The sequence below is a fragment of the Microtus oregoni genome, unplaced genomic scaffold, assembly GCF_018167655.1.
Source record: "Microtus oregoni isolate MIOR12 unplaced genomic scaffold, Mior012 000037F_ref0000500, whole genome shotgun sequence".
Classification (NCBI taxonomy): Eukaryota; Metazoa; Chordata; class Mammalia; order Rodentia; family Cricetidae; genus Microtus; species Microtus oregoni.
The window spans coordinates 15854097-15926185 of NW_024543096.1; positions in this window are offsets into that span (position 1 = coordinate 15854097).

Sequence of the window (72089 nt, forward strand, 5' to 3'; positions counted from 1 at the left end):
CAGAGAGATGAAGGCTGCTGCCTCTCCTATGAATAGAAAGGCTCTTATCGAGAAGAAGAAGATTAAAAAATAATTTGCATACGTGATTATTAGGACGGAAAAGGATGGTTCTAGCGCTGCAGCTCTGGCGACGACTTTGTGGCTTTCCACGGCAGAGATAATGTACATAAGGCAGAGACCCCGCCATCTGACTAATTAGCTCGGCAGCAGGGAGGGAATGGATGAAAGGATAATTAATAGGTCAAAGACCCAATGCTGGGTTATGATTATTTGAATAATATTATGATAATTTGAATAACGTAGGAGAGTTTGTGAAAATTGGTTGCTGGCTAGGACTCCAGCTGACAAAACATTTGAATCATGCTCATTTCATACCGCCTGGGTAGTCTCCTTCCTTCCTGAAAGCCATGAGCATATGTTTGAATGTTGGGGGTGGGGTGAGGGAGACGGGTGGGAAATGACAGGGAAAAGCATACAACTTTAAATATCCACAATAGGATTATGCTGTCATCAGTGGCCATTGCATAGTCCTTCCCCTTTTGTCATTGAAGTGACCTTGATGGGCAGTACACAGGCTGTCAGTTCTACAGCTGCTGGTGATGTGAAGGACCTAGTGCTCATCTATCGGGAAAATAAAACTTCCTTTTCTTTTATCGTTTTTAATTTTCTCTCTCTCTCTCTCTCTCTCTCTCTCTCTCTCTCTCTCTGTGTGTGTGTGTGTGTGTGTGTCTATGTGTGTGTGTGTGTGTGTGCAAACTATTGCAGGTACCCTCAGAAGTCAGAGCGTCAGCTCTTCTGAGCTGCCTGATGTGGGTGCTTGAACCTAACCCAGGTCCTCTGCAGGAGCAGTGTGCTATTTTAACCACTCAGCCAGAAAAAGTAGTTTTATCTAATTTAATTAAGTCTGGAACTGATAAATTTCCGTATTTATTCAGAAAGCTAAAACCAAAGAACTGTTCTCATCTTAAACAAGTAGTAGTTTGTTTGAAACTCGGGTTTTTGAATTAGAAAACTTCAAAAACACCGAGTTTGCTCTACACACAAATTTGTTTTGAAACACATTTTAATTTCCCAGATAATGTAGTAGGGAGGGCAGTGTTCCTAACATCGTACACTTGACAATTGTGTGGGACCATATGAGACAGCATTTCTGTGGTTGTCTTCCCCTTGTTGTAGTAATATGGGGCGGCAGGGCTGCGTCCCCCACACCCGGCCGCCCACATGGCTAGCTTATGCTCCGAAATAACAACACACAAACTGTATTCTTTTAATCACTGCTTGGCCCATTCTCCTCTAGGCTAATTCTCACATATTAATTTAGCCCATTCCTAATCATCTGTGTGTAGCACCCCAAGGTGTGCTTACCGGGGAGATTCTAGCCTAGTCCATCCTGGGTCCGAGCTTCATCACGTGTGTCTGCCAGGGAGCAGGGCATGGCGTCTCTGCTGAGGCGTCTGCTCCCGAGAGAGCTGTGGAGTCTCTGACCTCACTTCCTCTTCCTCCCAGCGTTCTGTCCTGTTTTCTCCTCCCACCTATCCTCTAACCAATAAAATGGGCCAGGGCAGTGCCTTTATTAGCCAATGACCTTCCTCCATCATTTCCCCGTTTTCGGTTTAAACAAAAAAAAAGGCTTTAACTTTAACATAGCAAAATTACATATAACAAAACAGTTATCAAGTAAAAGTTACAATAATCTTTATCATAACTAAGGAAAACTATAACTATAACTAACTATTCTTAACTCCATCAAAGACTCCAGAAAGATACAATACTACCTAAGCAAACAAGAAAAAAGCAACCTTCAAAACTCTAGAAATGACAGAGACATCTTGCTGCCTGGACAGTCACCCAAAGTTCCTCTGTACCGTTGGGGCATCCATCTTCAGCCTTTAGGCCCATGCTATCCAGCAGACATTTCCATAAAGCAGGAAAATTCAAAGTCAGTTCAGTCACTATCTGTTGTGTCCTGCAGAATGCCTCGCAGACTCTTTCATGAATCAGGAACCCCGAAAGATCATCTCACCTTAGGCAAGTTCAGTAGTCCTCTCTCTGCGGGTTCTCTGTGTCCAGTTTATGCAATAGTCCAGGCAAGAGCAGTTTCTTGCCCAAATGGCTATCAAACTCCATAACGAGCCTCTTCGATGCCCATCTTCCTCTTGAAGTAGATTGGTGCTGTCAGGAGCAGAGTGTCTCATTGTCATGAAAAGTCCTATTCTGTAATCTTTGAAAGACATGAAGAATGTCTATCTAAAATATATCTCTATATATCTAGAAAATCTAATTAACATGACTACAAGCTTTACTATTATCAATGATTATCCATTAACAACCTATATTTCTTAATTATACAGTACATATTTAAATGAACTACACAATCACAATACCTTAATCAAAATCAGAAACACTTATACATATAACAAAATTGACCTTAAATCTCTATCAATAAAGCAAAATCTATACTAATGTAAATTATTCATACCTATATCATATCCCCCTTTAAATGTAAAAGAACATTTATAAACATTTTTTGGGAATATGGGCGCAGTTATTTCTCTCCAAACTGCTTCCTGCTGAATGGGGGCATCGTTAATTAGGTCTTTCATGTTATAACCTGTGTGTTAGTTTCATCTAAGTTGGCAGTTGAGCAAAGCAATTTTCTGAAGGCGTGCACAGGAACCATTCAGGAGGACGTGGTCCATCATACCAAATCGGAATAGAAGAAATGAACAGCGTCTCATCCTCTGTGAAAACAAAATAAGAAACTCTTTTCCAAAGTATCATATCCTTAGGTCCAAATTCAAAATATCTATGTTGGATTAGTTCAGCAGCATTTATAAATAAATATCTTTTAGCAGCTGTTGCTCCTTCCTCACCATTCAAATAATTCAAAGAGAGCATAATAGCATACAGTATCAAGATTCTCTGTGTATTTTCCATTTTTGTTAGTTTTATTTTAACCTCTATTTTGTTTATTTTTACTTTTAACTCTTTGCTTTTTGAGACAGGTTCTCTGTATCTTTGACCTGAAGTAACTCTGTACACCAGGCTGTCTTTGAACTCTCAGAGATCCGCCTATCTCTGCCTCCCAGGCATTGGGATTAAAGGTGTAAGCTACTACACCTTGAACTCACAGAGATCTGTTTGCCTCTGCCTTCTAGGCACTGGGATTAAAGGTGTGTGCTACCACACACAACAACTCTCTTCCTTTTTTTGTTTTTTACTTTAAGAACTTCAACTTTTAGTCTGCATATATTTTTAACACACAGTAAACCATTTAGAAATTTTGTTTGTCTTTGAATCTCTCTTTACTGTATATCTCTCTTTTTCTGACCACAAGATTCAGGGGCTAGAGCTAACAAAAGAGAGCAGAAACAAAGCAAGCGCAGCATGCTTTCAGGTGACAGTGTTGACGGCAAGGACTGTGCCGTGTGGCATTTAAAAATAGTTATACAATTTTGAGAACTTGATTTGTGCTTTGGTAGTAGTGATTGGGCTTTCACTAGGTAGGAATTACAGTTTTTCCAGCTTGTGTATTTTCTCCTTTTTTTCCGTTTCCTAAAGCGAAATTCACATTGAAACTGCCAAGCAGCTTGAAAAAAAAAGCCCATCCCCACTACTCAGTTTCTGTAAATATATAGTAAATCTGAAAATAGAACATATGTATTGTTTACACACATTGTTCCATGTAGAAATTACGAATGGACCGGAAATCAGAATGTAATTCCTAAACTACAAGCATGGAGTTCAAGAATACATGACTTTCTCTTATTTGAAATATCATTGTACGCTGTTATGTAGGTATCACTTTGAGAAATAACAGAGTCCCTTAGCTATTAAAACTTTTGTCAGCTGCATATGGTGAGAACCAGAGTCGGATACTTTCTCCTAGTTTCTTAATATATTAATCCTTGTATCACAAATGTGCATTCATAACATTGATGCAAGCAAAATTTAGCAGAAACTTTTCTTGAGATAATTTTCTGTGCTCATTCTCCACATTTATTTCCTAAGGTATTCTGGCCTTCGGGCTCTGTAAAGCTGTATACTTGATAGAACCAAAAATCACCATGGAAATGGGCTTCTGGGGATGCCCATGGAGGACTCTCTTAATGGCATTACTTGATAGGGAAAAACTCACTTTAATTGTGGGTGGGACGGTTCTCTGAGCAGGGAACCCCAAGCTGTATAGAATGGAGACAGCAAGCTGAGCGAACACTTATTTGCCTTCTTGACTCTCGCTTCTGATTGTAGGCGTAACATGATGTTTCTTCAAACTCCTCCTGCCTCGGTTTCCCTACCGTGGAAACTGTAGCCTCAAGCACTAGTAGGAGTAAACCTTTCTTAAGTTGCCTTCCCCATGGTATTGCATCACGGCAGCAGGGCAGGTGACCGAGACACCCCTTCCTCAGCATCCTTCATAGGGGTGCCTTTCGTGGCAGTCACAGGCAGAGTTAGTTGCGGTCTGTGGTTTCCCATCATTTTATAGGTAACTACTCGACCCCTCAACACATGGAATTGCACTAACTTACGTGTGTGCCTTTTCAACAAGAATATGAGCTTGAAGATGAGACTAGTCTTCAGTCCCCAGTGCCCCAAGTTCCTCAGGCTAGGGTGGCTAAAAGTCAGCAAGGAGTGATTTAATGAGTGATCAATGAGTAAGAGTCATCTGTTAGCATTCCAGCCCTTTCCTGCAGCTCTGCCTATCTGATTTTCACAGGAAACAGATTTGTTGCCTGTTATTTCTGTGAGACCGAGCTGTTGTCAAGTCCCTTATAATAGCTTATCTTAGCAGGTTGGTATGTGTTGTCCCCAGCTCTGACATGATCTGCCTGCTGGTTGCTTCTGCCCTCACTTTAGCTAGGTGTTTTCAATTACCAGCTCAGCCCAGACTGACAGAAATCAGATTGCTTTCTGCCACCCTAGAAGCCATGAAACAGCTATGGGTCTAATTTGATCTGCTGTCTCCCAGACACAGGTCGGCCTCCAGAGTTCCGTTTAGGTAAACAGTTGGTATCCTGATGGTTTATGCTACTGTTAGTGTGGGTTTTAATTAATTGTAGCGGAGAGTAATCTAGCTGATGAATACATACAACGGTGATTTAAAGCCGTGTGAAGGGGAAGGTGTGTGTTATTTGAGCAAGGAAGTCAGGACCATGAGGGGTGCACCCACCCACTGAGACAGTGGGGCTGATCTATTGGGAGCTCACCAAGGCCAGCTGGACTGTGACTGAAAAAGCATGGTATAAAACCGGACTCTCTGAACATGGCGAACAATGAGGGCTGATGAGAAGCCAAGGACAATGGCATGGGGTTTTGATCCTACTTAATGTGCTGGCTTTGTGGGAGCCTAGCCAGTTTGGATGTTCACCTTCCTAGATATGGACAGAGGGGGGAGGACCTTGGACTTTCCACAGGGCAGGGAACCCTGACTGCTCTTTGGACTGGAGAGGGAGGGGGAGAAGAGTGGGAGGAGGGGGAGAAGGGTGGGGGGAGGGGAAAAAGGGTGGGAGGAGGGGGAGGGAAATGGGAGGCTGGAAACTTTTTTTTTCTTTTCTCAATTAAAAAAAAAGAGATGGAATGAGGAGTAGAAGAAGGAAGTATTCTAATGAGAATTGAGAGACAAGGAAGAACTAACTTTTAACCTATAGACGCTGGGCTGTTGACAAGTCTTAGAGCATTTAAGCACAACAGAAGAAGGAAGACAAGAACATTCTGGAATGGACATGCTTAATAACTTTGAGGTAGGAGAGCACAAAGGGTTGAACTTTCCCACAGAAAGCAACAAGTTATTTGTCAACACTTACTACGCAACTGTAAACGAGGCGACAGAGTCCCTCAGTTCTGAACAAGGGTAGCTTCTGATGCAGAAAGCAGAGTGTTGTTTCTTAGAGATAAAGGGACAATTGTTCTGGACTTTATGATAGTGATGTTTGGGGATGAGAGTTCTAACAAGGACACAGGTGGTTGGTCCACAAACGTGCCAGCATCACCAAGATCATGCATACATACTTGTAACGTAGACTTCCTTGTCCTCATTGCGACATTAAATAACATCATGATTGACAACTAGGGACTTCTACAATCCAATTCTTCGTTTTCAGAGGTGAGAATGTGAACCTGAAAACTTGGGATCCTTGCCACTATACATCTCTGCGTGGTCCAGAGTCAAAAGCCTTTTTTCCTGAAGGCTCTGGTCTATTGTAGTCAGAGATAGGGTCTCACTGTATAACTCAGGCTGGTCTCTCAAAGTCCTGCTTTGGCCTCCCAAGTGTTGGGATTATATAGGATAATAGGTGTCTTAGTTGGGGTTTCTATTGCTGTGATGAAACATCATGACCAAAATAGCAAGTTGGCGAGGAAAGGATTTATTTGACTTATACTTCAGCATTGCTATTTATCACTGAAGGAAGTCATAACAGGAACCCAAGCAGGGCAAGATCCCAGAGGCAGGAGCTGATGCAGAGGACATGGAAGGGAACTGCTTACTGGCTTGCTTAGTCCACCTTCCTATAGAATGCAGGACCAACAGCACAGAGATGGAACAAGCCACCATGGGCTGGGCCCTGTCCGATTGCTCACTAAATGAGAAAATACCTTACAGCTGGATCTCATGGAGGCATTTCCTCACCGGAGGCTCCTTTCTCTGATGACTCTAGCTGTGTCAAGTTGACTCACAAAACCAGTCAGTTCAATAGTTGAGGACCATCATGTCTGGCTTCAAGTTCTTTCATCCTGCTCTTATGCTTTCTGAATCATTTTTCAACATGCCAATCTCTAAATATTGCAGGATAAAAGTTGGGGGGGGCAGTAGAGGTGGGCATTGGGGAAAAATCGTATTTCCTATTCAATAACTTTTCTGAAACGATTGTTTTTGACAGAGGTTTTAGCTTTACCTCTCTCATTCCTTATGTCTTTTGCCCCAGTTTTAAGAGGTTAATGATCTAGGCTGTATTCAAAGCACCACGTTTCATCAAAGCTGGATAAATAGTGACGGCTGCTTTCTGAATCAGGGCTATTGGATTATGGTCATAATAGTCTTTAATTTTCAGGAGAGTGAAAACATTTTTCCTTTTCCAAAAGTAAACAATTTTAAGAATAACATCTTCAGAGTTAAGTATAGCTCTTTTTTAATAGCTTCTTTGTGGCAGCCGCTTATAAAAATGGTGCTCAAGGGTACTGGACAAGGCTCTGGTTCCCGTGGAAACCAGCATCGCAGATTCGGACAGCCCATGGCCACCTGACGATCCTGGAGAAAACAGCTGCTTACAGCATCTCGGTTTACACAATGAAGTGGAAAATCATCAAAACTCACACCTGAAGATTCATGAACCAACTTTCCAAACATCAACAATGGCCTGGCACACACCAGTATAGACATTACCTTGGCATGTTAAATATGTCAAATCCATTTATTTATAAAAGTAAATACCTTTTCTATTTTCTTAAAAAATTGTGTGTTAAAATTTGCTTAGTTAGTTTTTCCTAGTTATGATGTCCTTCTAAAAGCAAGGTATGACATTTCTCTAAATGACACATATATCCCTAAAAACTATGTCTTTTGGTAGCATTTAACTATGTAATATATTTATAAATAACAAATATATTTTAGGTAATACAGTAAGATGAATTAGGTTAGTTACAGTGGGGGTTAAAAGCTTTGGATTTTAATCTTGGAACACACATTGCTGAGCATTCTTTAGCTATTATGGGCTTTTGGATTTTGGTTTTGTTCTTGATATGAATTTCATCTCTCTCTTTTTCTTCATTTTCCCCAACTTTTGACCATGTTGTGAGGATAATTAAATTTGTATTGAATTTTGTGAACCCTGTGGAGAAAAGATTTATATCCACCTAGGAAATCTTGGGAGCATGAAGTTTTTAACACAAATTCTGGGGTTTCTGTTGCTAGCTTGTTAGTAAAGTTGAGAGTTAGCCAAGAAGCATAAATGAAGAAGGTACTAGAGATGGGGTGGTGGGAGCTTGGTAAAGGTAGAATTAGAATTGTGCAGTCTTTTTCAGAATTTAAGCTAAAATATTTTAAATAACTAAATTTGGGTAGGCAAAATTGGGTCAAGAATAGAGGCACCCTAGCAACTGATTTTTATTTTAAAATCAGAGATAAGAAAATTCTAATGGTATCCAATCATAATTGTTTGAAATATAATTTCATAAACAACAATTCTGTTGGTATTGATGATGTATTTTAAAGCAACTATAAGTAAGAAAAAAGACAAACAAAAATTGCAGGAAATGTCTTGCTGGTGTGTGTGTGTGTGATGAAAATGCATTAGCAGTAGCGTATTTGATAATTAAATCATGCACCAAGTACTAAATACATACAGGGAACAGATTTCCAGAATCCTTGAAAAAAGGAAAACTGTAGCAAGTTGTTTTACAGAAACTAACTTGTCAGTACATATTTTCAAAAAATAAAATGATTCACAAGAAACCTTTGTATTAGTTCTTATTAAAGGATGCCTCATAATATACCAAGTTGGCTATAATAAAGTGAATACACAGGGCAAGAGGGCAGAGTCACAGCCAGCACAGCCGTGAGTTTTGGGCAGGAGAAAGCTGTGTATTGTTTTTATGTCTTGTTTGAGGTTTTAGGAAAGCTCTTCTCATCTTTTCTGAAAGCGTTCTTGCTGTACTTCCTCAACCGACACCTGAGCCCTGGTGACCAGTTAGACTTGAGAAATATCGTCTCATTTAAAGTGCAACAAATCAAAACAGAGACTCGGATAAACCATTTTCTCAGAAAAGATCGACAATCTGACTGAAGTCTTTATTGAGCTAAAGTATAGGAAATTCCGTATACTGTGTTCTTGAAGTGGAAGACTTGATCTGACTATCGCCACAATAAAAAATTCAGCAGGTATTCCCCTTGCTACAAAACTCAGTTATCCCATCCTAACTTGCATTTTTGATGTATTTATTTATATATATATACACACACACACACCACATATGTGTAAAATAAAAACAAATATTGTCCCTAGTTGGAAAAGTTATAGCAGAGGGTGTGAGTGTGTGTGTAAGTAAAATCTTAAAAAAAAAAAGAAGAGCTAGGGGCTGGAGAGATGACTAAGAGGTTAAGAGCACCGATTGCTCTTCCAGAGGTCCTGAGTTCAATTCCCAGCACCCACATGGTGGCTCAGTTATCTACAATGATATCTGGTGCCCTCTTCTGGCGGGCAGGGATACATGCAGACTGAACACTGTATATATAATAAATAAATCTTAAGAAGGAGGAGGAGGAGGAAGAAGGAGAGGGAGAAGGAAAGAAGAAGAAGGAGGAGGAGGAGGAGGAGGAGGAGGAGGGAGGACGGAGGAGGGAGGAGGGAGGAGGGAAGAAGGGAAGGAAGAAGGAAGAAGAAAAAGAAAACCTAAGCTGGAAACCTTCCACTCTCAGACAGCAAGATTTAGTGTAAAGTGACCCAAACTAAAAGAGCATGATATTGAAACACGGATAAATGCCATGTTGAGAAAATTGAAGCATCTAGATTAAAACCTGTGTATCCGGCCGCCTGATGTGTGACAAAGATTCCACGGCAGAGCAGGAAATGACCACCTTCTCGGTAACCCTAGGTCAATCACTTTCCATAAAGGAAATGCGTCTGCGTCGATGCTGAGACCTCCGCACCTCCCTTTTTATAGCCCCACTCCAACATCCTCCAAACTGCACAGAGGCCACATTTAGTACTCATTTCATTTATAGCACAAAGAAACTCAACTTCCAGGGTTTTGTTCTGTTTGCTTGTATGTTTGTTGGGTGATTCTTTTAAACTAGAGCGGACCAAGTTGCAGAGTCTCCTGAGCTCGGAGGGACACACTGATTCTCAGGTTTCTGCCTGCAGAGCCTGTCCTGGAAACCTGACTCAGGTGATTTAGGCATGAAGAAATGACAGACACTGAAAAAAAGGTGACAGACATGGACTGTGCTTGTTCTGTTGGAGACAGCAACATTGGGGTCCTTGACATAGTTGTGCCTATGTCAACAACACACATTCATTCAGGACTTTGTCCAGTCCCCACAAGGGAAACTATCACTTTGAGTAGAAACAATGTTATATTTTTTTCTTGTAGGAAACTTAACTGAAAGCAAATCAGATGGAAGCCAGGGAGTAGCCAGTCACTACGCTTCTGAAAGAGGAGACGGCTGATACAAGAAATTGGAAGGAAGACAAAACCAGCGCTTCCCCAAATCAGCTATGGCTCTTGAGTGCAGTTGAGAAAAGTCACAGAAAGACTCCTGTAACATGTGGGTGACACCTCCTTTACCATCTCAAGTATGGCCAAGACAGGGAGAGGGTATGAAGCTCCCAGGCAACACCGTGGTCGGGGCTCTGGTCCCATCCTTTGAGCCTTAGCGAGAGAAGAAGTGGGAGGGAATTATTAGAACTCGGTAACTAGAGTCAGAAGGGTAGAACTGTCCTTGTTTAACCTCAGTTCCCGCAAAACCATCACTTAGGACTCGGGTTTTCCCCTTCTAACGTGTCAAGTAAATGCTGAACGTGCTGCTCCAGGATGAGATGAGCCAGGACTGCGATCCACTTTGAAATACCGTCGAGATTCCAGTCTTCCTCTGGGGGTTCGGGCGGCACCACATCTTCTCACACACCCTCCTTCCAGCATGTCCTTTCCCAGATATCTTAAAGTGGTGTAGGTAAAGGCAGGGGCTTCGGCTGAGTAGTCTATCCAATAGGGAAGGCTTCAGTGCAGGCTTTGGTGCCAGGCTCCCCCTGTTCAGATATCCGCTCTAGCAGTCAGATGGGTGACATCTGGAACAAGTTACTGTGTTAGCCCCTCCTTTTCAATATAGAGCCAATGCTAATACACACCTCTCTGGCGTAGAGACGATGAAATGAGTGGCTGGGTGGAAAGTGCCTTTGCACACGATCAGCTCACACATACTAAATGCCCAATAAATGTTATCATTGTGATGGCTTCAATGTGGTTTGTCCCCCAAAGGTCCCTTCTAGAGATTTAAGTTCCAGTGGGGAAAGTTTATAAATGGGGCCTAATGGAAAGTGAGTAAGTTAATAAGTCACGGAGACACGATTCAAAGGAGTGAATAAGGGAGAGCTCATGGAACTGGATTAGTTTCTGCAAAACAGTTTAAAAAAAGAAGAAAAGAAAAGTGCTTTCTATTAACGAGTCCCTCTTCTACTTGAATCACTCACCTCTTCCTCATTCACTCCTACCATTGTGTGACATCTAACAGGGAGCTTTCACCTTTTCAGGAGTCTGGCAGCATGCTCTCAAATCTCTAGAACTTTGAGCTAAGAAAACCTCTTTCCTTTAGGAAGCACCCAACCTGAACATTCTGTCCAACAGCGCAGAATGAACTAACAGAACCACTACGGACTAATCTAATGAAAACAAGGCATTTGGTTCCCAGGGGCAAGTCAAGGGTGGGAAGACGATTCAATTTCCCTCTCTCCCAAGTGAACCCCTATGGTTATGACTATAGGAAGACAATAACTCTAAGTGATATTTCTTTATCGTATACATTTAAGATGATTCCGCTGGGGAGCAGACTCAGGTCATATCCATCTCTGCTAGGTTGGACAGTTTTTTTTTTTAATTCTATCAAGGGGCACCTGCTCTCCAGAGCCTGAGAGTCCTAGTAGGCTGTCAGCCTGATATAGGCTTACTTTCTCTTCCTTTTCCAACTCTACCAAGCCCCAGTATTTCTTCTCTCTAGAGCAATCCTCAAAGGTGCCCTACTCTCTCCTTTTCATGCCCATTAGAGGGCCCTTCAGCCCTCAGCAACATGTAATATGCAACCTTTCCTTACTCACCAGGCTCCTCAAAGGGGGAGAATTTCATCCCAGCACCGATCCTTTTCTAATGCCAGCTAGTCCTGAAGAGTCGCTGATAGAGTGGGTGGAGCCATACGTCATATTCCTGGAGACTGGAATGTGTGGCAGCCATTTGAAATTTTGCCTCATTCCTCTAGCTAGAATAAAAAGTCCTTGAGAGAAGGAGAACATGCTGATGCATGCTTGTCTACAGATGTGGGCCGATACCACTGGCCTTCTCTTCCTGCATCCTCGGCATTAACCGTGCTGTGTGCAGGAGCCCACGTCTAGATCCCAGCACCTCATCTCTTGGCCTTGTCGTTTCCTTTGCAGCCAGCATGTGCTCTGTGTACTCATGCTATACCTGTGCTCAGGGGAGGTTAGCAATGTTGGAAGATCAACCTCCACGACTTTACTGCCACTTTCAGCTGCCAAGTGCTGGGAATTAGTGAATAGACATGGCAGCCTTTGGTGAATCTAAGGTAGATGTACCACACCAAGCCCTAAAATTTCCAGCAAGAATAACATCTACTTATCCAAAGGGTATTTGGCTGCACCAAGGATTAAGATGATCAAACAGAAGGAGCTGATTTTCAATGAGACCTTAGGTGTGGGGGGTGCATTCTGCATAGACGTGATGGGAAAGAAGATGGATATAACAAATATGTATCCTGGGACCACTGAGAGAGAAGTCTAAAGCAGCTAGAAGGATCAGGAGAACACTGCAGTTAAATGGGATGAATGCAAAGGGGGTAGCTGTGGGTAGGTTCAACTCAAACTTTCTGAACCATTCCTAATCCACCCCTGATGACATCTTGAGTCAATGATATTTCTCAGTGAAGACCTCACTGGGCATGGACTGAAACTGCAGGTGGTCAGAGGCATTGATCTCTTCCTACCTGACATCAGGGCAACCCTGCTGTATCCTCAGAATTCATCTGTGACCCTTGTGGCATGGCATATCTGTAACCCAGGCATGGGGGAAGCAGGGACAGGCAGATCCCTGGAGCTCCTCGAGCATCCCACCTCGCTGAGTTGATGAGATCCAGGTTCAGTGAAGCTTCCATCAAAATATGAAGTCAGTAAAAGAGGAACACCCCAGTGACTGAGCCCTGGCCATCACACACACACACACACACACACACACACACACACACACACACACACACACGTATGTATATGCCCCTGTTGTTGCAACATTTTAGAATCGATACCCAAAGAGTAACAGAAGTCAGTGCTAATGTATCTGAGGAAAGCCCAGAAGAATACAAACTGATTGACTCAATTCAACAACTATTTATGCACCAAATGTTTGTACGTTATTAGAGACTCAAAGATGAGAGGGTAGGGTGCTTGTCTTGTCTTAGAGGGTGAGAATGAATTATGGCCATTGTTCTGTTTTCAGCACTTTCCCCTTAGTATGAACCACTGGTGAATCATCCCAGGGAAAACACTCCTGTCTCATCCAGTTCCGCTCTATGGGGACAGACTTGCTGTGCCGTTAGTGCATCATTAATCTTCCTTCGTTACAGAGTACTTGAAAAATGCTTCTTCTTTGTCCTGCGGGTGTAGGAGGGCTACCAGCTCACAGATATTTATTATTATCTCTCTCTTCCTCGGACGGCCTTCCAACCACCTACCTCCCCTGACAGCTGGCCCAAAAGGCGACACAGAGTGGCTGGACTTTTCATTAGAACAGAATTGGAAGGCACACTAGTTCTTTTTATTTGGACAGCACAAGCCATGTGTGCTGATGGCAACTACAACTGAAGGCAGTCACGGGATAGAACGGAGCCAAGGCTCTCCCCAGCCCTGGAGGGAGAGGAATTAATCCTGGGGGCAGGTGTGTGGTGTCAGGGCAGAAGTATTCTGGAAGGATACTGTGGGGGAGTTGAGAATCTGTAAGTTTCTGTAAAGAAAGAGAGTCTTATAAATTAATTTATTACGGGAGTTGGGAGCTGTTTGCTGCTCTTTGGAAATTAGCCATTTTGGCATCTTGGAAAATCTGACGTAAATGGGAAGTAGAGGAAGAAAACTAAATCCCCAGTTCTTTACCACATTGTATGATCCTGTCTATTTGTCTGTCTCTCACTCATTGATGTTGAAGGAGATTACAGGAAAAATAATATTTTATTTGCATATAAAATACACATTATCCAGTACTCATTTTTTTTTCTAATGCTACAAGAATTCAAGGAAGAGAGAGTTCATTATAGTCTTTAGGGATTTACCAATGATCAGCTAATTAACAAACTAGTTCAATATATTTTTGTGAATTGACCGTTGGAAGCTTGCGAAAGGAACTGAGCCTTGGGAGACATGTTTAAAGGGGATGAACCAGATGCCAACTGCAGGGCTGTGTGGAAGGTGGGTGAGGACAGGGTGAGGTAGATCCGAAGAACAAGCTGATCAGAATGGGGAAGTGGAGTCTGAAAGGAAAGAACAGAGTGCAGGGGCAGTAATTTTCCTTGTTGTGTTTGCACAAGTCATAGTACGTCTTTAAAGAGGATGTTATTATAATTGCTATTGACTTAAGTGATTAAATCAGAAACATATTGAGTTTTAATGAAGAGAACTTGGCTCTTGAAAGAAACAAGAAAAGGCCTCTCTTCCCACCCATGGTCAACGGAAGAGTTAATCTCGTTGAGCATCATGTACAGTTAATAGTACAAGAATATGATTTTTAGGTATTTAAATATCCGTAAAGAGCCAGTCTTCCCATTGCTTCCATATGAAACTGACAAGTATGGAAGGAGAATTGTTAAAAAACAACATTAAAGTCCACACCCAGACAAATTCTTTATTTCTCTCCATTGTAAGCTAATGTAAAATTATCTTGGCCTTGGTTGGGCCTGGGCAGCATAGGGAAGCGCTGTGTGTGAGAATAATCAGTCCTATTGCAGAATCAGGACAACTAATAGGGCCATTCATGTTATCCCCAAAACCAGTCTTGCTAGAGTAGTAAGACTCTTGAAGGTGGAGAATTCAATCAAGCAAACACTTGAAGCTATTTTTAGTTCCTCATTGTTTACTTTGACATCAGGTTTCCTCTATAACAAATCTATAACCATTAAATTAGTTCATTGTTATTCTTAAATCTTGTAAGATCTGTGACTTCTCTGTAAAAAATAAACTGCTAATTTGTGGAAGGGAAATAAAAAGAGGCATCATTAAGGCAGGGGTTGGCAAACCTTTACTTAAATGAGTAGACAGTAAACATTTTAAGCTTGCAGATCAGAGTGAAATCAGCCACACAGCAAACGTATGGGCTGGCGTGCCTATAATATCTTCCTTCTCAAAGCAGACGGCAGTCTGAGGCTGTGGTTTGACAACTCCTCACATAAAGGACTTTTCCACCATTAAGACAATTGCTGCCTCTCACCCAAATGAACAAAAGCAAAGGTCCTCTTAATTGTGTTTGATACCTGCAACTCAGGGTTGGGACTTGATGTAGTGAAGTGAGAAGACAAAAGTTATCATAAAAGGCAATTGAAATTTTATTTATAAATGTTAAACACTCCTTTTCAACTTTTCATGTAAGTATTTTTAGACAGGGTCTCATATAGCCTAGGCTGTTCTCTAAAATTCTGTGGAGCTGAGGATGCCTTTGAACTTATTCTGACCCTTTGCCTCCAAGTGCTGGGATTATCATCATGACCCCTACCCCAGGCTTCATGCTGTGCTAGACTGAAGCACAAGGCTTCATTCATGCAAGGCAAGTCCTCTACTAATCTCACATTCCGAGATTCACATTTTAATTTCTAGTCCGAAATATGTCAAGAAAGTAAATAAGGAGAAAGTAATATAGCAGATATTATACATTTTGAAAAAGTTCACAGTAATATTTCCACATTTGCCCTGCATTATTTAATTTGTTTATTTATTTAGGTTTTTCGAGTCACTGTTTCTCTGTAGCTTTGGAGCTTATCCTGGAAATAGCTCTTGTAGATCAGGCTGGCCTCGAACTCACAGAGATCCGCCTGCCTCTGCCTACCGAGTGCTGGGATTAAAGGCGTACGCCATCACTGCTCCACATCTGCATTATTCTTTAAAGGAAGAAAATATTATACTTACACACAAATTTCTTATTTAATTCTTTTTTTTTTCCTCGGGGCAAAGATGTTGATTCACCATTTGTGGTGAATCTGTCCTTCCCCAATTTTCTTTGGACCTTCGTTTTCTTTGTAACTGCCATTTGAGGACTCACGTGTTTAACAAGCTGCTCCTCTGATAGGTTATTCTCCACAACTGCTTTCCCTCCTCAATTGTCTTCTCTCCTCAGCATCTCCTAGACCTTCAGTCTTCCATGTTTTTATCTAGTTTTTCTGTTTGACTTTTTTTTTTTAATCTTTCGGATCCTCCCAGCAAATACTCTTGAGAAAATTACAAGTATAGAAAGATCAAGGATAGCCCCAACCTCTGGACAATTACAAACTCCAGGCCTAGGATACATCAGGTCCCGTTCTGTAGGCTGGAAGCCAGTGATCAAGCCACCACCATTTTATTTATGCTGTAGAAAGTGGAAGGCAAAGGTCCCGCCCTTACACCAACACGCCAGCAGCTAAACGACACCATGAACATGGGATAAGGGAGATAGCCAAACATAGCTTAAGTTGCCTCCCCCTCAGCCATGCTTTAGTGTGTGTACACAGGCATTAAAATACATTAGCTACATCTTGAAACCTAAACTTCAGGCAATTTTCTTGGTTGCTGTTCTAACTTACTAGGTTCCAAATAAACTGCTTTTGAGCTCTGATACGCATTTTTAAATTTTTCTTTGTGTTTACCCAGAATTTCTCATCTTTGTAATGGAACAATAAAATTCTGACTTATGTTTGACATATTTTTGGAAAGCTTTGGAGGACAGGTAGCAGTGCTGGGGATTGAACCAAGGGCCTTGTGGGTATAGCACACCAACCCTGAGGTATACCCCCAGTTGTTCTATCTCTTTGCTTTGCATACAGTTACCATGCTCCTTCTGCGAAATCTGTGTGAGGTCTTATTTCTATCCTTTGAACAAGAGGCCAAGAACCTGGAAACACCTGGTCTAGACACCTGCCACCTCTACCACTTCAATCACAGCTCTCAGTTCAAGTGCTCCCATTTCAAAAGAAATTTCACTTTCTCACCAGGGGAGGCTTGTAGAGGTGTGGTCTTTGCCCTCAGGGTATGGCCTCCTGTTGTCTTCCCTATCTCTAACAGTCCTGACTGCTCTCTCCACCGCCACCCAAACTTGCTCACACTCCCACGCCCCACCTTTTCTTCCAGGAAGACCACATTTTTCATATCATGCTTTTCTTCCATTGTAGAGCTAAGAGCCATCATAACCAACTGACCACAGCCTGCAGGCTGTGTTGTCTTGATACTGTCTCTGCCAAACAACTTAGTCCATTTCTTTTTAATTCAGTCCTACTCATATTTCCAGGGCATGGGCAAAACACAGATTTTTTTTTGTGTGTGTGTGTGAGAATACACGAGGGCCCTTTGCTCAATTCCAAATAGAATCCTAGCCTCTTCTGAAGCCTCCCGAGGCTCACTGTCTGCATGTCTGTTGATCTGTTAGTAAATGAACCTGGGCTGGCCTGCGATTTATAAATTTCCAGTTTTAAAAATTCTGACTCTTGTGAAATTTATTAGATACGTTTGGCTCTTGGCCAGGGATGGGAGGATGTGGCTTGACTCTGCTTTCTCTGATACATCCATCAGTAATGGACTGCTCAACATTTCTAGTGATGCATTTCAGCACATGGTGACTTGCAGGGGACAGCCCCAAGGTTGGGAGGACAACTGAATTCATGTCATAAATCTTTTCTTTTTGCAGGATGGTGTGAAGGAGGGTGTAGTAGTTAATAGTCTATGTCAGTATGACTGGATTTAGACCCACTTAGGAGACATTCCCCTAGAGGACCTGTGACATTCTTTGTAGACAGGGTTCCTCTAGCCTATAGCTCCAAACTTCTCCACATGACTCTGGAAAACCAAATGTTTCCAAGCCATATGTCACAATGATGGCTTAATTCTCCATAGCAGATTTCAATGTTAATTACCTTTTTGCCACAGAACAAATTAATGCAAAAGCTAGGAATTTTATGCTCCAGCTTAGATTTTCTTTAGGATTGTGATATCACTAAGAAAACTATTTGGTTATGAGTACACAAATTCTATTACCCTAAAATATGAGAACTACGTGCCTTAACATTTTGTAACTTTCTCATTGGTGTACACTAACTATACAAAATAATGCATCTCATAATTTTGTACCTGCATAAAATATACTTAGGTCATACTCATCTAACTGTATCCCTCCAGCCTCTTCCTGACCCCCTTTCCATCCTCACAATCCTTTTCTACTTATTTTTGCTGTGGTTCTACACATATGAACAAAGGCATGAGATATTAGGGACTTGTTTTTGCTCTTCTTGATGGCTGAGTGCTACACCATTGAATGTACGTACTAAGTGTTCCTTATGTGTTTATCTGGTAAATGATAGTAAACCACACCATGGTAGACACTGGTGTGCAAACACATATCTGCAAGGTGCTCACTTGGGTTCCTGTAGGTGTGCACACAGAATAGCAGAGCATAAATTGTAGCCTGTTTTGAACTGTTGTATGGGGGTGGGCATTGAGGAAAATGGAAATTATTTTTCAGCTGGAATATTCTGTAGAAATCCATCAGCAGGTTTAATTTATGATTCAGTTTAACAACAAAGTCTTATTGTTATTTTTTTGTGGAGGGGAGGATGATCTAGATTATTTATTGATGATAAGAGAGTATCAAATTTACTGTTATTATCTCTGGACTCGGCACTTTAAGTTCAACAGTGTTTCTTTGGCAAAATTAGATACAACAGTATTTGATATCTATGTATTTATAATTCTCTTATTTTCTTGATAGAGTGCTCCCTTTAGGAGAATCAAATGGCCATCTTTACCTCTAATGACTAATTGTGGCTTGAAATCTTCGTCATATTTAGTATAACTCCCACTTCCTTCTGCATGTCATATAATTGGAGTTCCAGTTTGCATCCATTCATTTCTAGTCTGTGAAAGAGTCATTTTTAAGGAAGGGAGGTTCTTGCAGACGATAATCGTATTTTAACCCAGTTATTTTAGTTGTGCCTCCTAATTGGAGATTTATGCTTTGGGTTGCTATTAAATGGTATGAACAAATTACTGGGTCTTGTTTTTTTTTTAAATCTTATTTTTTATTGAGAAAATGAGAAAAAAAAAAAACAAGTTTCCACCTCCTCCCAGCTTCCCATTTCCCTAAAGATTTATTTATTTATTATGTGTACAGTATTCTCAGTATGCCTGCGGCCAGAAGAGGGCACCAGATATCATTACAGATGGCTGTGAGCCACCATGTGGTTGCTGGGAATCGAACTCAGGACCTTTGGAAGAGCAGGCAGTGCTCTTAACCGCTGAGCCATCTCTCTAGCCCCTTGGGTCTTGTTTTAATTGTGAGTGTGTGTGTGTGTGTAGTTATCAAATATTCTGTATTATTCTCTTTCGTTCATCTTGGAAGTTTACAAGTTTACATCTTCGAAGATGCTGCTGCCTTCTTTCTCAGTCCTTACTCCTTCATCTGCTGTTCTAATGAGATTTACTCTTCCCCATATTCTCATGATTATGTGTATCCTTTTTTCTTAGTGTAATGCTTTGAAACTCTGTCTTAATGATGAAGAATTGCTTTAGTTTGTGCTTATCAGAAAAGGCCTTTATTTCTCCGTGGGTTTTAAAGCAGAACTTTGGTGCATATAGTAATTTTGTTTGGCTGGTGTTTCCTTCCAGGCCTTTGAATTAATCATTTCTTCTGTCCTTGCCTCCGGTGTTTCTGTTTAGAAGTCTGCTGCTGTTCTCCTGGGTTTGCTGGAGTCAGGAACTTGGCACTTGTCTCTTGAAGCTTTTGAGATGTATTGTTCTTCACTTTTGGATTTAACATATGACATAGAGAGGTTTTGCTTTGGACCTACCTCTTTGTAGTTCCAAATGTTTTTTGAAATTAAATGTCCATGGGGACTGGAGAGGTGGCTCAGAGGTTAAGAGCACTAGCTGCTCTTCCAGAGGTCCTGAGTTCAATTCCCAGCAACCACACGGTGGCTCACAACCATCTGTAATGAGATCTGGTGCCTCTTCTGGTGAATATATGTTAACAGAACATTGTATGCATAGTAAATAAATCTAAAAAAAAAAGAAAGAAATTAAATGTCCATGTGTCTCCTTAGAGTTTGGAATTGTCTCCTATTGATTGGGTGGGTTTTAAATGCTATTAGCCTTTGTCTTAGCTCCTTTTCCTATGTCAAAGATTTGCAAGTTTGATCCTTATGATGGATTGGATAGGATTGGCCCCCATTGTCTCATATACTTGAATGCTTGTTCATTAGGGAGTGGCACTAATTGTCAGTAATTAGGAGGTGTGGCCTTGGTGGAGGAGGTGTGGCCTTAGAGGAGCAGTTGTGACCTTGTTGGAGGAAGAGTGTCCTTGGGAGTGGGCTTTGGAGTTTTAAATGCTCAAACCTGGCCTGGTGTTTCTTCCTGCTGTCTGCCTTTCCAGAATTAGAACTCTCAGCTACCTGTCCAGCTCCACGTCTGCCTGTAGACAGCCAAGCTTTCTGATATGATGGCAATGGACTAAACTTCTAAAATTGTAAAGCCAGCCCCAATTAAACTTTTTCCTGTATAAGAGTTGCCTTGGTCATGGTGTCTCTTCACAGCAACAGAATACTGACTAGGATAATCCCTTAATTGTATCCTAGATGTCTTAAGGCTGTAGCCATAATTTCTTATCTTTTGTTAGTATTTGAATGGAATCATCTCCCAATCATATATTTCAATACTACTCTATTACTCATCATATCCGACACAGTCTATTGGTGATTCTTTGTTCTGAGTTTTATTTTGATTTACAAAGGTTTTCATTTCTGATTTCTATGTGTTTTGGTGTTGTTGTTTTTCTTTTGTTTAGAATTTCTAGCCCATATTCATTTTATCTTTTATATCTGTATTGTTCTCCTTACCTCGTTCAGCAGTTTATTTGTACCCTACTTAAAATCATCATTTTGAACTATTTGTCTGGCATTTCATGCACTTGAATATCTCTGGATTTCACTACACAACAGTTATAAACCTTTGGAGGTGCTGAATTTATTTTTTTTAATTATCTTTTGTATTGGTTACCACAGGCAAGAAAGTAGATACACACTGTATAACAAAAGTTATATTTTATCAGACTGCTGGTCCTCACACAAGGTTCATACTCTAAATTCCTAACTATGGTCCTAAGCCTATCTCCCCAAGGCTGCTCACCTGTGTGACTGAAGGTCAGATCTAGTCTCTAACATTAGAGACTAGACTAGTCAGGATCTTGAGAGAGACTCTCCAGCCACAGGGCAGATCAAGGTGGCCTCATTTCAGATGTATGGAGCAGACATCGCTCTTCTTCTCTGCTTGTACACTGTCCAGGGGTCTTCATGGGTCTCCAGGGTTGTGTCTAGTTATCTTGAGTGCTACCACTGAGTTCTGATTATCAGGTGCAACCTTGGGTATATTGGGGATCCTGACTAAGCTATTTCTATGTCTAAAAGGCATGTTTCGCTATGCTCATCATGTTGGTATATTGCCATGTTCACATCCTTGGGGATGGATATCTCTTCCGCTTTTATGTGAGGGCCTCAGTCTTAGTCACTGTTCTGCTTCTGTGAGCAGACGTCATGGCCCCATGGCCATGGTCATTCTTATAAAGGAAAGAATTCTATTGGGGGTTTGCTTACAGTTTCAGAGGGTTAGTCATTATCATCACTTAGGGGATATGACAGGAGCCTGGTGGCACTCAGGGAGCCCAGTTCCTGTCCTTAGCCAAGCAGCTCCTAGCAATTGATGGCTGCTGCAGAGTGGAAGTCTGAAACAATGGGTTCCCTCTCCAGGATGCACTTGACTGTAGCGTTCTCCTGCACCAGAGGAAGTAGTGAAATTCTTACGCAGTTCTAGGTTTCCATGCCAAAACATCATCAAAAAACCCAAACCTCCTTACTGGATTTAAGACCTTGGAGATGGGTGGGTCTCACCTGTGGCTCAGACTGCCGGTCAATCTATTGTCACCAGGGCAAACTCTCTGTCTTCCAGACTTATCTATAGAGGTAGCAACACTGCTGCCATCTCTAGGGTCAGAACGGTTACCCTACTGTTGCTCTAACCGTCTGTCGTCCTATGGTTTCTCAGTACTGTTTTCCTGACTCCCCACAGCTCTTTCTTTCGTCTCTTTGAAATAGTTTATCATCCATTGCTCTGACTTTTCATTCAGAGTTGGGCACACAAAAACTCTTTTTTGCTACTTGATCACAGAAGTAAAAGGTCTAGTGTGGGATTCGTAAAAAGCCCTAAGTCAGTCATTGCCATGCGAGAAATGAATGCAACCCTAAATAATCAGGGGACGTTTCCATGCTAATGATAGATCCTGAATTTTTCATGCCCCACATTAATGGGTAAGTCTTCTTGGTGAGGAATGGTGAACTATTACTCCATCCAATTGCTATAGCTGCTTTTTCAATGAAAATAGGCATACTAAAATATGAGTGCTGAATTTCATGATAATGAAATACGTAACATTGGGATTTTAGTCAACAGACAGTAATTTATGGCTACTGTGGTAAAAAGCAAACAAGCAACATTTTTTTTTCATGTTAGCTACTCTAATGGCATTAAAAGTCTTCAAGAATATTTATTATATGTGAACCAAAATCATGTTGGGCTTATCCTGTTTTCAACAAATAGAGTCCTATCACACCCATGGGTAAAAACTTTTTTAAAAAAAGTTTTCTAATTGCATTGTTTGTGTGTGCATATACGTGTGCGTGTGTGTGCATGTGCGTTGTGTGTGTGTGTGTGTGTGTGTGTGTGTGTTGGAGATCAGAGAACAATTTTCAGGAGTTGGTTTTCTCTTATTCCCATGTGGATTCCAGGACAGAACTCGGGTCGTTAGACTTGGCAACATATGCCATGTCCTTAGGAGATTGCTGCCAGAAATAAAGCCTGTAGCCACTACTGAATCAACCTTCATGCCAGCTTCTTCTTCTTTTCTATGTACTGTTCATCTTCTATCGTCCCCTGTCCCGAGAACAAGTTCATGCCTGCTGTCTGTAATCTAGTCCTCGAGACCTGGTCTCACACTCTGCTCTTTAGGGGGCCCTCATTAAGACTATTCTCTTAGGATGGTAGGTAGGGCTTTCAAGTAGGTATAAGAAGATTCAGAATCAGGAAAGTTCAGACATACTCTACTATGAATTTATAATCTTGTAAGGGGAGTCAAATGTTATTTTTATACATTTAAATGTTTAAATCTGTTAAATTTCATTTTATTAGAACTTAAAACCTCATTTGTGTTATAAAAGGCTAGACATTAAACCCTCAGATATAAATTGCTAACTCCTATTTTTTTTTTTTAAACTTGAAGGTAGGAATTTCTGCTTAGGGTTGCACTAGCCTGGCCAGGCCATAAGCAACAAGACATCATTGGTAAAGCAAATGTTCTCGGTATTGGACACAGAAACCACAGGATTATGAACTTTGAGAGAAGGAAAACACATAAATTGAGCCGCATATTTGCCCTGGCTTTCTGCCCAGAGACACTTAACAATTGGCATAGGCTTCGGGAGACGAGCAGGGAAAATAGTGTTGCTGAATGGGTGAGACTCAGACCATCGTTATGGGATGCTGACGTGACCAGAAACAGCAGCAAAAGATACCAAAACAACAAGCTGAGATGTGGGGAAGACAAAAAGCAGGAGAGGTCCCTGTGCAGCTGACAGATGCAAGGACACAGAAGAAGTCATGAGGTTCTGGATAATCCTGGAATTCTTGTCTAGCTCCAATATTGACTACGCAGTATACACCGACCCCAGAAAAACCAATCATCACTAGAATAAGAGTCATACCCTAAGACTAATTAAAAAAACAAAAGACAAACAAGCAAACAAAAAAAAAAAAACCAGAACCCAAATAACAAAGTATAACTTCAAAGTTGGCAAGACTAGAGGGTTTCACAACAATTAGCTGCAGGAACAAAATTGAATCTTGTTAAAAGAAACACAATATAGTCAGAACTCTATACAATGCATCATTATAATAGCGACATCCAATAAAAATACACTGTACAAGTGAAAACCAGACAAGTGGGAAAATATGATGGGTTATAGAGAAAAGGGGGGAAATGAGTTTTTAAAAATGCTTATAGTGAAATGATTAGTCAAAGACTTTAAAAGAACATATTTTAAGAATATTTTTTTAAAAATAAAGTGGGCATAATGAAAAAGTCGAGAAGAATATAATCAAGAGATTATCAGAGTAAATTTTTTCAAAAATCCAATACTTTTTCCTATTTATAAGAAAGACAATTTAAGTATGTAGAAAAACTAAAAATAACAGGGTTAAATTATATGTCCCACTAACATGAGTCGTAAGAAAGATGGTTGACTTTATTACTAACATCCCGAACCTCAAAGATGATGAGTGGCATGAGAGAGGCGGGAAATTCTAGTTCATCAAACATGGAACAATCCTAACTATGAATGCATCTCAGATACAACTTGAGTATCATAGAACTAGAGCTGACAGAAATACGAGATAACCGAGCCCACAACCATGGCTTTTCGTGTTTCTCTAACAACATACTTAAAACCAGGTAATTTATAAAGAGCGAAGATTATTTCCTAGGTTCATCTGGAATCCCGGGGTTCCAGGTTGACTTCATCTGGGATTAGGCACCAGTCTTTGCTTCCGAGATGACTTTTCCACCGCTGTTACTGCTTGGCAGGAGAGCAAAAAGACCTCCTCCTGAGGACTGCTCTTGAGGGAGGGCTCTGGCCTCATGACTTAATCATCTCCCAAAGAGTCCCCCACCTAAAACTTGCGCATTGATGATTAGGCTTCAATGGGTGAGTTTTACCCAGACCACAGCACTTGCTGAATATTTTAACACACTTCTCTGTTAGGAATGGACCAGAAATCAATACAACACTACAAATTGACCTGTCTGGGATGAAATTTATAGATGAATAAGTAAGGGAATACATTTTCATGTCAAGAACACATTGAACATTCACTAAGGTTGACCATACTTGGGCTCTTGAGTAAGCCTCAAGATTTTCTATTGATACATCTTTTATAATTTCAAAAGATTGAGATTGCATAGCATTTATTGTCTAAATATAGAGGAATTAAATAAAGAAATTAATAAACATAACTATATCTTTAAATAATGAAGAAAACAAAGTTAAATAAATAACTTTTAAATTAATACTATACAAAAGAAATTTAAATTTCTAAATGGGCCATATTTTGGATCAGAGAAGATAAAAAAAAGTGTGGAATTTGGATTAAGTAAGGGTTACAGGAAATTTTAACTTTGAAGGCTGTGATGGTTAATTTTGATGAGCAATTTGACTGTGTTAAGATATAACACATCTTGGATGTGTCTATGATGGCATTTTACGAGCAGGAAAGACCTGCTCTGCAGGTGGACTGTGCCATCCCGTGGGCTGGGGTCTCGAGGTGACTAGAAGAGAGAAAAGAGGGTGAAGTGAGCACCAGCATTCATCTTTCTCCTTCCTCCTCCTGACTGGTTTTATGTCCACTTGCTAGAGGCTAGAGTCATCTGAGAAGAGGCAACCTCACTGGAGATAAAGTCTCCATAAGATCAGGCTGTAGGCAAGCCTGCAGGGCATTTTCTTAATTAGTGATTGATGAGAGAGAGAGTCCAGCTCACTGTGGGCGATACCATCCCTGAGCAAGTTGAAGTAATAAGAGCAGCGGGGCTGCGTCCCCAGCACCCCGGCTGCCTGCTCGGCTAGCTTATGCCCCGAAATAACAACACACAAACTGTATTCATTTAAACACTGCCTGGCCCATTCTCTTCTAGGCTAATTCTCACATATTAATTTAGCCCATTTATAATCATCTGTGTGTAGCACCCCAAGGTGCGCTTACCAAGGAGATTCTAGCCTAGTCCATCCTGGGTCGGAGCTTCATCCCGGGAGCGGGGCATGGCGTCTCTCTCTGAGGCGTCTGCTCCCGAGAGAGCTGTGGAGTCTCTCTGAGCTCACTTCCTCTTCCTCCCAGCGTTCTGTTCTGTTTACTCCTCCCACCTATCCTCTAACCAATAAAATGGGCCAGGGCAGTTCCTTTATTAGCCAATGACCTTCCTCCATCAGCAAGTGGTCCTGAGTTCTTCAGGAAAGCAGGTTGAGCAAGCCACGACGAACAAGCGAGGAAGCAGCACTCCTCCATGGCCTCTGTGTCTGCTCCTGCTTCTAGGTTCCTGCCTTGAGTTCCTGCCCTGATGAATAAGCAAATCAAACACTTTTCTCCCCAACTCACAGTCACAGAAACCCTAAATCATTCCTGATCTGTCAACATGGGAGGGCATCATAAAAGGTCATCATTTTTACTTTGCATGTCCAGTATATTCAAACAAACAGCAAAAGGGAAAAAGTATTTAGTTAACTAGGAACAAAGTTGTTTTAATCATGCAATATGGTTTTTATGATAAATCTTCAAACTGTTACAAAAGAGTAAAAAAGAAACCATCAAATGAATTTACTAAAATTACAAAGTAAAAAGGCAAAAATAAAAAAATTAATACTATTTCTATGTATTAGTAGTTGAATTTTAATTTTTTTTGAAAAAAATGTTAGTTATGGTATGGTATGATAGCCTTCAAACCATTGTATACCAAGTACTGGACATCTATATTAAAAGCAGGAAAATACTGCAGAAAGAAATTCAAGATTTAGTGAATGGGAAATACTATGCTAAGAAACCCAAAGATCCTATCTTCTTAATATGTCAGCTTCCCAGGAGGGAACTACAGCTCCCATGCAAGTGCAATGAGAATGTCAAAAGGCTTTATTTCTTCTTGAGAGAACAATAACTAGCCAGGAAGAAAGTCAGGCACTGCAGGCATTGGCTCACTCGCTCTGCTTCCTGGCCACTATGAGAGGAGCTGCTGTGCTCCACCACACTGATCCCTGCAGAGCAGCCTGACACCTCTGTGGCTTGGCATCCAACGGAGTCCACTGCCCCTTAGGTTGTGCTGTCAGACATTTCCCCACAGGGATGCATACACAGGATACTCTAAAGGGTTGGAATCCTGTAGGGGCACAACACTGCTCCAGAGTTCGAGCATGATACTGCTAACAGGAAAGCAAAAGCAAACACCAAAAAGCAAATACATAGACTAGACTACGCATTTAAGTAGTGATGACACAACGCCTCCAGAAAGGCCGCACCTCCTAAAGTTTCCACAACCTTCTGAACCAGCGCTGTCAGATAGTGACCAGGTGTACAGACTATGAGCCACATCCAAATCAAAATAAGCACTTCACAGTTATAAATAACAGGAGTTGTTTGACATGAAAGTCAGTCACAAGGAACATTTTATCATAGACATGTCCATAACCATCCTTAGCAAAGAGAAACCATCTTTAAAATGATCTTAATGCCTGAAAAAAAAAAGCACATATGATTTAAAGGATCCACTCACCCAATTCTCTTTGATATCTTCTTACCCCAAACTAGTTTAGTATGTAATGAAATTGTCAGTTGTCAGTTACTCTTTATAAATTGTAACTTGTGAGTCACTAGAAATATCTTTATAAAAGAAACACAAGTGCTGATTGGCATTCAGAGGGAAAAGGAACTCTCATACACTCCTGATAAGAATACAAATTAGTGGATTTGATATTGAAATCAGTAAGTAGAGAGACTCCCCACAAAACTGAAAACGAGACTACCAGATAGATGATAGCTGTTACTGCGCCTGAGCGTATTCCTGAAGGTATCGAAATCAGCGCACACAGCAATGCCTGCACACCCATGTTTACTGAGGTAGTATTCACAGCAGTTCGGTGAAATTAGCCAAGATGCCCATCAGCTGAGGAATGGGTTCAGAAAATGTGATACGTATTTTTGCAGTGAAGTTTTATTTAGCCCCAAACAGGAATGCAGTCATGGTATTTGCAGGTAAGTAGATAGAAAGTGAAGCAAAGTAAGCCATATTCAGAAAGGCAAATAGTATATGTTTTCTCTTATATGCAGAATCTAGGTTTATAGGCACATGCATATGTATGTAAGCACATATATGTCGTGTATCCTTGACATGGAAGAGAAGTGGTACTAAGTGGACAGAGGAAGGAGTCTAAAGGGAAGAGAAAGAAATGATAAGGGAGAGATGGAGTGCTAAGACAGACAAACATCTCATGCTTCCTCTCACACATAAAATATAAAAATGTGTGTGTGTGTTGTTATGAAAGCAAAAGGAAGATATTTCTGAGGAGCAAAGGAACCAAAGAGAGGGGGATAGGAACAAGAGACTGTAGACAAGGGGTGAACGTGAATGGGCAAAGTATGAGGATATGTAGGTATCAAATATCATAATTAAATCCATCATTTTGTGTAATAACAGAAACAATTATTGACAAAAAATACCAAAGTCCCCAAGCATGCTGTTGCAGTGCTATACAGGAACTCTCAGTTTCCTTGGCTAACATGTATCATGCTATACACAAACTCTCAGTTACCTTAGTTAACATGTATCATGCTATACAGGAACTCTCAGCTACCTTGGTTGACTGTAGTCTCTAATTGATTAAAAACTATCCAAACACTGGTTCCTATTTCAGGAACTGGAGAATAAATACTTGCCCCAAATTTTATGTTTTAAAGATGAATACTCAAGTTCATTCCCATGTCTTGAATCAGAGACAAAAGGGGATGATTAAAATGCCTGGAAAAATGGCATTCCATGTTCGGTGAGGAAAATGCTAAGGTAATTAGGGGTTGACGGCACTGGAAATCACTCTGGTAGGTGAAAAGCAGATGTTCTCTGTTCTCAAAGGCCACATCGTTGCAGAAACACTCCCTTGCTTAAAAGTTATTATAACTCATTATGGAACAGTTGGCTAATGTGACTGGTTAAATTCCACGGTTTGAAGCAGCACCCTTACATTTCGAGACATCAGAAAGGTTACACTAAAATGTGAATGTCACACCTTACAGCAATGCCATTCATACCAGGGCAGAGCACTGTGTCTCAGGATGAAGAGAGATGCAGAAAAGGTCAAATGGCAAAAAGTCTTCATAATTGGAGATGTTCTGCTGTAAAATGAGTAAGAATTCAATAGTACATATAAAGTGTTAAAAGAATATTTCTTTTCAAATGCAAGCAGATTAAAGTCAAGAATAGTGAGGAAATTTTATATATATATGTATATATATATATATATATATATATATATATATATATATATCTTCCGTTACACTTATAGATGAGCTAAATGTAAGGAGTTATAAGAGATCACCCAATTAGGATCACTGTAAGAAACGACATTAGGTGGTTTCCTTAAGGAGAATAAACTCTACGTATGAGACACAAAATGCAATTTACAATATAAGATTATTCTTTCATTCCCCAAATGGCATTGTAGAAGAGTTATGGTGGCTAATTTTTATTTTCAACTTGATTGAATTGAGAGGTACCTAAGAGATTCATAAGGCACACTTCAGGACACATCAGTCTGTAAGAGCATTTGCAGATAGGAACCAACTGAGAGGGCTCTCTGCTCTCATCTAAGAAGTGAAAAATAATCTCCTGCTGGGTTCATCATATGACAGCATTATTGGGAAGGGATCAAAATGGGCCCAGTGAGAATAACTGGATCACTGGAAGCATGTATTCGAGTGCTTTACCTTGCGACCTGATTCCCCATGTTCCTAGCTCCACCTGCCCACTGTCCACCCGGAAGATCTCTTTTATTTCCCCTACTCAAGGAGATCTGGGCCATTTCCCCTTGGGCCCTCCTTGTTACCTAGCCTTTTTAGGTCTGCAGATTGCACCATGGTTATTCTTAACTTTATAGCTAGTATCTACTCATAATTGAGTACATACCATACTTGTCTTTCTAGGTCTAGGTTACCTCACTCAGAATGATTTTTTTTCTAGTTCCATCCATTTGCTGTCAAATTTCATGATGTCATTGTTTTTTAACAACCGAGTAGTACTCCATTGTGTAAATGTACCACATTTCCTTTATCCATTCTCCAGTAGAGGGGCATCTAGGTTGTTTCCAGGTTCTGGCTATTACAAATAAAGCTGCTACGAACATAGTTGAGCAAGTGTCCTTTTGATATGATGGAGCATCCTTTGGGTATATGTCTAAGAATGGGGTAGTTAGGTCTTGAGGTAGATTGAGTCCCAATTTTCTGAGAAACTGCCATATTGATTTCCAAAGTGGCTGTACAAGTTTTCACTCCTACCGACACTGGAGGAGTGTTTTCCTTGTTCCACATCCTCTCCAGCATATGTTGTCACTTGTGTTTTTGATCTTAGCCATTCTGACAGGTGTAAGATGAAATCTCAGAGTCATTTTGGTTTGCATTTTCCTGATGGCTAAGGATGTTGAACATTTCCTTAAGTGTTTCTCTGCCATTTGAAATTCTTATGCTGAGAATTTTCTGTTTAGAGCTGTACCCCATTTTCTAATTGGATTATTTCATTTGTTGATGTCTAGTTTCTTGAATTATTTATCTATTTTGGAAATCAGCCCTCTGTCAAATGTGGGGTTGGTGGAGAGATTTTCTTGTACTGTAGGTGACATTTTGTCGTATTGGTGTCTTAGAGAAGCTTTGCAGTTCCAAGGTCCCATTTATTGATTGTTGTTTTTAGTGCCTCTGCTACCAGTGTTCTATTCATGAAGTTGTCTCTATGCCCATGAGTTCAAGACTATTTCCCACTTTCTTTTCTATCAGATTTAGTGAATCTGGTTTTATATTGAGGTCTTTGATCCACTTGGATTTTGTGCAGATGATGATAGATATGGATCTATTTGTATTCTTTTATATGCCCACATCCAGTTATACCAACACCATTTGAAGATGCTTACTTTTTCCTGTTGTATAACTCTGACTTCTTTGTCAAAAATCAGGTGTCCATAGGTGTCTGGATTTACATCTGGGACTTCAATTCGCTTTTGTTGATCTACTTATGTGTTTTTATGCCAATTTCATGTTGTTTTATTACTATAGCTCAGTATTACCACTTGAAATCAGAAATGGTGATGTTTCCAAAAGTTTTTTTTATTATACATGATTGCTTTAGCTGTCCTGTGGTTTTGATTTTTCCATATGAAGTTAAGTATTGTTCTTTTGAGGTCTGTAAAGAATTGTGTTGGAATTTTAACAAGGATTGTGTTAAGTCATCTTACAGATCTTTTGATTTTCTTTTATTCTCTCTGCATGAATGTGTATCTCAGCATCTGTATGTGCTTCTTTTAAAATGTTATTTACTTATTTATTCTTGTGTGTGTGTGTGTGTGTGTGTGTGTGTGTGTGTGTGGTTGCTTGTGCCTATGTATCTGTGAAGCAGAAGATGGCCTCAGATTTCCAGGAACTGGAGTCAGAAGCAGTGTGAGCCACCCTGTGAATTCTGGGAACTGAACCAGGTTCCTCCAGAAGAGGAGCTGGCTGGTACTCTTAGTCCCTGAGCTATCTTTCCAGGCACTTATGTGCTTTCTTGTGTTTTTATTTGGCTCCCTTTTTTCTGTTTGTTTATTTGTTTGATTTGCTCTCTGTTTGGCATATTTTTTTTAATCTCTTTTTGTCTTTTAGGTGCCTATTTGTTTTCTAATGAGAGAGAAAGAAAGGAAGGAAGGAAGAAGGAAGGAAGGAAGGAAGGAAGGAAGGAAGGTAGGGTGTGGATTTGGGTGAGTGAGTGAATGGGGGGAGTTGGGGGAGGGGAAACCATAATTAGGACATATTGCATCCAAGAAAATCTGTTTTCAATAATAAATAAATAAATATTTTTGAAAAGAAAGAAATGAGGTCCCCTTTGTTGAGGGTCATCACTCATAGAGGGTTTGGCGCTACTGCAAATGGTAGAGCCCAAGGCATTTGTCATAGACCCTAAGAGACATGCTAAACTAACCTGGAGCTACTAGAGCCCCTAAAACTCTTAGCAACTAAAGGAGCAGGAACATACTGTTCATAGAAAAACATATTATTCTCACTATCCTCCCCACCCAGCAATGCAGCTGAAATTCTGAAGGTTTTTCCTTAGGCAAAGAAATAACTCCCTTCTTCAGAGGAAACTCACTTCATTTGAGAGAGCGTGGAGTTCAATCTCAGTGGCCCTATAAAAAATAACGGAGATTGCCCGGTTTATTGGATAGGTGTAGATTGCATCATAGTCTACCTACTTTGGTGTAAGGAACAGTAGAAAAATAAACAGCCAAAAGGAAACTGCCAGGAGTCAAGACAAAAGTCAAACGCCAAAAGGGATATTCCCTTCCAAGGAGCCCAGATTGGATGTGTTCTCACTAGAGAATGAACTGTTACCAGTGGGCCTTTCTTAATATGAGAAAGCGTTGAGTGGGAATTTAAAAATCTAATTTTATCAGGAAATTAGAAAAGTGATACCGGAATCACTGTCACCCCAGAGCCAACTTGCTGTAGGAAATCCGACAGACCGTAATTACCCGCCCACTGGGGCGTGGCCTCTTATACTCTTTATGACGCTGTAGAGCATTCGGTTTCTGATCTCCATTACAGCAGAGGATTCTGATTTGTGGGTCTACCCTTAAATAAATAACCATTCATTTTTCAATCCTGAGCTAGTGTGGCTTTTTTTTAAGCGACTTTCTTCAGCAACTCAATGTGTAAGTAATGCTATAGCCAAAGAGGAGGAACGGCAGAGACTTAACCCAAAGAGAAGACAAAACTTTACTAAATAGCCAAGACAGCCATCAATGGATCAGCGAAGACAAGCCAGAAAGAGATGAGTCCCCAGGTCTGACACACCAGGTCACTGGAAAGGTCTAGATTCCAGCATCAAACTAGGGAACATCTGAGGAACAGCCAAGAATGATCCATACACGGAGACAACACAAAAGAAATGAAAAAAAAAAAAAAGGCAGCAGAAACTGCTTCCAAGATTGACCGGATGTCCAGTTTGACAACCTCTTCAAGAGAGTCAGCGTAAGTGCATGCAAAGAACTGGACCAAAGAATCCAAGACTAAGGAAATAAAGGAACAGCCAACACATTGTTGGGGAATATTTGCAAACCACACATCTGACAAGGAGTTAGTGTCCAAAATACATTAGGAAGTCAACTTAATGGCAGAAAAGGAAGTCAACGAAAAGTTTAGTGAAGGACTTCACTAGACAGCTCTTAATAGAAGTAAACAGATATAAGTAAAGATCCTACATTGCCACCTGCTAGAGGAATGCAGCCTAAAACCACAATGAGCTGTCACCTCATGCCTGTAAGAAATATCTAAAACCAAGAGGAGAAAAGTTAACCAGTGTTGCCAAGAATGTGGAGGACGGGACTCCTTGTAAAGGTTAGCAGAATTGTGAACTAGTGCCATGCATGAAGATGAATGCAGTAATCCCAGCACTCTGAAGCCTGAGGCGGGACAATCTCTAGTTAGAAGATAGCCTGTATCACACACTGCCCAGGGATGCCCTGTTTTGAAAAATCAAATAATACAAAGGAGAGACAATGAGAGTGAAAAATAGAAATTAATGTTTTGGAAAAGTTTGAAATTTTCTAAAAAAAAAAAATAGGGATAGAATAGCAGTAGGACCTAGCAATTTCACTTCTGATATATATTCAAAGGGAGTAGAGTCAGTGATTCAAAGGGATGCTGTATTCTCAGGCTCATAGTAATATTCATTGTAACCACAGTTCAGTGTGTTACATCAGGGAAAAAATACTTTGAGATCTATTGTGCAGCGCTGTAGCTGACAGCAACGCATTGTGCATTTGGAAATTGCTAGCAGAATAAAAATGCAAAGTTCGTATCACAAAATAAGTCATTTGTGATGCTTTTAATGTATAGTTTAATTATTCCATTTACTCATCAAAATATCGTCTTGACTTGAGGAGGGCAGCTTGGTGAAGGGTCATCTGCCTAAGCTTCTCAAAGGCCCTGGAGTCAATTCTCAACATTGAAAAAGTATCTTCTTATGTACCATTAGCATATATACAATTATCATTTGTTAAGTGAAAAATCTTTAAAATGAAGTAAAGGAATATTTATGGCAATATTGCCTCAAATAGATCATATTTATGAAATTGTGAGGGGGGAAACTAGATAGAAAATCTGTATTTTGAAAGTGTTATAACTGGAGTGAAAAATTCACTAGATGGGTACAGCAGTAGTTTGAATTGGCAGAAGAAAATAATTAATGAACTTGGAGATGCATTGATAGAAAGGCCCGGTCTGGGGCACACAGCCATAATCACTTGGGAATTGGGGGTCAGTATGATTAGGAATTTAAGGCAAGCCTCAGTCACAAACTTTGAGGCGATGTGAGACCGTGTTTTAACAAAACCAAACCAAACCAATAATGAAAGCAAAGGCCACCTAAAAAATATATTGGTAGAGGATATGTTACTCATAGAACAAGGAGAGAAATTAAAAATGGATGAATGGCGCACGCCTTTAATCCCAGCGCTCGGGAGGCAGAGGCAGGCGGATCTCTGTGAGTTCGAGGCCAGCCTGGTCTACAGAGCGAGTTCCAGGACAGGCTCCAAAGCCACAGAGAAACCCTGTCTCGAAAAACCAAAAAAAAAAAAAAAAAATGGATGAAAATGAACAGTCTTGAAAGAAAGTGCTCTGCTATTGAGCACGCAAACACACACATGGTGTGAATACGAGAAAGAAAGGAAGCAAAGGAGCAGAAATAACACTCAAAGAAATAACAGCTGAAACCCAGAAAATTACCCGACCCAACTAGGAGGCTCAACAAACACAAAGTAGGATAAGAACAGAAAGACCAACAACAGACTACACTGCAGAAACTCTGAAAGCCAAAGAGAAGGTTGAAATGTTAAAGGACAAAGACAGAATGAGAAGTCAGCAGACAGACAGCTCTTCAAAGCAAGCAAGCAAGAGGTCCTTGGAGCAAGAACTGTCGATCACGCCATGCCCAGAAGTCTCCAAAATTAAAGCTTAATTAAAGACATTGCTAGAGATTAATGCAAACAGGAGTAACTTGTTGATAGCTAACTGTACTAATTCCTTTTTTTTTTGTTGTGATAATCCCCTTAACCTAGACAGCTCACAGAAGAAAGAGCGTTTTTGATTTATGGTTTCAGAGGGAGAGTCGTTGGCGGCAGGGAAGATGTGGCAGTGGGAAGTCAGAGCAGACACCTGAACGGTCACATCTTCAGCTGCAGACACGAAGCAGAGAGGGAACTGAAGGTGGAGAAAGGCTTAAAGTTCCTGAAGCCCTCCCTCAGAAACATGCTTTCCTCAGCAGAGCTGTACTTCCCGAAAGATTGGTAATATCTTCCTAATGGCATCTCCAGCTGGGAACCAAGTATTCAAAGACCTGTGCACGTGGAAGACATGTCTCATTCCAATCACCATACCTTCTCACCTCATAAGCAATAGTAAAGGAAATGATTTATAATCAAAACAAGTGGTACACATGGGAACTGGTGTCACATTAACCAGTAAAGAGCACAGGAAAAATTCTTGTGTTATTTAAAGGATAGTATGAACATTTTCTCTTTTCTTATTTCACATATTTATATAAAAAATGGGAGCTGGGGAGATGGTTCAGCTGTTAAGAGTACTGGTTACTCTTCAAGAGGACCTACGTTTGATTCCCAGCACCTACATGAAGGTTCACAGCTGTCTGTAACTCAAGTCTCAGGGATCCATCACTTTCTTCTGGCCTTTTTGGGCATGAAGCATGGACCCAGATATACATGCAGAAAAAGAACACCTATATACACTAAATAAATACGTCTTTTAAAAATTAAAAATATTGTATGCCTGCGTTAATAGGTCAGGGATGGATACTATACTTTCCAATAAAATACAGAGGACAAGGTGGAAGCTGAGTTTTGTTTGGCTGAAGAAAAAACTTTAGCCAACTGGCTGTGGTGCATGCCTTTAATGCCAGCACTCATGAAGCAGAGACAGGTGGATCTTGGAGTTCAAGACCAGCCTGACCTACAGAGCTAGTTTCAGGACAGCCAGGGCTACACAAAGAAACCCAGTCTCAAAACAAACAAACAAAAAAGCAATAAAATAAAATAAAACCATGGCAAGGAGTATATAATGCATACTTCCAAGGAAGGAAACTCTCTGAGACGCAGTGATGTGAATGAGATTATTATTAAATATTAAAATATATTAGAATTTGCAAAAGGAGTTAGCCAGAGAAAAGTACTGATTGTTGTAGGAGGTATTATAAATAGTCATTCATAAATTCAGTTAAAAAATAGTGGATAAAGTTGGGGGAAGGGGAGTAAGAATTTTTTATTAATGACCACAAAGTATCATTTGAAGAAGAGGAATCAACTCTAGAAATCTGTTGTGCAATACTGGACCTGGGGTCTACCATTCTTTGTTTTATATTTAAAATTTTTTTTTAAAAAATGATGGAGATGGTAGATCTCAGGTTAAGCATGCTTACATAATAAAATTTAAAACTCTTTTAGTTGTTTACTTTAAATGTATGAGTTTATGGCATGTGAAATTTCTTAAGATACTTTTATGAAGTGACAGATATTAACTTACAAGTGAAAACTGTACACTTGTTTGACATTAAGTATCAACTAGTCATGATTAGTTATTATTTCTGGATCAAAAATCTTAATACAGGATAGGAAACAGAAACTCATCAAACAGACAATTCCTAAGAAAATGGAATTGCAAAGCATATGGAGTAAAAAATGTGCCTGCTTGGTTTCTTTCCATGAAACCAGGAATCCCTTGACTGGACGAACATGGTGGAGGTAGCTGGTCACAGATGAAGAATCATTAGAAGAAACAGGAAACTTGAGGTGTTCCGATAGCAAGGGCACTTCACACACAAAGTCTTAGGTACACATAACAAAACAGCTGCCCACTAAGTTCAGAGCACAGTGGACTTGGAGCATGTGTTTCTGATCCTCTGTCCCTGTTGAATAACTTGTGAGTTCAAGAAGAAAAAGTGTGCCAGGGAAGCAGAGGCAGGAAGAACTGAATTGTCACACATTCTCCAAACGCTGAAGAGACGACAAGCTCCGGCTGATGACCTCCAACCTACGTAGTGTGTCATGTATCAGCTTCTTCACCTTCAGAATTGTCAAAGGAACTAGAAAGCCAGATTTTCATACACAATTTCCTGAGTTTTTAATTTGAAAAGAAACCAAAGTCACATGGATAGGTTGATTCTGGTGGAAGAGAAACATTTTTTTGACCTTAGAAATTTTATTTTCCTTTAGACTTCAACTGGGATATTTCTTAAGCTCTGAGTGATCCCAATAAATCAAGATTTGATTTTAATCCTGGAGTTGTCATGGAAGAATTAAGAAACACAGAGGATATATTCTGGTAGGATATGTCTGGAAAGTGTTATTAATGATTCCTTGTTCTTAGAATAATAGACTTCTGTATTGTAGATATCTGTTAAGATCCTCTGAAGTTTTTTTCCCCATTTTACTTCCAAGTGGCCATTATCTGAAGTTAATATGTTGACTAAATGCTACAAAAGTTGCATTTGACATGAAAATTTGAAAGTATTAGATACAAATGGATAAAGATGGAGGAGGAGTTGATCAGTTTAGCCCTGTGTAGGAAGTAGATCATGGCAACTATATGATGTGGGATGTCCTATATGTGTGTTGCTTTTATTGGATAATGAATAAAGCCGTTTTCCAGAATTATCTCCGAGAGATCACACTCAAATCTGAAAAACAAAGCAAACAAACAAACAAACAAAGAAACCCAACTTATCATTTTTTCTTTGAATTAATTTATTAAGAAAACCTTCAGAACATAAAACTTTGGAGAGGTGATAAGAGTGAGGGAAAACAGATTTTGATACTTCCATTTTGTATGGGACAAGTCCCTTTAGGACTAGATGCTCTTTAATGCCAGTGTCCGTGTGGCAGTTTGACGGTGAATTAGGGTGTGCTAAATGCCAAAGAAGAAACAAATGAAGCTGCCCTAGATTCCCCATGTCCTAAGTCCCATAATCTTAGCGTCTGTCTGTGAAGGAAGGTTGGTGTTAGAAACGTCATCTTCCTGAGATCCAATTCTTTCTGCAATAAGAATTTGCTTGCTTCATGCTTCTCGGTCATGAACGCCCCATAGTGTGCTATGTGGTGCTTTAAGTTTGGGTGATTTCTGACCTGTGAGGCTTTCTCCAACAACTTCCATGTCCATTCCTTAATATGTAAATTTTCCTGACTCAGTCAAAACTGTCATCAATCAGAAGCTCACAGTAAATAATACCCTGAAAATTGTTCCCTGAGCAGCAATGAATGATTATTCCAATACCAGGTACTCAGCGTTATTAGATGTGAAGAACAGAATTATAGCAGGTTGAATTTTGCCTGCATTTGCAGTGAGGTGGCCCCTGCTCACTAATAGCAGAAAGAATATTGTGAAGAAATGGCTAAAATCATATGAAAGTGAAGTTCATATTGATTTTATTCAGTACTGGCAAATATAGAAATGACCAAAGCATGAATTTTTTGGCTTTTAAAAGGCTAGATATTTTATATATCAAACTCAAAAAAAAGAATGAAACAATATCTCTAAACCTTTTTCAACTTTAGAGTTTTTATTTTCTTTTTTTATTGATTTTACTGAACTATACATTTTATTGAGTATTTTTGCATCAATGTTCATGAGGGAGTTTGGTCTGTAATTCTCTTTATTAGTAATGTCTTTGTGTGGTTTGGGTATCAGGGTAATAGTAGCCTTATAAAAAGAGTTTAGCAATGGTCCTTTTGCTTCTATTATGTGGAACAATTTGAGGAATATTGGTATTAGTACTTTGAAAATCTTGTAGAATTCTGCACTGAAACCATCTGGTCCTGGGCTTTTTTTGGGGGGAGGGGAGTATTTTGACGACTTTCTATATCTTTAGCAGTTATGGTTCTGTTTAATTTGCTTATCTGGTCTTGATTTAGTTTTGCTAAGTGATATTTATCCAGAAAGTTGTCTATTTCCTTTACATTTTCCAAATTTGTGGGGTACAGGTTTTTGAAATATGACGTAATGACTCTCTGAGTTTCCTCCATGTCTGTTGTTACTCCCCCTTTTTGTTTCTGATTTTGTTAATTTGGATATTCTCTCTCTGCCTTTTGGTTAATTTACATAAAACTGTCTATTTGTTGATTTTCTGGAAGAACCAATTCGTTGTCTCATTGATTCTTTGTATTATTTTCTGTTTCTATTTTGTTGATTTCAGCTCTCAATTTGATTTTTTTCCTGTCGTCTAGTTCATCTGGGTGAGTTTGCTTCTTTTTGTTCTATAGTTTTCAAATGTTCTGCTAACCCATTAGTGTGGGATTTTTCCAGCTTCTTTATGTAGGCATTTCGTGCTATGAACTTTCCTCTTAACACTGCTTTCATTGTGTCCCATAAATTTGGGTATGTTGTGTGGTCATTTTCATTGAATTTTAGGAAGTCTTTAATTTCTTCCTTTATTTCTTCCTTGATCCATTGTTTAATTTCCATGTGTTTGTGGGCTTTCTGGAATTAGTGTTGAAATCTAAAATAACAAGAGCTAGCAATCACTGGTCATTAATAACCCTTAATATAAATGGATTCAGCTCACCTATGAAAAGACACAGGCTAACAGATCAATTATGAAAACAGAATCCATCTTTCTGCTACATACAAGAACTATACCTCAACCTCAAAGACAGACATTGCCTTAAGAGTAAAGTGTTGGGGAAAAAAATTTCCAATCAAATGGATCTAAGAAACTAGCTGGTACCACTATCCTAACATCTAAAAAATTAGACTTCACATTAAAATTAATCAAAAGAGACAAATAAGGACATTTCATATTAGTCACAAGAAAAATCCATCAAGAGGAAGTCTCAATACTGCTGAACATCTATGACCCAAATACAAGGGCACCCTCATATGTAAAAGAAACCCTTCTAAATCTTAAATCACACATTGATAGTGAGAGACTTCAACACCCCACTCTCACCACTGGACAGGACTGTCAGACAGAAAATTAACAGAGAAATAAGGGAACTAAAATATGTTATGACTCAAATGGACTTAACAGACATCTATAGAACATTCCCCCCAAATATAAAAGAATAAACCTTCTTAGCACCTTATGGATCATTCTCAAAAACTGACCACATACTCGGTAACAAAGCAAACCTTAACAGACACAAAAAGTTGAAATAACCCCATGTGTCTTATCAGATCACCATTGTTTACAATTAGAATTCATCATGAAGTTTTTTGGAAAAAAATTCCCATAGTTTGTAAAAGCCCTATCAACTTGAATAAGTTTTGTCTCTAAATTAGTGCTCTTGTTTTACAAGTATTTCCCATTGTTCAATAATGTCTTATCTACTTGCAAAGCACCTAATGGTCACTGAAGAGCATGTATCTTCCTTGGCCGCCCATAATTCATTCATTGTCCTTGATATAGGTGTCACTGTGTTTTGAAAAGAAAATGACAGTGAAGAATCTTGGGAGAGGTCAGTATGTTTTTGTGGGCCTCTGCATGGTATGCTTCCTACTGGAGTCTTGGTGGGGTAGATGCAGCGGAGAGTACTTACAGGCCAAACCTATGTGTTAAATCTTAGTGTACAAAAACTGTATTTGACTTCCACCCATATTAATGCGCTTTATGACTGTCTGAAATTTAGATGGAACAAAGCAACTTAGCTGTCCATAAATGGATGATAAGAGACTGTGTATAGTAAAGTTTATTTTGAGATAGGTTTTCTCTAGGTAGCTTATCCTGGCTTCAAACACAATCCTCCTGCCTCAACCATCTAAAAACGGGGATTTTAAGTGGTGTCACAACACAGAGCTTATAAATTAATTAGCAAGAAATATCAGTCCAAAGGGCACCAAGGGAAGTCTGATATATTAGCCATCTTACCAGAAACCAGCAAACTGTCCTAAGATATTTCTTATAGAACGATGATCAAGAATGAGAAAAGAACTATTGTCAGAAAAACAAATTGAATTCACAGAATTAAAGGAAGAATGGAGGGGCCAAAAGAGAAGCCAATGCTTCAATGTCCTTGTGAACTAAGTTGACTTCATGATAGTTATAAAAGGTGTTTATCTCACTTAACTATTTAAATACAGTACTAGTGTAAATAGACAATAACAGGATATAGGCAGAAGTCTTGACAAAAACTTTGTGGTAAGTGAGGCTGTAAGAGCGTAGGGGTGTGCAGGATACTGTTTCCTGGTATCCACAAACATTTGTGAATGAATTAGGATTGTGCATAGCATTCAGAAAGCTAGCACATGTCATTAATCCTATCTAAGAGATCTAATGACAGCGGACAAGAATTTATTCCATCCTATTTCTAACTTCGTCTAACTCTAAAGGGCCCACTGTGTACCGGGAAGTCTCAGCACACAGGGAAACAGCGAAGTGTGCCCTCCAGATGATGAACTCAAAACTCCTCTCCGATTTTCACGTTCACAGACTCCCTGTCAAGGATGGAGAAAACACAGCCACCATGAAAACTGAGGTCTGAGGGTTTTCTATTATTCGCAGGTTACTGTTTACCAAGTTTATTCAACAATTGCCTCATGAGACAAAGTCCCCTTTGTCCTGGTGAGCGGCAGCCATCTACTTTGGTGTTTCGGGAACAATGCATCAGTTCACTCGGGACAGATTACAGGGTTGGTTTTAACGACAAAGGAAGCACTTTATGCCGCTGTTTGAACAGTACCACCTGTGGGAACTTGCTCCAGACTCTTCTCAATTCAAGATTTAAACTTTGCCTTACTCACATCAACCAGAGGGCTGATGTATGCACCGCCAAGAATACAAGGACAAAGCGGACTGCCCCCAAACCTAGACCTTTCTGAGCTAAGTGTCTAAGGAGAAACAGCTGGATCCACCAGCAGCTGAGGCTTGCTATCACAACAGGGGAGAACACTCCTGTTTGCACTTCGCAGTACACACTAGTACTCCGGCCGCAGGGGGGACAGCTGTGAGGTACACACAGGGACAGAGAGGAAAGGTGGTGTTTCTGCAGTGTGCCTGGACAGGACCCAGCTGGTAGAGGAAGCCATTCTAGGTGTGCTCAGTGGCTGCTTTTGTTCATTTCTTGGCTAACTAGGGTAAAAGTTGAATTGTTTTATCTCTTTTTTTATTTGTTTTTTTCCTTCCCCACCCCTACCCCAAATGTTATATAAAAGGATGTTTTTGGGGGTAGAACAAGTTCAAGGGAAGAAAGCAGCAATTGTTATTCAGGAAAATGAAAAAAATAATATAGTTTGGCCCTGGAAGAGTGGTATTCGCCATAAATCTACAGTCATCATTGTCTTGGAATTTTGACTATGCTGGCATTAGGCAGGCCACCGACTGTGGCTTGTCCCCTTCTTCCCCTCTGTCTAGCCTGCTCCCACCAGCTGCTAACAGAAAACAAATGTCCCTAATTTTAAGGGGAATGGCTATATTGCCTTTCTTTAGTTCACAATTGACAATTTCATGGGAAGCAGGAAAGAGATAAGAAAAATGATAGAACCAATCACAATGATGAAGATAGGAAGGAAAAGTGGTGCTTATTTTATCTTATATAAATAAGCACTGAATACAAAACAGATGTCACTACCTCCTCTTTCAAATTTTGCATGGTACCAGAAATGATAGAGGGAGGAAAGCCAAAGCTGGCTCTATCTATCTATCTATCTATCTATCTATCTATCTATCTATCTATCATTTATTCATCTATCTGTCTTCTATCTATCTATCTATCTTTCATCTATCCATCCATCTACCTGTCTATCTGTCACTCTATCTATCCATCTATCTATCTATCCATCCATCCATCATCTATTTTGGTCCTGTTCCATTATTCTTGTATCAAGTCTAAAGGACTCTGTTACCTTTGAGTTCGGACAAGAACCAATTTTTATCCATTCTACCACACATTTTGAACATTTTAAAGTGCTAGCTGAGCTATGAGTCATCGCCCAGCTTTGCGGCATCATTGTACCAAGAGCACATAACATGTTGTCTACCTGTCGATGTAAATTATTGCCTGCATGCAGAACTCCAGGAATGATTTGGCTTCCTGCCCACGCAAATGACTTCTCATCCTTCAGGTTTCAATTTAATGCCAGTGTGTACTATAAGATGTATGTTCCATCCTACAAATGAGTTGCATGTGAATTCCAATTTCAGAAAACCTGGACTGAATTTTAAAAGAAAACATTTGGGATCTATTGCAGGAGAGGTGGCTGTGTGCTAGGTGCATTCTAAATATGTTGCATCATGAATGCTGATAGAATTTGGGGACTACAATGAGCTAGGAAGAAAAGGACGGAGGGAGAGAATAAAGGAGGGAAGGAGAGAAGGGAAGAAAGGAAGGTATTTTTTTAGTTTTTCAACTTATATTTCTAAAGATGCAAAAGATACATTGTATCCTTTTTCAGTTGCAATTTCCCTTCCAATTTTTCAACTCTTATTTCCTGTCCCCTGTCTTAGAGAGTTAAGTCAAATGAAAAAGTTGTACTGTCTTGAATAGGAAGGGAAGGCTTCAGAAAGTGTTTGTTACGTTGGTAGAATCTTGACTGAGCAAGGGTTTCTAATGGTGTGATAAATCACTATTACAAAAAACAATTGAGGAGAAAGAGTTTATTTCTGCTTCCAGTTCTATATCATAATCTATCACTAAGTATAGTTAGGGCAGGTTCTGTGGGAACTCCTTCAGCCAATAGCCTTTAAGATACTGGTCCACTTTGGGCATAGCCACATGTACTATATATACAAATGTAAAAAACTCACATGACCCTTGGCTGCTGGATTCTGTTCCCGTTCTCCTCTCATGCAGATGACTGCTGACCTGTGAGTTACCCCTAGATGAAGAAACCTCTATTATACTCCATTCTGGGCTAGTGTGGGACTCTTTTGTTATAACCTACGACAAGGAGGAACCTGGATGCAGGAGCCGATGCAGAGGCCATGGATGGAGGCTGCTTATTTGCTTACTCCTCATGACTTGCTCAGCCTGCTTTGTTATAGAACCCAGGACCACTAGACCAGGGATGGCACCACCGACTTTATATTGAGTCCTCCCAAAGCAATCATTAAACAAGAAAATACACCCCACACAGGCTTGCCCACAGGCTAGTCTGGTGGGAACATTTACTCAGTTGAGGTTTTGTCTTCCAAAATGACAGACTCCAGCTTGTGTCACAAATCCACTCAAAGCACAGACCAGAAAGGTACTTTAAACTTTCTTAAACTTCCACCTTTCTGCTACTGAATGAAGATTTATATGAAATAGATGATCACAAATGTGTTCCAAGTTTATCCAACTGCAATGCCACCAAATAAAAATTTTTACACATGAAAGCATTTATCTCTGAAGGTTCACTAAAGTAAAAAGAGTCAAAGAATATAAAAACTGAACAACAAAAACTGTCAAAACACACAAATATCCATGAAAAGAGGATCCAACATGGTACAGGCTGCTTTGGGGTAAAGGAGTGCCATGAAATGATTGGGAAGAGAACGTCTTCTCCTGTTTCACGGCGGCAAAGCTAGCGTGCTCCTACTCCCAGAAGGCCAGCAAGGACAACAGCGCAGGCATTCTCCTCCACTAGAAGCTTGAGTGTCTCCTACAGAGCCATCAGTTACTTTCACTGCATCCGGTTACTTTCATTACAGCCGGTTGTTGTAATTAAGGAGCGGCGGGCTGGGCTGCATCCCCGGCACCCGGCCACCCCCACGGCTAGCTTTACTCGAAATAATTACACGGAAACTGTATTCTTTTAAACACCACTTGGCCCATTTCTATCTAGCCTCTTCTAGGCTAGCTCTCCCACCTGGACTAGCCCATTTCTAATAATCTGCTGTAGCCCACTAGCTGGCTTACCAGGAATGATCATAACCTGCCTCTGTCTGGAGTGTGAGAATCATGGCGACTCACTAACTCAGCTTCTTTCTCCCAGCCTTCCGTTCTGTTTACTCCACCCACCTAAGGGTGAGCCTATCAAATGGGCCTAGCAGTTTCTTTATTGCTTAACCAATTAAATCAACAGATTGATATATGACACTCCCACATCAGCCAGTAAATACCTTGCCTCCCTAGGACAGTTTTATTTTTTGAGATGTCTCACTCAAATGTAGAACGGAAACAGCAATGTGAATTCATGTGTAAAGGATTGTTTTGTCTGAGCCTTGAGGAGAAGAAAATATTAATATCATATAACAATTCTCCCTAATTTTAGTTTGGTTTTCCTTCTGGTGGAGTGCTCATTTATTCGTTTGAAGCTTAATTAGTGATGCAGAACTCAGTAAATTACGGATGAATACCGGGCTGTTATTTTGTCCACTCGGGGTTATTCTGTTTGGTTTCTGAGAATGTGGGACAAAAATCAGTTGATCCATATCATAGTAAAATCTTATGGGCCAAGAAAGAGGCAATAGGGATAAGCTGCTCTTGTGAACTGTAGCTGATAGTTGTCCCTTAGAAGCCGGGGTCATGACTCTAACCTTTAGCACTTAGGTAATGTTTTCTACTTTGTTAGAGGTTGCTGCCAGCCTTTTTTGTTTATGTTAGCCTCCAGCCCAAGCTAGAAGATGAGCTTTCATAATGATAAAGGCCATATCCATCACTGCTTTATAGTATGGTGCATGGTCAAGGCATCTTCTTGGTTTTAGCTTTTTTGTCTTTGTACAAAGGACTTAAGTCAAGTACTGCTATGGTATCAACTAATATGCTATCAACCAATGTCCACAGAACTGAAGAATTGAACATTATATCCCTTATGGTCAGCCTTCTTTCTTCCTTCCCAGACAAGAAAACCAAGATTCAGGCACTAGATATTTGGCCCAAAGTCAGGTCGAGGATTCATAGCTCTTGAATATCAGAAAAGGGTTCATCTTATATTTGATTCAACTCTGGTCCAGACACCTGGTATCTCTTGGCACCGTGCCTTAATAAGGATCCTGACCAATGAATGGACATTTGTGGCTTCTTCAAATTAAGATAAATCTCATTCATCAGTTGACATAAGGTAAATTAATTTCTAAGTACAATTTTAGGCACCAAACACTTGGGTGGAAATAGAGAAGCAAGATCAGTAGCGGAGGAGGAGATGCCAAGTTTTCTAACAAAGTCTCTCTGTAAGGGCTTAGCAAACAACCGAAGGATCATTTAATTACTTTCTTCACCCATGCGTGCACATATGTGAACACAGCAATACATCTGGCAGCCTCCTTCTAAAGAGTTGAAAAAGAGTCATCAAATTCTCTAAAACATGACTGCCAGGATTTTTGAAGCTAAAGGATTGTGACCGAAACGGCCTTGACTGTGTTGCAGAAATAATTACCTTGCATTTGACAAAAAATGTTTGCTGAATTTACCGATGTGTAAGTAGGTAAAATATACTTTGGTGGAAGTGTCTCTAAGCTAACCAAAGAACTAAATTATTTTGTGGTAGAATAGTGAATTTGTAATAGATACTAACAACACTGCTTTCTTTTCACGACCATGGCAGTCTTTAAATTTTTTTGACATCTCGTTATATAAGAGTAGAGACAGAGAATTGAAGCTTGGAATTCCTTTCTCCAAAGAAGCCAAAAGGGTAAGAAGGCAGGAATAGAAGCAAGCTGAAGAAGAAAGAAAAAAAAAAACACTTGCATGTAGCAATGCCAGTTATTTTATTCCTGCTGTATGTACAAAAATAACCCATTCCCTCCACAGTGTCTGAAAATTTAAAGTTGCATGTTGATAAGACTGAGATAAAATTGTTCACATACTTTTTTCTAGACTTTCTCCCTTCAAAACCATAGCTTGGTATCGACTCTGTAAACACTGCACACATTAGATGATTCTCTCTTTTTCTGTAAAAAAAGGAGAAATAGCTGGGCAGTGGTGGTGCACGCCTTTAATCCCAGCACTCGGGAGGCAGAGGCAGGCGGATCTCTGTGAGTTCGAGGCCAGCCTGGTCTACAAGAGCTAGTTCCAGGGCAGGAACCCTGTCTCGAAAATAAAAAAAAAAAAAAGGAGAAATAGATAAAGGTTTTGTTCAAATTGTGAGGGCAAATGAAGGTGGTATTTTTGTTTCCAAGAAGAAATAAGAATGGCTTGTCCTTCTAATACTTTAATTTTTATTGAGCTTTAACTTGCATGAAATAGAAATCATCACCTTTAAAAAAATCATAATGTTTGAAATCAACACATACACCCAATCTTCAGCTTGAAATTCATTGTATACATGTAATCTCCAACTTGGAAATTTTTCATTCATAGCACTTTCTGATTTAATCTCTTTTCTGAGTAACAACCAGTGTTGCCAACAAATTTGTCTGTTTACAACATTATATAAAGAGGATCACATGGTGTGTACTCTTTTTTTTTATTGAAAGAAAAAAAAAGAAATTCCGGCCTCCTCCCAGCCTCCCATTTCCCTCCCTCTCCTCCCACTCTTCTCCTCCTCTCCCAACTCCGCTCCTCCTCCCTCTCCAGTCCAAAGAGCAGTCAGGGTTCCCTGCCCTGTGGGAAGTCCAAGGTTCTCCCCCCTCCATCTAGGTCTAGGAAGGTGAACATCCATACTGGCTAGGCTCCCACAAAGCCAGAACATGAAGTAGGATCAAAACCCAGTGCCATTGTCTTTGGCTTCTCATCAGCCCTCATTGTCCGCCATGTTCAAAGAGTCCGGTTTTATCCCATGCTTTTTCAGTCACAATCCAGCTGGCCTTTTCACAATTCTTTGGGTTGTACATTCTGTGTGTATGAGTGTTTGTGTATGTGTGCACCACATACATGTCTGATGCTGGTGGAAGCCAGAAAAGGTGATCAGACTGCCTGGTCCTAGAATAACGCACGACTGTGAGCCATTGTGTGTGTGCTGAGAACTGGCCTGGAGTCCTCTGCAAGTGCAGAAAGCACCTTTAACAGCTGAGCCATCTCTAGCCCCTAGTATATACTACTGATCTGGCTTGATGCAATGTTTTTGAGGACACTACTGATCTTGCTTGATGCAATGTTTTTGAGACCCACAAATGCTGTCAAAAATACATTCTTTTGGGGCTGGAGAGATGGCTCAGTGGTTAAGAGCATTGCCTGCTCTTCCAAAGGTTCTGAGTTCAATTCCCAGCAACCACATGGTGGCTCACAACCATCTGTAATGAGGTCTGGTGCCCTCTTCTGGCCTGCAGGCATACACACAGACAGAATGTTGTATACATAATAAATAAATATTAAAAAAATACATTCTTTTTGTCTCACTAAGTTAAATTCCGTTAAATTGACATGCTATAATTCCCTTATCTATTCTCATTTTGATGGCCATTGGAGTCGATTCCAGTTTGAGATAATCATTTTAAACAAATATCCTACAGATATTTTATGTAAGATTTTGTCAGCATGTTTTTACATCTCTTATAGGTATTTCTTCAATACATAGCCACACCACTCTTGGCCACTGCTATATGGTTTCTGTGGGTTTTGTTTCTTCACCAAAATCCATTACTAACATCTGTCTTTCTAATGCTTGTCATTCTTTTACCTATACCTCTTTGATACACCATTTCATAGGCATATTGATTATTTATGACTTTGCTGCCTTTTGACCTGGTTTCTGGTCTATTTTGGAGATAATTCTATAGACTCCCCCCAAGAATGCATACTCTACAGTAATGTGGTATAGAATTCTATAGATATCTACATGCAATGAAAACCTTATCTATACAGACTTTCTACCTATCACAGAAAAGAGACAACCATGAATTTCTTCAATTAACAAAGATGTTAATCAGATGACAGGGCCATGTGGCCCTGGTAGGTGAGTGGGTCCACTGATGGGTTTGCAATCAATGGACCTTATTGGGAGGTTGGGAGAACTTTGGACAGTACGGCTTGGTTAGAGGGACCAGATCACTGCAAATGTGCACTCAAATGATGTATCTTCTCTTGGTCCAGTTTCTCAGCTTCTGACTGCCAAGAGGTAAACATTTCCACTCTCCCACATCCTTCCTTCACAGTGTTCTGCCTCAAAACAAGTCACGGAACAGTGGAGCCAGGCAACTGTGGATTGTAATTACTAAAATGGCATTCAAAATAAAATAAATCTTATCTTCTCTGAGTTCTATTTTTCAGGTCTTTTTTATCACAGTGATTAAAAACAGTACCCAAGGGCATCTAGAGTGTCATTGTTGTGATTTCTGGGAAAATCTTTTTTTTAAAATTGATTTTTGGTTTATTACTATTTTAGTTGGTTTTTATGAGAGGTGATATGTCTGCAAATAGATTCATTTTTTGGATGTGTATGTCTAGTTGTTCAAGAGCCATTTGTTGAAAAGACTGATTCATGTTACTACCTTTGTTACTTTGTCAAGTATCAGCTGTCTGTATTTGCGTGGTTCTATTCTAGATGCTCCATCCCACTAATCAATCTTTCTTTTCTTTGATTGACAAAGCAGTGTCCAAATTATTGTAGCTTCGTAGCATCCTAAGGGCAAGTACTATCAATCATACATGCTTTATCTTCAATATTGTTTTGGCTACTCTGGATAGTTCTTCTCTATAAAAACTTCATAATTGGTGAGTCGATGTGATGCTATCCATAAAATAAGTTACAGGGTTTTAGATTGAGTTGTATCAAGATTGTAGGCAAAGATGGGAAAATGTCATCTTGACAACAAAGAGCCTTCCTATGGATATGGACTATCATCAGTCAATATCCTTGATTCTTAGGAGGTAGATTTTGTTTTAATTTTCCTCATATAGCACTTAAGAATGCTTTGCTAGATTTATACCTAATTATTCATTTTTGGATAAGATATAGATGTTTTGTGTTTTTTTTCCAATTCTTCTTGTCTATTGTTTATTTACAGGAGGGTAATTGAATTTTGCCTGTTAACCTTGTATCTTATAATTGGTCAAAACTGCTTAGCCGATCCAAAAGGCTTTTGTCAGTTCTTTGAGGTTTCTTATGTATATATTATCATGTCATGTGGGAACAAAGGTAGTTTAATTTATCCCTTCCTATAATATGCCTTTTATTTCCTTTTTCTTACTGAATTGTCTGGGACTTCTAATAATACATCAAAAAGACATGATTAAATGACTTGTCCTTGTATCATTTCTTATTTTAATGAGAAATCTACTATGAAGTATACATTTAGTGTGGCTTTATATGAGTTTGCTTTGCATGCTCTGCTCTCCCTATTCCCACTTTACAAAGTGTTATTAAATGAATGGCAGTGGTGCTTATGCATTGATATGAATGGGTCATTTTTATTCTTTAAACCTGATAATATTATTTCTTAAATTAATTGATTTCAAATGTTTAACTAACCACGCATGCCTGAAATTAAATAATTCCACATTATCATCATGTCTAGTTCCTATTATTGAATAAAATTTGCCAGCTTCTTGTTGACAAATTTTGTATGTATTATCTCTCTCTATATTTCTTTCTTAAAGCATGTTTTTATTTTGTCTTGGCAACCAAATAATGCTGGACTCACATAATCATTTCAAAAGGACTCCAATACCACTTTCTGCAATGATTGTAAGCAATTGATATAATTTCTTCATAAATAGTTCACAAAATTAATCAGTGAACTTGTCTGGTCTTGGTGCTTTAGCGTACAATCTTTTTGGACAATGTTTAGTTTTCCTTGTTCATTTCAGTGTTCACTGATCTTATCTTTCAAGCAATTGATCTTTTTCATCTAGGTTATCAAATTGGTAGACAAAGAGTTGTTCAAAATCCTCATATTTAAAAGATTTGTAATATGCTCCCTGTACATTTATGATATTAATAATATTTTGTCTTCTCTTTCAGTTAAGATTATAAAGGGTCAATCAATTTTATTGCTCTTTTCAAGTAGGCAAGTTTTGATTTCTTTGATTTTTCTCAATTGACTTGGAATTTTAAATTTTATTGATTTAAACTCTGCTTTTTTTACTATATTTATTTTTATTTTATTTGTTCTTCTTTCTAGTGTCCTAGAAAGTAAGATGCTTAGATTTTTTATTTGAATCTTTCTTCTTTTCAAATGGGCATTATTGTTGTAAGTTTCTTCTCAGTATCATTTGAACTATCACCCACAATCTCTGTTCTTTAATTTTGTTTCATTTAGTTCAAATTAGTTAATCGTTTCTACTTATTTCTCTTGTTTCTTATGTTTTATTTAAAGTGTGTTGTTTAGTCTTCAAATATTTTAAGGTTGTCCCCATTAACTCTTTTTTAATGACTCCTAGTTCAGTTCTGTTACTGTCTGAGATTAGATATTAAATAATTTCTTAAAACAAAACAAAAAACTTGTTAAAGTGTTTTAGAGTCCAGGACATGATTTGTCTTGATATTTATTCTGATGTTGAATGAACTATACTATAGTTGTCAATTATATCCAGTTGATTAAAGGTGGTATTATATTTGATTATATTCTATGCCTTTTTAGATTCATCCATTTTCGTTACAGAGAAGTTGAACTGTCCAGCTAAAGGGACTTCATTGCCATATTGCTCCTTGAAATTCTATATAATGAAGTTGATTGTTGTATTTTTCCCCGAAGTTTGGTCCATTTGGCTTCATGTATTTTGATACCATCATTGCATGCATGCACATTAAATATTTTATGATTTTAAAAATTGGCTTCAGTCTTATAATTCTTTTTTTCTTCTTATAATTTCTTTATTGGAAGTATATTCTATCTGAAATTTAGTTAACATTTGCTTTTTTAAATTAGTTTTATTATGGTAACTTTTTCCATTACTTTTCTCTTAGTCTGTATGTATCTTTACATTTAAGATAGGTTTATCATAGATTGTGTAGATAAATGTTGGTTTTTGTTCTACCCTGATGCTTTAAAATAAGAATACTTATACATTTATAATTATTAAAATACTACCAAATGTATAATATGTAAATCTATCTTTAAATGAATAGTAGTATGTTTGGATTACTATACACCATGCTATTATTGTTTTTTTTTTTTTAGTGTTTGTGTTTTTATTTTGTTTTATTTTCTTTTTCTTCCTTTTGTAGTTTTTATTAAGCATTTTATGATTTTATTTTCTCTCCTTCCTCTGAAAGTTAATTTTAGTTTTCAAAACTGTTTTTACTATTTTGCCTAGAGTTCCCAGTGTGCATTTTCAGTCAGTAATTACCCACTTCAAATATTAGGAGGGGCCTACCTTCACTCTCTTGTCCTATATACATCATTATTATTAGATTCACTTGCACTTATGTCCTAAACAGCATGTGTTGTTTCCATTGCTTTGAAAGTTTTGTTTCCTTAAATAAAATGAAAAGGATCAACAGTTAAGAATGATGGCTGCACTTCCAGAGGAGCTGGGTGTGATTTCCAATACCCACATCATTTAGCTCACATCCTGTAACTCCAGCTCTAAGGCATCTGATGCCTTCATCTGATATACACAGACACCTTCACTACTGTGACATACACTCAAGACACACACTCAAATGCACATATGTTGTAGTAAGGCTATTTTTCAAGCTCTCTTGGGTTTTACATGGATATAGTCGACCACATTGGTGCGCCAATCTGTTGTAGCAAGGCCACTTGTTTGTTCCCAGCTGCTCATCACCAAAGTAACCACACAGAAACTGTATTAATTAAATCACTGCTTGTCCATTAGCTCTAGGCTCTTATTGGCTAGCTCTTATATTTTAACACATAAGTAAAACCTTTTTAAAAATAAGTCTTGAAATAAAAAGAATGAAAACTCATATTTACTTGTATTTCTGCTTTTCTAACTATCTTGGTTCCCTGAAGCATTGAGCTCCTGATCTATATTACTGCTTTTCTCTCTGAGAAACTTCTTTTTAATTCCTTCTTTAATGCCAATTTATTCCCTTTAAGGCAGGTCTACTTGAAACAAGTTTCAAGAACTTTTTTTTTTTCTGAGCAAGTAATTTCTCCTCCTCATTTTTTATTTTCTATTTAATGGTGATCATGGAGATGGGTAGGTGGGTGGGTGGAGGTTTAAGGGTAGTTTTCTGTATGCAACACAGGCCTAACCTCATACTCATTGTAGAGCTTAGGTTTATGTCAAACTAGAGATCCTTTTGCTCCAGCCTCCCAAATGCTGAGATTGCATGTGTGTGCTCCCATTCCTGGCTCCTCCTCACTTTTAATGGCCAGTTTCTATATAGATATATATTGGATTCTATGTTGGTAACCTTCCTTCTGAAGAGATTGGCTATTTCACAGAACCCTAGTGTTGTTTCATGCAGTTTCTCACAATTTAAATAGCATACACATTTATTCTTCGATAGACAAAGTGCTTGCTCATTTGGCTTCCTTCTGAATTTTTTCTTTGTCATTGATCTTCTTTAATTAGAACATCACATTTCCAAGTGTAGCATTTGGTTTTGCTTTTCTGACATGAGTTCTGCTTTGTGTGTGTGTGTGTGTGTGTGTGTGTGCACGTGTGTGCACGCATGCGCACATGTGCATGCATGCATTTTTGGTTTTGTGGTTTCACATCTGATGCTAATTTGGGGAAATTTAAATCATCGTTGCTTCTGTTCCCTCATTTCTCCCATGATGTATGAACTCCACCTTTTGCTAAATAATTCTTGAATAGCCTATTCTGCATTTTTTACTACTGCTTTTTGCTAAGTTTTGTAAATTCCCGTTGTCATGTTATTAATATCAGAGGTGCTTTCTTCAACCACATTTAATCTACTGGTAAGATCATCAAAGCCATTCTTCATTTCTGATGTGTTTATTGAAAAACCTCTAACATTTCTTCTTCTTCTTCTTCTTCTTCTTCTTCTTCTTCTTCTTCTTCTTCTTTTTTTTAGAATTTCCATCTGTCCTTATCTATCTAGTTTTACATATTGTCTTTCTCCATTACAGCCCTTGGAATATTAATCACAGTTATTTTAAAGTTGAACTCTGATCATTCCAAATGTGGATCCTAATGTATTTTTCAGTATCTGCCTAGTTTTGCCCTTCAGTATGCCTTGTGACTTTTTGTTAAGTAGTAGACCTCATGCAGTGGATAGGAGAAGCTGCAGTAAGTAGTTTTTAGTAAGGTGGGTGGAGAGGAAATTTGTTCTGAAGTCCTATTTTGAAAATTTTTACTTAGCCTCTACCTCCACGCTGCTAAATTTACAGGCACGTCTGTTTTTCCTTTCATTCATTCCCATCAATGATTCAGGACGACTCCTAGAGGGTAGACTTTATTACTCCCTGCTTCTACATGGAAGGCTGGAGAGAACTGCAGTTGAATATGGCCATCTACTCTCATGTCAGTTGGACTCTAATAAACCCAGTGGGATGACACATGGTAAGGCGAAGAGAATACATTACCATTTCAAAATGAGTTTTCTGAACCCAGAAGATTGTTCTTGAATCTCCATTGGAAAACTCCAGGAAATTACTGGAGATTAACAAATATATGCAGTTCTCTCTATTGTAGAACTTGCCAGTTTTTATCTTTCAAATCTATCTACTGTCAAACACCAAATCTGTTAACTACAATGCAGGGTTCTCTATACTGATTCCCACAAAATTTACAGTTCTAGTAAGCTATAATTCTCTGTATCCTCCTGTCTGTTTCTCTATTTTGGCATGTTGGAAATAATAAGGGTGAGGACTAATCTCTCTTTTGATGAGTCTAAAATTTGTTACTTTTTGAGTTTGTAACACTTTTTGTTTATTTATTTTTGTTAGAATGGAGTAACAACTCTGAAGCCCTTCATGTGTCAGACTATGGACTAGAATCACTTTTTTATTTTTGATTCATCTGTGTCTTTAGCCTTAAAATATATTACTTGAAAAATAGAATATGCAGGGTTTTTGCTTTTTTATCAAGTCTGTAATCACTGCCTTTTAATTGGAGGGTACAGTCCATGAACATTTAGTGTAATTATTGATATGGCTAACTTTAACTAGTGTCTTGCTACTTTTTGACTCTTTAGTCTCTCTGTTCTTTGTGTCTTCCATCCTTTCATCCTGCTTTTATGTTACTTGGTTCCATTGCCTCTGTTGGCTTTTTACTTACATTTCTTCTTATTCTGTTTTCAACGGTTCCTGTAGGGATTAAAAGATAGATCCTTGAATCATCCTATCCTATATTAAATTAGTATCATATCATCTCACATATCCTAATTTTTCTGTTTAACTCTATTGTTCTTTGTGCTATTGTTGTACATTTTGGTTTTTTGTATCTTTTAAGTTCTACAATACATTGCCTTTGCTGTTGTTGTTTAAAACATCTAGTAGGTTTTTCCTCAAATTTAAGAAATAAAAAAGAGTATTTATATATTTGTAATTTTTCAGTGTCTTCTAGTTCATTTTGTTCATCTTAGTTGTCCAGCACTATCTCCCTAAATCTAAGAAACTTAACCTAAAACTTACTGAAGTATGGATTTGTTGGCTGTTAATGTTTTTACTTTTCATTTCCTCATTTTCATTTTGTTAAAATACCTTAATTTCATCCCATATGTCAAAGGACACAGAGTTCAAAATTGAAATTTATTCTTTTTCTATTATCAATCAACAGAGGTTACTACATTGTTTTCTTGCTTGCGATTTTGAAATTATTTAGAAGTCTTTTAAAGATTTTTTTTTTTATCTGAGACATTCTTTCCTTTTCTGACTAGAAGAACTTTCTACTTAGTCTGTCTTTGGTGCTTTGATTGTGACAAGTCTAGACACTGTTTCCTTTGAACTTTCAGATTTGTTAAGCTTCTTGGGTGTTGAGTTGATGTTTCAATCAAATTAAAAATAACTCTTTGCCAAGGTTTACTGGTATTTTTTAATGTTCTCTCTTTGTCACTCTATTATATATATAATATCATATATAATATATGTAACATATATTTATAATACCACCTGATGCTATCCCAAGGTCATTGAAATATTTTGTTTTCTCAATCTTTCTTCTCTCATTATATCAGTTCAAATCACTTCCACTGACATATATTCAAGCTAACTAATTATTTCTTTCATAGTGTTTAATCTTTGGTAAAGTCATTCAGCCATTGTTTAAAATTCAAATAATATGTCTTTCAGTTCAACTTCCATTTTCTTCTTTAGATTCAGTATTTCTCTCAAAATCGCAGCATTCCATCTCTTTTTATACATTTATTGGTGTACCATTAGCTATTAAAATCCATTCATTTCAATAATGAGACATTTGTGGATATACTTCTATTAGTCATTTCTGCTCTATGTTACTTATATTTTCCCTCTTTCATGCCCAGAGATTTCTGTTTGAATCATGGGAATTATGAGTGAGAAGTATCAGATGCCCTGGATTCATTACATTTCTCTTAATTTCATAAAGTGTTGCTCCACCAGGCAGTTAAGTTACTAGAAAGTACCTTTATTTCTAAAGAATCTTTGTTAGAGCAGGTATATTTCAATTTTGTTTTTAGCTCAAGAACACAGTTACCAGTTCCTAAATCTTATTTATTCATAAATGATATCCATTCCCGGGTTTTAACAGAAGCTCTGACTTTTATATGTCACTCTAATTTGGAATCTAATTGCTATCTTATGGGAAAGAGGCAATTTTTGAATTTTCCCCTGCACTTTCAATCTTCAGTTATTGCTTTTGATTGGGATCTGAATTTTGCTTCATACAGATACAGTTAAGAATTCCGCTAAGAGTCTATATATTTGAGCAACATAGCCTAATCATATTGATGCATTGTATTAACAATCAGCCTACACTGACTAGCAGTCAAAATTTAATTTAAAATTCTTAATTACTTGTAAAAATATTTTTAACCTTAATATGGCAGTTTAAAGGATGGTGCCCATCAATTCATAGGAAAAGGCATTATTGGAGGTATGACTTTGTTTGGAGTAGATGTGGCCTTCTTAGAGGAAGTATGTCAGTGGGGTTGGGCTTTAAGGTTTCTGAAGCTCCAGCCAAATTAGTGTCACTCTCTCTTCCTGCTGCCTGAGGATTTAGAGGTAAAACTCTGAGCTACCCCTCCAGCACCATGCCTGTCTTTATGCCATCATGCTTCCTACCATGATGATAATAGACTAAACCTCTGAACTGTAAGCTAGCCCCAATTAAATGCTTTCCTTTATTCAAGTTTTCATGGTCATGATGTCTCTTCACAGTAATAAAAAACCTTAGACACTTAATAATCATAGTAATTATATTTTCCTTTTAGTCATTTCCCTCAATCTCCAGAGATAATTGCTTTGTTGTACATATATTAATTTCACTGATTTGTCTTATGACTTTAACTTGACTGGATGTTCCTTGAGACTAAAAACTTACATTATTATAACATGGCACATTGTAGTAGGTGGTAAGTAGCAAATAAACATTGTTTGAGAAGATGGTAACTATTAGGTTCTCATCCTGTGATATTATATGGATAACTCTAATAATGTTAGAAAGTGATATGCAGGCTTCTGGAGGAGAAAATTCATAAGCAGTTCTTATCCATTTGTGACACAACCTATAGTGGCAATGCACCTTGCAAGATGTGCCTACTGGTGCAGTAGTATCATGATTGTTATGGTGTCAACTAATCATAATCTCTGGTAGAATCCAAGGTCCACCTCACAGGAGGGATTTCAAGTCTAATACAGTAAACTCATTCAAAAACTAACAGTTGAGGAGGCTTAGATCCTCAAAAGGAATGAGTTAGTGTTGCTTATCTAAATTGACATGATGTCAAACCACCTTCTAAACACTGAGGTTTATACTCGAAGATAAATGCTTCCATCAGTCTTATTTAGAGAAGCTTTCTTTAAAATAAATGTCAATCAGTACAGAAACTCTTGGCTGCTCAAGGTGCAGAGAAAAGAGGAAAACTGGGTTTCAGCCATAAATGGGACATAATGCCATGCCCTTTAAGGCTCAGGAAATATTGCAGAAGAAAGGACCAAAAGAATTTAAGAGACAGGAGATAAGGTAAGGGCAATGGAATACTTTCTTCTGACATGACACAGACATTGCAACTATGAACTCACAGAAGCTTCAGTTGCTTGTACTGAGTCTGTACAAATCTGGACCTGTCCACAGCCAATCATGAATAGGCAAATGTTTCATGAAGTCCTAACCCTTCTTTTTGAATTATTGGCTACTGATTAATTCTAGGTGGAGGAGATTCATTGAATAATTTCATACCTGTCTTAGTCACTGTTCTATTGTTGTGAAGAGACACATGGTCAAGATGACTCTTATAAAAGTTACCATGTAATTGGGACTTCCCTGCACTTTTAGATGAAAGTCCATGATCTTCATGGCAGTGTGGTTGCAGGCAGGGAGGCATGATGTTGAAGAAGTAGTTGAAAGCTTACATCCTGATCATGTAGGGGAGAGAGAGAGACAGACAGAGAGTGAGAGAGAGAGAGAGAGAGAGAGAGAGAGAGAGAGAGAGAGAAACCCATCTGACTTGGTCTTTTGAAACCACAAATCCCACTCCCAGTGACATACCTCTTCCAACAAGGTCACACATCCTCCAACAAAGCCACACCTCCTAATCCTTCTCAAACAGTTCCACCAACTGGGGACCAAACACTCAAATATATGAGCCTATGGGAACTATTCTCATTTAAACCACCACAGTATATGTGGTTACAAAATTGGCCCTGATTATGCTCAGTAGGACACAAAACAAAATGAAAAGTCTTCAACATGGGAAGGGACTTGCAGCGTAGGGTAGGAGAGTTAGTGGTGGTGAGAGTCAGACCAGAGAAGAGTGAGCACAATCCAAATGCATTACATATATGTATGAAATTATCAAAAAAATAATTAAGAAAATAAATTAAACTATACTTTCTTTCAGATATACTTTTATGGAAGAATCTCTGACATATGTTTGAAGACATACTTTCAATTTTAAACATTAAAACAAAATAGCAAGGGACTGGGAAACTGCTCAGTGTTTCAAAGCAATTGCTGCCCTTGCAGAGGACCTGGATATAGTTTCCAGAACCCATGAGGTGGCTTACTACTGACTGTCACTCCAGTTCTAGGGGATCCAATGCCCTCTTCTGACTTCTGCAGGCATTTCATGCACCAGATGTGCATAAATTCATGCAGTCAACACATGTACCCCAATAAAGTTGAATAAATATTATTAAAATGAAAACTAATAATGATGTTTACTTTTTTCTATTTTTTATGTTCATAAATGAGCTATAAATTGATGACTTGAAGGTATTTTAACATCTTAATTTAATCTGAAAGTCATTTTATTCATAAAACTAGGCCATCACAGTTGTACCTATTCCACTCTCAGCAAGAAGACTCACAGGAAAATATTTCCTTTCTTATAAAAACCCTTTGCTTCCTAGCGACTTAGACAAAGTTATTTTGGTTCCTCTATTCTTTTAAAAACTATTGTCGCTTTCGGCTTATAATCCTTTTCACAAATCGTCTAAACTTTGAGACAACAGAAGGTATTAAAAACTGGAGAGGAGGTGTCAGTCAAACATAGAGCCCTTGGGGATTGTGCCTCGTGCTGTCAGTGGTCCCCAGCAGACAGAGGGAGGACATGTCTTAGTCGCCTTCAGATTACTCCGAAACGATGCTCCTCCTCCAGCATTACCACAAGTCAACACTGCATCTTTTTTAGAACAAAGTTTTCCCTTTACTGTCCCTGCTTAGGATAATCAGGTCTAGCATTTTACAGGAAGCGGATCCGAGGGCTCTCCTCCGCACTTTAACCATTGCTTGCCTCATATCATTTGTCTGTAATTAAATATATTCTATGTAAGCAAAGAACAGACTCTGATAGAGATTATGACTTTGGTGTGACAGCCAGAGAGAACTATTTGCAAAGGCAGATATTTCAGAGCTGTGTACTTTCTTACTCTTTTTTGCTTCGGTTTTCCAACAAACTTTGGAACCCTGTTTTATTTCTTTGTTTTTTGATATTTAATTTTTTTCCAAAGGAGAAGCCAATTTCAAAAGTCTTTGAAAACGGATATACATATATTTAAAAATATATCTTTTAGTAGAGATTTTAAAATTGACTGAATGTAATGAAATGGACTGGCTTAATATCAACCATAAAATTCAGTTAACCTCAAAGTCACTAAATCCGATGTCTAAGAAGAGTTAGCATAATCCGTCGTAAAAATTGTGTTTTACACCTCATTAGATTTCATTGATCTAAATCATGGCTATATATATGCTGCAGATTAGCTCAAACGGGATTTAGAATTTGAGGTGTTTCCAGCTTTATATTCCATAGACTCTAGAATGTCTTTATAATTACTTGCCTCCTGATAGATCAGGAATCATTGTTCATTGAAGAGATTAAACATCACTCTACTTTTGAGGAGATTAGGTTCTCACAAAGAGTGAAAAGTTGGAGTGATTAAAATATGAAAACTTATACCCTGCCTGAAATGTAATCCTGAGTGCAGAGGAGCCAAGTGCTGAGAACAGAACTTAATGAATATGCCCCAAATGGCATTTTCGTGTATTCTATCATGTTGGAAAATAGAAATTACACTTATTTTAACACCTATATCATATTTTAGTGATTTCGGGACTAATTTAGAAGGAATCTTGGTTTACTTTAACATCAGGGTTTGCTCATTCAGAACTCTTAGACTTGAGAAAGACCCAGCTTCCCCAGGATGGACCACAACCCTGAGGCATCCTCAGATGATTTTATTGATATGGTTTCCATGTACCATTGGCATCTTTACAGAATTTAACTTAGCAAATAACCCCTCTATATTTACTCATTTATTATGCTTCTTTATACATGCTTTAACATCTAGGGATAACTGTCTTGTCTTTAAGTGTGAGTTTCATCACCAAATGCAGTCCGAAGACTGTCAGGTTAGCTTGTCTCTGTTTTAAACTCAGATCTGTCTGTAATACTTAAAAACAAAAGCAAAAACAGAACAGAAAAGCTAATAAAATGAAATTCTTGAGTTTAAATTTCTAAGAGGAATAGGATCTTAATTATCATACCATGTTTATTTCCACACCCCTTTGGGGGCCTGTTCTTTCCACTCTTGTCTATCTGCAACTCAGCTCCAGAAAAAAATCAAAAAAGGGTTTGCTCCCTGGAGAGGTGTATCAACAAGACAGCCTGGGATTTACCAACATGATTTTTTTTTTTTTTTTGCATTTTCTTTTTTTCTTTAGCAACAGAATTCATGATCTGTGTCTGGAAACATGGCTACTCAGAACAAAAACTCCTCTCCCCAACCTTTTTTTGTATCTAAATGTAGAAATATGTGGAACCTTCCTTCAGAAAACTTGGGAGCTGGTATTGGAGCTAGAAATATAACGTGGTGGTAGAGTGTTTGTCTCAACTGTACAAAGCCCTGGCTTCAATTCCTAGCACTTTGCAAAAAGAAAGAGGGTGTGTTTGTTGTGTGTTGTCTTTCTCTACTATGCTTATCTTTTCTTATAATTTATTTATTCTGCGGATTTTGTACATATATACAGTGAACAATGATCCTATCCATCCCTCATTTCTCTTAGTCCAGCTTCCCCTGGATCCTCATCATGTCCCCTCCCAACTTCATGCCCTCTTCTTTTGTTTTCCAACCCACTCAGTCTAATTACTGTTGCCCATATGAGCATGGGTATGGGACCATCCCCACCCCACCCCCAAAGGAGAGCAATTTTCACTTTCCCAGAAGCTATCAAGTGCTGATAATTTCTCAGTTAGGAGTGGGACTTAGAGCCTTCCTCCCCATCCCCCATCTTTGCCAGAATTTTGGCTGGCTTGCTCTTGTATTGTAGTAATAAGAGCGGTGGGCTGCATCCCCAGCACCCCGGCCACCTGGCTAGCTTATGCCCCGAAATAACTACATGGACACTGTATTCTTTTAAACACTGCTTGGCCCATTTCTATCTAGCCTCTTCTAGGCTAATTCTCACATAATAATTTAGCCCATTTCTAATCATCTGTGTGTAGCACCCCAAGGTGCGCTTACCAGGAAGATTCTAGCCTACATCCATCCTGGGTCGGAGTTCATTGCGTCTGTCTGCCCGGGAGCGGGGCATGACGTCTCTGCTCCAGAGAGCAGAGCTGTCCGTTTGAGCTCACTTCCTCTTCCTCCTAGCATTCTGTTCTGTTTACTCCTCCCATCTATGTTCTAACCTATGAGGGCCAGCCAAGCAGTTTCTTTATTATAATTAACCAATGACCTTCCTCCATCATTGTATGGGTCTTGTATAGACAGCTATGGCTGATGTTAGCTCTTATGTGTGGCAAGGATGTCATTTCCAGAAGCAGTAACACACAGCGCTCCTCCCATCCTCAGCTCTCCCTCTTCCATGATGTCCCCTATAAGAGGCAGGAGACTGACAAAGATGTCTCATTTTGAGTTAAACATACACTGTCACTTATTCTCAGCATCTTGAGAAGTCTTTGTATTGACTTCTGCTCACTTCAGAAAGAAGCTAATACAGCCAAGGTTGAGAGCATCACTAATATATGTGCATAAATATAAATATGTAGAAGGATAATTTGGCAAGTGGCCATTTAGCAAAATGACGATCGTGGGTTCCACCCTTAGGGCCTATGACCTCCCCAGCCATGGGTTATTAACCATGCTTGCATTACTAGCCTGGAATTCTTCCTGAGGAATGGACCTCAGATCTAATCAGAAAGCAGCTGGTTGTCATACCACAGTTATACCAGTGAACACATCTAGCTGGCCGGTCAGTTATGTAGCATACAGGGTCTATCACTGGGTAAGTCCATTAATATCTGTTCTCCCCTAGAAGCCTCTGCTATTTTGGAGACTTCTGGGGCCTCCTTGACCGATACTTCATAACAGGATATCTCATTTCTGGCACTTTAGGCTTGTTTAATTTGGTTATTTGTTTATTAACCAAAGTCAGCACAGAACACTGCTGTTCACCCATGCAAGATGGGCCAACATTCAAATTTTTTTTTAAAATTATATTTTGATATTAGTTTACTAATTAGTGGATTTTCATAAAACTTCTAAATATAGCATTAGCTTTGGTTAACCCACCCCTGTCTTCTGATCTCTTCCATTCCCCAGTCCTACCCTGCTTATTCCTTTAATACCCAGTATATATCTTGGAGTTTTTTATTTGAATTTTATTTTTGTAGATAGTGGATATGGACATGTATGTACATGTGTGTAGAGACCAAAGATCAATGTTGGGCATATTCCTCCGCTGCTTTCCACCTTTTTTGAGGCAGGGTCACTGAGCCCAGAGCATACCAAATAGATAGTCTGGTGTAGCAAGTGCAGGTATCTGCCTGTCCAATCACAGGGATTATAGACAAAGTGCCACTACACACAGCTTTTGCGTGCGTGCTGGGGATCCAAACTTGAGTCCTGATGCTTAAATGACAGACTCTCTACTGACCGACTCATTTCCCTGCCCCCTATACTTTATTATCTTATAGCTCAGAAGCAGATATGATGGCTAAGGCTGATGCAGCTTAAAGCAAACAAAACAACAGAAGCTTGATGGGTATACCTGTTTCTCAAGTGATCCTTTCTTTGGGCTACCTACTTTTAGAATTCTATGTAAAGAAAAACCAACTTTTTTAAAAAAAAAAAAAAAAACAAACTACTGTTTTGTGGATGCCTGTTATTTGTAATCAAACCTGACCCAGACAAGTGGGTTTGGTGTTTGTTAACAATAGCAATTTAGTTTCGCATGCACGGGTGGGACTGCCCTCTAATAAGCCTTTAAGAAGCTCATGGACCTTGAGGGCACTGTCCTGATCAGAGGGCTAATTGATGGGTTTATAATTTTGTGCCATTGTGGCAACAAAGACCTCTGGCAAACTTGGATAAAGTGTGTTACTGTGATCGAACTGCAGAAGTTTACCCATTTCTCCCCTTTTCCCTTCTCTCTCCTTCTCTGCCATCATGAGTCACAAGGTGAGCATTGTTCTTCCATTCCCTCTCCCCAACACATTGCTCAGGCATGCCTAGGGTCCACAGGAATGGGGTCAAGCAGCCATGGAATAAAATCTTTGCAACAGGGAGCCAACCCAATCCTTTCCTGCTTTGGTTGTATAGGTGTTCTGAGGGCTGATTTGCATAGCAACAGGATACAGACTAACAAGCAATGTCTCCTGGAAATGTTTCTCCAAAGGCATTAATCACAGCAGCTAGGTAAGTCATCTGGTACAACAGGTAGCTGAAAAGCAAAGAAATATTTGAAACACTGACCTTTTTCTTTGCTATGCTTCAAAAAGATAATTTTACATCCTGCACACCAAACGTACTTATATGAGAATTTTCATCTTTAAAATCACTTTGGTAAATGATCAATTTTATCTTTTCAGACATCACAGATAAAGTTGAGCACACTGGCTGAAATGGTGATTATACACTGAGAATACTCTCATACAGTTCTGTGGTCCAACTTTGCAGTCTGTAATGTTATTTTTTAACATCTAATTATGATGCATAGTTATGATGCAGATAAGGTGAAGTAAACAGGAGATTCTGGAACAAATCATGCCCATGGAGGTGTTTCTGCCTGCACTGATATTTTATGTGAATCATATCTGACTAAAATGTATGAATTAAAATGATAAATTAGAGCCTTAAGCATCAATTAGCATACATTATTGTTAATAGGAGCAACTGTCATGAAGGGCTGAAGACTATGGAGGAGAGAATACCAAGGTGAGAGTTGGACAGAGGATATGGAGTTTCCAGAACGTGTTTAACCAGTTTTCCTGGTCACTAAGCATGGGCCCCTTTGCCGCACATGTTGTTGAGACACGGGTGTGGGTTCACGCAAGTCCATAGTGATATTTGGTTTGTGCTTTAACAAATAAAACTTGCCTGAAGATCAGAGTGCAGAGTAAAGACACTAGAGGCCAGGCAGTGGTGGTAAACACCTTTAATCCTAGTGCTCAGGAGTCTCACACACGCTTAATCCCAGCACTAGGGAGGTGAAGATAGGAAAGAGGAATACAAGGCCGGAGGAGACAGGAGTTAAGTAGTGCAATCTGAGGATAGGATCACCCCTTAGGTCTGAGTATTGGTATGGGTAAAAGAACTCTCTAGTGATTGGCACTCTGTTTCTCTGATTCTTTGGCTTTCACCCCCCTCATATCTAACTCCAGGTTTTATTTATTAAGACAAATTAGAATTTGTGCTGCATGAGTCCATCCAAAGAAGGCTCGTGTTTAACTTTAAGAATTAATTTAGGGCTGGGCAGTAGTGGTGCACACCTTTAATCCCAACTCAAAAGGCAGAGGCAGGGGGATCTCTGTGAGTTCGAGGCCAGCCTGATCTACAAGAACTAGTTCCAGGACAGGCTGCAAAGCTACAAAGAAACCCTGTCTTGAAAAAAAAAAAGAAAGAAAAAAAAGAAAAGAAAAGAAATGACTTAGCCTTTCACGCAGCTGCAGGGGGCATCCAGCCTCAATGAACTGAAGCGCGTTCCCTTTGCCCAGGGTATTTTTAATTTCTCTATATTTACAATTAAGCCAGTTGATTTCCATATGCTCAAAACCACCTGAATGAGGCTTCCAAAAATACAACGCCAAGAGCAAATTCTCAACAAGTTTTGCATAGGCTTTGTATCCTTGGAAAACTATCAGACAAGATTCACATAGGGCGGCAAAAGGTATCTGCTAAACTAAGGATGGACTAGGGCTAGCTGCTAACTCCAGAGCTAGGCCAGATAAAGCCCAGCAGGAATTCTGCCACACCCCTTTTCCTTTCTTCCTTTATATATTTTTTGCACTTCTTAATTGTTAGCAGTTTTATACATGGATATAATGAACTTTAGTTATTTTTATCCTCCATCCCCTTCTCTTACCTCCCTCCTTCCCTCTCTAAAACCTTTCTTACCAAAACGTCTCTCTTATACACGTGTCTTTGTTTTGTGTGTTACCCACTGAACTGAATTAAAATTTCTTGTATGAGCATGGGTAGGAAGTTGGTTGTTTGCTCTTTTCTGCATCATGGTCAACTATACCACTGGAAAAAAAAAGCCTTTCTACCTGCAAATATTAACTCCCAGTACTTCCTCAAAGAAGGCTTCTCTGCCACTTGTGATAAAATGCTAACAGGTCCGATCTTGTAGAGATCTTCTGCAAATAAGCACAGCACCAGGGAGTTCCTGAGTCTAGTGGCTGTGTCTCATCCAGAACACATCTTTAGGCTTGCCTTGACACACAGCACTTCCAACTTCAGATGTCTTTTTGCTACACTCCTTCCCTGACCCTTATACCTCCTCCTCTCTGGCAAAACAAAACCCTGCAATTATCCCAGCTGATGAATTCATGTGAGCGCCAGGGCATCTCTGACTTCCTATAAGTCAAAATCCTTAATGCTGCATTCCTAGTCCTTTGGCATTTGGTTTCTATGTCTCTTCCATTTCCCGTCTAAAAACCATCTAAAACAGGCCACACCATCCTCTGAATCCAGCGTCTCATCATTGCAGAAGCAGTCTCACTCCAGTGCCCACAATGTGTCCTGGGTTTAGTTTTGTGAGCCCTATGGCCACACAACATGATACAGAACCCACTAAGAGAAGCATAACACAGCAGTTACGTCATTGACTATCACATTCCATAAATGATTGGATTCTGGGCAGAAAATATTTAAGGAATGTGCCAGAGGATCTGGAAATGTTCTCTGGGAAGTGATGACTTATATTAGGGTAAAACATTGGATACACACTAGCTCCCTACCCTAAATTACTTTCAATGCAAAAGCATACAGGGGGAAATAACTTGTGCTGATTTGTACTTCATGTTTTTATGCACTCTCCCAAATATAACTCATATAACTGCGCATCCCATTTCCTGCAACCTAAGCCTATCTCTTAATTTGTTTTCTGTTGCTGTGGTTAACACCATGACCAAAAGCAACTTAGGGAGGAAAGGGGTTATTTGCTCACACATCCCAATCACAGTCCCTCACTGAGAGAAGGCAGGACAGAAATTCAAGAGAGAAACCTGGCACTGAAGCAGAGACCGTGGAGGAACACTGCTTACTGGCTTGCACCTGCTGGCTTGCTCAGTTTGCCTTCTTATGTACCCTAGGGTCACCTGCCCAGGGTTGGCACCACCGGGAAAGGCCTGAGCCCTTCCACATTAATCATCAATTAAGAATGTCCCACAGGTTCATCTACCAGCCAATCCGATGGAAGCATTTTCTCAGCTGATGGTCCCTCTTCACAGATGACTCCAGCTTGTGCCAGGTTGACTAAACACTAACCATCTCAGCAGGCGATTTTGTTTTCCACATTCAAATTAACAAGCTTGTATTTCCCTCACCTCCACCTCTCAAACAATTCTGAGTGCCTTCCATCTCCTGGTTATCTCAAGCTCCAGCTCCTACTATTATAATTTAATATGGTACCTGGAGCTCAAATTCTCTCCCCCTTACCTTTCCCCACCAGTCCTCTTCTTGATAAGACATGGAATCTTCCATTCTCCTGGTGAACTAAATTTACATGTGAAGTGGATTTTCCTGAAGATTGGGTTCCTAGTCCCGGGTTAGCAAATGACTTTAATTAGGATTAAACATCACTTCTAGTTAGTACTGAACCGTATTGATGCAGTTTTAACATCTTTCCCCGGCTAAGGACCTTTCTCTTTGGTTTCCATCTCTCCCATTGAGATGCTGCAATTTTGCTCCCCAGCCAGCACCCGAGGTTTCTAAGAAGTTCATTGTCCTCTGTACAGAGAGTCTTCAGCTCCTTCCACTTGTGCCATTTCCCAAATGTTTTTGGTCGCTGTTTGCATCTCCCAAAACTACTAATAAATTCTAAAAAGTAAAAGTTGATTATCTCTAGTCTTCATTAGCAAAAAAAGTATTGAAATTCTAATTTAATTAAATTCTATATGCAATTATATTACTAATATAATGAAATTCTTCAGCAGAAATCCTCTACCAGCATGTAGAAGAAAAACAGGTTTATATGAATATACAAATTAAGTCTCCAGAGGTCATGAATCACATGTACACTCACACGCATGCACACACACGCACACATACATTCACCGTAGTCACTTAAATATTTGGTCGGGTTCTTAAATTTGTTGTAGTTTCTGAGTCGGTGGTGAAGTGATTCATGATTTACATTTTATTCATACTTAACAGAGTCTCATGTGAGAGGGAGCATTTCCTCAGCCAACAATCTGGGATTGAAATATCCCTTTGGCTTTTCAGGCAAGGTGTGCATATCCAGCCATTTGTACGGGAATACACGATACATCTCTTTGTGTGGGTGAGCTTTTCAGCAGCAGGGAGAACACTGTGAATGCTCCCGAGGCTTAGCCCCGGAGCAGGCTTGAATTCAGTACAAAGGCAACATTCTGCCTTGTTATTTTGTGTGAACACAGTAGAGCTGTCGGAGCGCCCAGGTACTACATGAGAAACCGCCCCCATTTGGCTGCTCTCCTCAGAGAGACAGCAGAGCATTATCTGACGGGTGTCACCGTTGTCGCTGCTTGTACAGTGAGATGCAGGTGTGATCAAAGAGAACAGTAAGGCTTCTGTGCACCTTCGTGTCTTAGCAACACAGCTTACTCGTCTGGGTTTGCCTGCAGGGAGGTAGGCTAACAGAGAGGTAGTGAAGATGAATCTGAAACTTCCTCTCAAGAGACCTGCATCCATCACAAAACATCTGCTATTTATTTGGCACAGACAAGCCTGCATTTACAAAGGCGACCAAGTAGACACCTATGTGTATACAGACAAGTCTTATCATTGGCTGAATAGAAAACCAAGTCAGGGAGGCAGGAAGTTAGTATGGGTAAAGGCGTGTGCTAAAGGGTGCGATGTATACACTAGAAATGTGCTACCATTGTAAAGTTAAGGTATAGCAAAATAGAAGGTGGACAGGAAGTGGGAATGGGGGAAGCGGCCAAATACTAACTGTTCTACATTTGTGCAGGACTGTAGGACTTGAAACTCTGTCACCGTAAAAGGAATCCTTTGTTTAGTCTATTCTCTCTCCACTTCCCAGTTCACCAATGCCCTTTGGTTTTAGACAGCTTCTATAACTGATACGATACCTGAAATGATGTTGAGGAAGAAGGTGTTGCTTTGGCTCACATGTTCTTTGGCTTCTCCTGGCCCACTGAGCGGGCGGGTCTCTTTTAGGCTGGTGGCAAAGGCACTATTATCACACCTGCCAGGAGCACCTGCCAGAAGAAGCTGCTTGGCTGGTCACTATGGGGAGCAAAAAGAGGAAGGGAGGAGACTGACAAGCATCTGCTTCAGGGCATGAAAACAGTACCCAGCTTTCTTTTCTTTTTTTAAGATTTTTATTTTATATGTATACAGGGTTCTTCTTGCATGTATCTTGCAGTACAGAAGAGGATACCAGATCTTATTACAGATGGTTGTGAGCTACCATGTGGTTGCTGGGAATTGAACTCAGGACCTCTGGAGGAGCAGCCAGTGCTCTTTACCTCTGAGCCATCTCTCCAGACCAAGTACCCAGCTTTCTTAAACTAGGTTTTACCCACTAAGGTTCCATTCAGAACTCATTTGTGCCATGAGCTGGGGACCTTGTCATGAGCTAAAGACCATGTCTTGAGCTCGTGACCATGGCTTGAGCCAGGGAACATGACTTGAGTTAGGGACCATGTCTTAAGCTATGGATCATGTTTTTATTGAACGAACCTTTTCAGAAATGCATCAAACCTCTACATCATATCAGATTTTGAGAAGTGGGTTAACATGGCAGAATTACACCACTAAGGGATAGCATATGGGAACAGATGCAGGTGTTGCGGCACTGTGTCTTTCTTTCATGTTTCTTTGTTGTTTTTGGAGCCAGACTTGGTCTACGCAATGGCTCAAAGGAGTTCGGGTTGTCATCTTATCCATTACAGACTCTACTAAAACTTCAACTCTGAACTCAGCTCCAGGGTGAACTTCTTCCTCTCTCTTTCCTTCCTGGGCAGAGTTTAAAAATCATCCCAGGTGCTGGAAGATCTTGAATAGATGAAGAACACTCTGGCTTTAAAGCAGGTTAAGTATTGTTGGTTCTCGGCTGAGTTGGAATCCCTCTAGGAGAAGACCTATTTTAAATGTTAAGACCCTGTTAGAAAATGATTGGCTCCTTTTGTCTCTTTCAAAGGAAGTGGGAATGTGCACTGGGGACAAGAGACACAGCCTTGTTCTTATCAGGCCCAGGCTCTCAGCTTTGTGAGTCAGTCAGAAAGAAATTCTCCCCTTTTGAACTTGAACCTGGAACACTTGATCTTCTGTATGTGGATAGAGTGGGAGGCAAAGGGGGATTCAGCTGTCTTCTTAAATCTCATCTTTTTAAATGAGATTATTGCCAGAGCAGTCACTTCACAGATACTGTTCTCAAACTTTGCATATTCTCAGAGTGAAAAGTACCTTGCTTCTACTGCATAATTCCAGTTATTTTTTTTTTTTTTGATGTAGTTCTGAGGCAAGGAGGGAAGCCCAGTTGTCAGAAACATAACCGCAGCATGGCAAGAAATTTGTCTACACTTTTCCCTTTCTGAACATATTTATTTTAAGATCAGTTAAATGTGGCATATTGGGACTTCCTGTCTATTCTCGCTGGCTTTGAGAATAAAAGCCTCATAGCAGGGCAGAACTAGGAGTGTGCAGGGGGCGGGGCATCTGAAGAGGAAGGGATAGATTAGGTGAGAAAGGCTCCACGCTTGCAGAGTGATGAGGAAGGGATTCATTCAAGGAGGAGTTGCTGCTTTGACCACTCATCGAGAACAGATGAAAGTACTTGCCTCCTCTACCGGCACTGGGACCAAAGAACAGAACAGAACAGAAAGCAGGGGTGTCCTTCTGGCTTTGTGTATGGGCTGAGCCATTCCTTGAATCTCTAGTAGTAAAGATGCGCTTACGTCATCCCCTGGGCTTTGAGGGTTCTCATGCTCCATGTCTGTGTTTTCCCAGTTTCTGTTTCCCCAGTGGGATTACAAGAACATAACGTTTTCATTCTTTTACATTTACTAAACATTTCTCTCCGAGGAAATATTTGGACCTAGCATGCTTGTTATCTAGTAAAATGTCAGTTGCCTGGATCGAGAAAGCAAAATTCTCTCTAATTTAATGATAATGTTTCAGCTTCTTCTCCTTTCCTACCAGTAAACGAAGTGCTAGATGACCCCAGGGGACTATATGCATATGCATCAGGCATTGAAAAGATGAGGTTAGAATTCTGACAAGACTCGGGTATTTTATATGTAGTTGTAAAGATTAAGGGCCAATAAAAGATGTTTAAATCGGGGACTGAAGAGATGGCTCTGCAAGCGTGAGGACAAGAGTTTGAATTCCCAGCATGCATGTAACAATCAGGGAAAGCATGGTTGTATGAGCTTATAACCCAGCATTGGGGGACAGAGACAGGCAGGTCCTGAGAGTTCAATGACCAGTCAGCCTCACTGACGTGGTAAGCTTTGGAGTCAGTGAAGACCTTGTCTCAAGACAATAAGGCCAAAAGCTATTAGAGAAAGACACCCAATGTCTTGCTCTGACCTCTTCACTGGCATACATGGGTTGTGCACTTGCCCATTCCTGTGCATCCAGCACATGTAACATACAACACACACACACACACACACACACACACACACACACACACACAGTAAAACTGTGGTTGTCATCAATCCTTTGGATATTAAAAGAATAGTGGCGTAAAACTGAACAACTCCAGTCCACAAGCTGATAACTTAAATGAAATGGTTGAACTCCTTGAAAGATACCACCTGCCCAAAACTCATACCAGAAGAAACAAACAGCATGAATAAGTACATAAATAGTGAGAAGATTGAATAAATGATCAATAACTTTTCATACCATCAGGTAACAGGACAAGACAGGTTCGCTGGTAAATTCTGCCAAGCATTCAGGGAAGAAGCTAGACCAATAATGTACAAATTCTTTGAGAAGATAAAAGCAGAGAAAATTCTTTCTAACTTACTCCATGTCACTTACATTATCTTAATACCAGAACCAGATAGCCATCAGCAGAAAATGAGATTAATAATCTCTCATGTACGCAGATGCAAAGTGCCTCAAAAATATTATCAAATTGAATGTAACAGTGTTTAAAAAGAATTATCCAATGATTATATAAAATTATTTCCCGGCATGCAAGACTAGGTCAACAATTTAAAATCAGTTAGCCTACCATCTCAGAAAGCTAGAGAATGAAATTTAAATGACCATATTGGAAAATGTTCCCCCGCCCCAAAAGTATTTAACAATGACCTAACATCTATTCACAATTTTTCAAATGGTAAGCTAGGAGTAAAGGAACGTATTTAACTCGATTTAAAAAGCAGCTATGTCTAACATTATACATAACAAAGAGAGAACTGGAGCTTCCCTACAAATACCCAGAATAAAGA